General features: G+C 43.7%; 1 long non-coding RNA gene across 1 annotated transcript; it reads right to left on the bottom strand.

The window, feature by feature from the left end:
• Positions 1-17,286: 17,286 nt before the first annotated feature.
• Positions 17,287-62,160, bottom strand: LOC148148772 (uncharacterized). Its single transcript, XR_015758570.1, has 3 exons — positions 61,940-62,160; positions 43,071-43,105; positions 17,287-17,583 (listed from the first exon to the last, which is right to left on the bottom strand). It is a non-coding gene; the product is annotated as an uncharacterized LOC148148772 (long non-coding RNA).
• Positions 62,161-72,089: the final 9,929 nt, after the last annotated feature.

Here is a 72,089-nt window from a genome sequence, read left to right as displayed (position 1 = left end):
ACTGATTAGCCATTTGTGAAGCATGCAGCCTGCTGTTGTGGTAGCACTGAATCTTTCCTGATCTTACAAGGGGCTGCTTGATTCACAGCACACTCTCTGATGCCAATCCACAAGCAAGAGGGTTGTAGAGTCCTGGGATCAGAGAGCTGGTGGCTAAGGGCAACGACGTGTGCATGTCATGGAGTCATAGAGATGTACAGATCGGAAACAGAGCTTTCAGTCCAACTCATCCATCCCAACCAGATATCCCAACCCAATCTAGTCCCATCTGCCAGCACCTGGCCCATGTCCCTCCAAACCCTTCCTATTCATATACCCATCCAATGTCTTTTAGATGTTGTAATTGTACAAGCTTCTACCACATCCTCTGGCAGCTCATTTCATACACGTACCATCCTCTGTGTGAAAAAGTTGCCCCTTAGGTCCCTTATAAAATTTTCCCCTCTCACCCTAAACCTATGCCCTCTAGTCCTAGACTCCCCCACCCCAGGGTAAAGATCTTGTCTATTTACCCTATCCATGCCCCTCATGACTTTATAACCTTTATAATGTCACCCCTCAGCCTCCGACGCTGCAGGGAAAGCAGCCACAGCCTTTTCAGCCTCTCCCGATAGCTCAGTCAGTCTGTGTGTCAGCCCCTGTCAACCTGCAGAGCCTGGTCTCTAATTCTCTCAGCCATTCTTGGCATTGGATAAAGACCTTGCCCCACCAGGACCAGTTGTATTCAGATTGTGTTGGACATTCCATATTAAAGATCCCGTGCACAGCTTTCTTCCAGCCAGGAAGTTGGAACCTGGAAAATGAGGACCCTCTTGGTCATAACAGCAAGAACAGACTTGAACATTGTAGTGCTATCATAGCTTGAGAATTCTAATACCCATAACATTGACATTGCTGCCTTGAGTGAGATACAACGAGTAGGAGAAGGTTAGCTCAAAGAACAAAGTGGAAGCTTAAGTCTCAACAATGGCAGAGCTCCATGGAGTTGGAGCTAAAGAATAAAGTAGTCAGCCAATTCAGCAACCACCATTCCCAAGGATAAATTAATGCCTATTGATCCTTACTGTAATGCCTGGGATAAGGAATTCTGAAGGCACTCTTTTATCAGCAGCATACACCAGTCATCATCGTATACAACTTAATCCTAGCCACAACAAGTAAGTTCAAAGAGGAGTTCTACTGCAGCCTTGGGCAGTTGCTGTTCTGTCTACTTGGTCATTTCGATGCCAGTGCTAGCAGGAACACCAACACCTGGAAAGATGTGAATGACAAAGAAGGCGTAGGAAAGGTAAACACCAATGGGGCCCTCCTGAATTACTGCTCACAAACTAGTCCTTTCTTAAGAAATACCCAATTTTGTCAGAAGGGCAAACACATGATCTCATGGTAACACCCTTATCCCTGATAGTGGCACCTGTTTGAGTATCCTCCACAAGGGTATTCAAACCACCCACATCAGGACAGGAGCTGCTGACTCTTGGACCAATTGTTGCCTACTCTAGTTTACTTTTTCCATCAGCCTGTCCCAGTAATGGCAATGGCAACACTAAGGGCTACTGCTGGAAATCCAATGTTAATCGACTCAACAATTCTGTGAAGGAACACCTCCTCATTCATTGTGTCAGAGCCAACCTGGTGATGCCCAATCAACAGGATCCGCAGAATGTTCATAGCATCTGCTCTGCTCTTAGATTCATTATTGACAGAACTTTTGAGGGCAAGCTAGGGAGGCTATCTTCCCAGATCCTGAATGAAATACGATACGGTGAGAAATTTGGAAGAAATTGCAGCAGAAGTGGAGAGAGGTCTATCTCAAGGTCAGGAGCAGCAAGTTGCATTTTCCAAATAAATTATGGATGTTTGGATGAGATTCTCACTAGTGAACAGTGAGATCTATTAATGTGGGTTATTACCTATTACCATCCTCATTATTACTTTATGTCACGTCATTAATGTGCACTCTCCTATTCCATCACCCACCAGATAGAAACTAGACAGTGACAATTCCTGACATGGGATTCAGAGCAGGTACATGGAGACTCCAACTTCCTGCTTGCTCCTCCAGACTGCCATCTTGGACACTATTTATCATCATATAAGGGCACGCTCCATGGGCAGCAGTCTCATGCACCCTACGTCCATGGATACTGGCATCTGATACATGCCAGCTTCTCTGTACCATCATGGCACATCTCAGATCCACCCTTTTGTTTTATGTTTTTGCCTTTCAGTGCTGCACTTTTGGGCACACTCATAACTATTATTGGAATGATGCTGCAAGGACACTTTGCCGCAGGGACACAACCAACCTTATGGATTGGAGTCAGTTACACCTCAACGCTGTTTGCTTGCTGTCTTAACCCTCACTCACTTAGTGCCTACCTGGAAACAGGCAGCATTCCTATCTGGTCCTGACTTGTATTTTTTTACTGTCTTGTCCCCTCAGCCAGAGCAAACAGACACACAGTACCTCTTGATTTAACCTTTAGTGCAAACTCAAAGCCAGGAAGCTTGTCATGGTTGTCATCAGTCTTCAGTCAATGGGGTGGTGGGATGTTGCCGCACATCGCCATGCTGTCAATCACTGTCAGTCTCACGCCTGCACCATGTGCCAATAGCTTTGCCACCACTTCCGCCCCCACCAACGCCACTCACCTGCATTCTGCTGACATGCCCCCCACTATCACCATCCCCGCCCCCCAGAACCCTGAGGGGAACACCACCCCTGCTCATGACTCCACCCCCATTCCCCCCACCACCACACCAATTCCAGTTACAGGTTCCACCCCTACTCTCAGACCCACACTAGATCCCAGCTCCCAGCCCTGCCGAGTTTTCACCAACCCCCCAGACCTCCCCCTCACTGATGATGAACAATCAGTCCTCAGCAAAGGACTCACCTTCATCCCCCTCCACCCACACATCAATGAATTTAATACACGCCGTGACGTTGAACACTTCTTCTGCTGCCTCCGCCTCCGAGCTTGCTTTTACAATCAGAACTCTCGTCCATCTTCCGAGAACCCCTTCGCCCGCCTCCAACATACTCCATCTACCTGGACATCCCGTGCTGGCATATTACCCGCCCTCGACCTCTTCATTTCCAACTGCCGCCGGAACCTCTCACCCTCACAACATGCTGTCCTCCACTCCCTCTGCTCCAATCCCGACCTCACCATCAAGCCAGCGGATAAAGGGGGCGCAGTGGTAGTCTGGCGCACTGACCTCTACACCGCTGAAACCAAACGCCAACTCAAGGACACCTCCTCCTACTGCCCCCTCGACCATGACCCCACACCCCATCACCAAACCATCCTCTTCCAGACCATACAGAACCTCATCACCTCAGGAGATCTCCCACCCACAGCTTCCAACCTCACAGTCCGGGAACCCCGCACTGCCCGGTTCTACCTCCTTCCCAAGATCCACAAGCCTGACCACCCTGGCCGACCCATTGTCTCAGCATGCTCCAGCCCCACTGAACTCATCTCTACCTACCTCGACACTGTCCTATCCCCCTAGTCCAGGAACTCCCCACATATGTTCGAGACACCACCCACGCCCTCCACCTCCTCCAATACTTCTGTTTCACCGGGCCCCAACGCCTCATCTTCACCATGGATATCCAGTCCATCTACACCTCCATCCGCCATGACCAGGGCCTCCAAGCCCTCCGTTGTTTCCTCTCCCGACGTCCCCAACAGTACCCTTCCACCGACACTCTCGTTTGGCCGAACTGGTCCTCACCCTTAACAATTTCTCCTTCGAATCCTCCCACTTTCTCCAGATCAAAGGGGTAGCCGTGGGCACCTGTATGGGCCCCGGCTATGACTGTCTCTTTGTTGGCTACGTAGAACAGTCCATCTTCCGTAGTTACACCGGCACGACTCCCCACCTCTTCCTCCGCTACATTGATGACTGCATTGGCACCACCTCGTGCTCCCACGAGGATGTTGAGCAATTCATCAACTTCACCAACCATCTCTGACACCTCCCTCCCCTTCCTGGACCTCTCCATCTCCATTAATCACGACCGACTTGACACCGACATTTTTTACAAACCCACTGACTCCCACAGCTACCAGGATTACACCTCTTCCCACCCTACCTCCTGCAAAAATGCCATCCCGTATTCCGAATTCCTCCGCCTCAGCACTATCTGCGCCAAAGAGGACCAGTTCCACCACAGAACACAGATGGTCTCCTTCTTTAGAGACCGCAATTTCTCTTCCCACGTGGTTAAAGATGCCCTCCAACGCATCTCGTCCACATCCTGCACCTCTACTCTCAGACCCCACCCCTCCAACCATAACAAGGACAGAACCCCCCTGGTACTCACCTTCCACCCTACCAACCTTCGCATAAACCAAATCATCTGCCGACATTTCAGCCACCTCCAAATGGACCCCACCACCAGGGATATATTTCCCTCCCCACCCCTTTCCGCCTTCCACAAAGACCGTTCCCTCCGTGATTACCTGGTCAGGTCCATGCCCCCCAACAGCTCACCTTCCCTTCCTGGCACCTTCCCCTGCCATCGCAGGAATTGCAAAACCTGCGCCCACACCTCCTCCCTCACCTCCATCCAAGGCCCCAAAGGAGCCTTCCACATCCATCAAGGTTTTACATGCACATCCACCAATATCATTTATTATATCCATTACTCCTGATGCGGTCTCCTCTACATTGGGGAGACTGGACGCCTCGTAGCAGAGCGCTTTAGGAAACATCTCTGGGACACCGGCACCAATCAACCCCACTGCCCTGTGGCCCAACATTTCAACTCCCTCTCCCATTCTGCCAAGGACATGGAGGTCCTGGGCCTCCTTCACCGCCGCTCCCTCACCACCTGACGCCTGGAGGAAGAACGCCTCATCTTCCGCCTCGGAACCCTTCAACCCCAGGGCATCAATGTGGACTTCACCAGTTTCCTCATTTCCCCTTCCCCCCTCCTCACCCTAGTTCCAAACTTCCAGCTCAGCACTATCCCCATGACTTGTCCCACCTGCCTATCTTCTTTTCCACCTATCCACTCCACCCTCCTCTCTGACCTATCACCTTTATCCCACCCCCATTCACCCATTGTACTCTTTGCTAACTTCCCCCACCCTCCTCCCTGACCTTTCACCTTCATCCCCAGCCCCACTCACCTATTGTACTCTCTGCTACTTTCTCCCCACCCCTACCCTCCTCTCATTTATCTCTCCACCCTTCAGGCACTCTGCCTGTATTCCCGAAACGTCAATCTTCCTGCTCTTCGGATGCTGCCTGAACTGCTGTGCTTTTCCAGCACCACTAATCCAGAATCTGGTTTCCAGCATCTGCAGTCATTGTTTTTACCCAACAGCTTATGCAGTAAACACACTGCATGTGCATCAAGCAACTTACCGTGCCACATGTCAGGCTGGAATGATCCTCAGTTAAGGCAAGGGAGACCCCTTCGGTCAGGAGGTCCTGGCACACTAGGTAAAGGGCACCCTCTGATATTCAGCTTGGGCACAATTGTTTGATTACTCGGGACAGTCAGAGTCAGGATCTTCCAATCATAGGGGTTGAGGGGTCAAATGTCAGGCAGCCCACCACCATCTTGGCTTCTTGCAGCCTATCGTGAGCTGCCTTCTCCTGGAATGAGAGAAAGGGGGGGATTGAGGGAAATGAAAACGGGTAGCACAGCTGTTAGAGAATGTGATAAAATGTCCCAAGTAAGTGAGTGAGTAGTGTAGGGACCAGGTGAGGGTCAGTGTTGTGGGGGAATTGGATGACTCAGACTGAGTGAGGGATAATGTTTCAGGCAATAGTGAGAGTGATAGAACATGAGCCTCACAAGGAGGTGTGTGTGCAGTAGCAGACATAGAGTGAATGTAAGGTGGCGGAGACAGCATGGTGGCACTTTATCCTGGCAAAGTGCAGAAGATAATTGACCTTCCAACCAAATGTTACATCTTTCAGCACACTCTGTACCTTTCTAAGTCCATGCCAGCTTCCATCTCTCTTAAAGGTACAGTACATACCTACACCTTCATAACACCTCCCCCCTGAAGAAAAAATGAACCATCATAATGAAAAGATGGTTTCTTTTTTTTTCTATTCCCTAACCATATTACCATGACATACACATGACTTTAATCTAAGTTCATATTAACTCCCTCCCACATATATATATAACATTGAATAGATATCAATCTCATCGAAAATTAATTAGTCAAATCCTCAATAATGCATTTGCGATTACAGTCTTATGACCCGCAACATGTATGATTTGTAAATTAAAAGTCTGTAACATAAGATTCCAACAAAATAGTCTCATATTCCCAGATGAGTCCCCAAGCTGTTACGAAACGGGGTAAACCCCTTTGATAATTTAAACCAGACACACAGAAAAGCTCACCTCGCACCATAATCTGTTAAATTTTGAGTGGCAAAAAACTATCCCAAATATCACTATTTAAAGAAAAGAATTAACAACTTTATTCTTTAAGTCCAAAGGAGAACATTAGACAACAACTATTTGCAACTCTTTTCTCTTAAACCTACCTTTACCTCTCATTCTATAGTACTAGTCTGATAAAAAATCATGATTAAAATTTACAAAAAAGTCATGTTTCAAAGCCAGCCAGCTTTGTTGATTCTCCTCTGTAGATTTTCCTGAGTCTTTTCTTCGGTCTTCTGCTGCACAAAGTTTGTTTGAACAGGCACCTTTCAAAGAGGTATTCTACTAACAGTCTGTGGGTTTGGCTGCTCTTTGCTGTTCTCGCCCTAACTGTTCAAAATGTCTGATTTTATGCCCCAAAACATTGGATCATTTCATTGGTTTGATGTCATCCAAAACTCTAAAATTCAAATTTGAGCAGATTTTGGTATCTGGCGCAAAGTTAAACTGATTGGTTGAATTTGAATTTGTTCCGTACCATGGCACCACAGCTATTTTTTTTATTTCAAAAATATACTTTATTCATAAAAAATATTTTGATATCTGTACTACTAGCGATTCCATTCGTATGTATGAATTGCATTTCTTTACATACACAGATCAGACTGAATTGTTTGTATATATGCGTCTGTACATTGACCATCCAGATGTTTAGCTGAGGCGTCAGCGGAGCCCAATTACTGAGTGGGCCCTCTGTTCTTCTTAGGCAGGCAGACCTGACACGGTGGTCTTTCCCCACTGCGCCTTGGCGGCAGCTGCCCCAAGCTTCAGTGCGTCCCTCAGAACATAATCCTGGACCTTGGAATGTACCAGTTTGCAACATTCAGTCGGGGTTAACTCCTTCAGGTGGAAGACCAACAGGTTTCGGGCAGACCAAAGAGCGTCTTTCACCGAGTTGATGATCATCCAGGCAGTTGATGTTCATCTCAGTGTGCATCCCAGGGAACAACTGTAGAGCACGGAGTCATGGAGCTGCTCGGGACAAACCTTGACAAACACTACTGCGTTCCTCTCCAGACTTCCTTTGCATAGGCACATTCCAGAAGGAAGTGTGTGACAGTCTCGTCCCCCTCCACAGATGCTTCGAGGGCAGTGTGCGGTGGGGCAGAGAGTCCAGGCGTACATGAAGGATTTCACCAGCAGAGCCCTTCTCACCTCCAGCCAAACCATGTCTTGGTGCTTGTTGGAAAGTTCTGGCGATGAGGCATTCTGCCAAATGGCTTTGACAGTCTGCCCAGGGAACCGCTCGATAGGATCCGCCCTCTCCTTTTCCCGAAGGGTCTCAAGGACACTATGTGCTGATCACTTCTTGATGGACTTGTGGTCAAAGATGTTTTTCTTCATAAATTTCTCGACGAAGGACAGGTGATACGGAACGGTCCAACTATTCGGAGCGTTCCGCGGCAGCGAGGCCAGGCCCATTCTCCGCAACACCGGGGGCAGGTAGAACCTCATTAAGTAGTGACATTTGGAGTTTGTGTACCGGGGATCCACACACAGCTTGATGCAGCCACACACAAAGGTGACCATCAGGGTGAGGGTGGCATTGGGTGTGTTTTTACCCCCGTGCCCAGGTCTTTATACATTGTGTCCCTTCGGCCACATGAAGTGGAAGATGGCCCGGGTGACTGCGGCGGCACAGGTTCTGGGAACAGGCCAGACCTGTGCCATGTATAACAACACTGACAGTACCTCACACCTGATGACCAGGTTTTTATCCGCAATGGAGAATGACCGTTGCTCCTTCTTCAAAGACCGCAATTTACCCCCAGAAGTGATCGGGCGATGCTCTCCACCGCATCTCCTCCACTTCCCGCTCCTCCGCCCTGGAGCCCCACCCCTCCAATCGCCACCAGGACAAAACCCCACTGGTCCTCACTTACCACCCCACCAACCTCCATATACATCGTATCATCCGTCTTCATTTCCGCCACCTCCAAACAGACCCCACCACCAGGGATATATTTCCCTCCCCTCCCCTATCAGTGTTCTGAAAAGACCACTCCCTCCGTGACTTCCTTGTCAGGTCCACACCCCCCACCAACCCAACCTCCACTCCTGGCATCTTCCCCTGCAACCGCAAGAAATGCAAAACTTGTGCCCACCCCTCCCCCCTTACTTCCCTCCAAGGCCCCAAGGGATCCTTCCATATCTGCCACAAATTCACCTGCACCTCCACACACATCATTTACTGCATCCGCTGCACCCGAGTTGGCCTCCTCTATATTGGGGAGACAGGCCGCCTACTTGTGAAACGTTTCAGAGAACACCTCTGGGACACCCGGACCAACCAATCCAACCACCCCGTGGCTCAACACTTCAACTCCCCCTCCCACTTCACAAAGGACATGCAGGTCCTTGGACTCCTCCATCGCCAGACCATAGCAACATGACGGCTGGAGGAAGAGCGCTTCAACTTCCGCATAGGAACCCTCCAACCACAAGGGATGAACTCAGACTTCTCCAGTTTCCTCATTTCCCCTCCCCCCACCTTGTCTCAGTCAAATCCCGCGAACTCAGCACCACCTTCCTAACCTGCAATCTTCTTCCTGACCTCTTCGCCCCCACCCTCACTCCGACCTATCACCCTCACCTTAACCTCCTTCCACCTATCGCATTTCCAACCCCCCTCCCCCAAGTCCCTCCTCTCTACCTTTTACCTTAGCCCGCTTGGCACATTTTCCGCATTCCTGAAGAAGGGCTCATGCCCGAAACGTCGATTCTCCTGCTCCTTAGATGCTGCCTGACCTGCTGCACTTTTCCAGCAACACATTTTCAGCTCAGGTTGTTCCCATCTGCCCAGTTTCTGCCTCACATTACTGTAACGCTCCTCCCAAAACTTGGTGCACGCCCCAGCCCCTCTGAACCAAATACCCAGCACCTTCAGGTAGTCATGCTTGACGGTGATGGGGATAGAGGATTGGTCAGCCCAGTTCCCAAAGAGCATGGCCTCACTCTTGCCTCAGTTTACCTTGGTCCCATAAGGTGCGTTCGAACTGGTCGCAGATGCACATGAGTCTGAGCATGGACAGCGGATCTGAGCAGAAAACGGCGACGTCATCTATGTACAGGGAGGCCTTAACTTGTAGGCCCCCACTGCCAGGAATAGACACCCCTCTCAAGCTCGCATCCTTCCTGATGGACTTGGCAAATGGCTCTATGCAGCACACAAACAAGGCAGGAGAAAGAGAGCAGCCCTGTCTGACTCCAGATCTGACTGGGAAGCTATCTGATTCCCACCCATTGATTGAGACTGCACTGACAATGTTGGTGTAGAGCAGTCGGATCCAATTGCAGATTCCCTCCCCAAAACCCATTTTGGAGAGAACATCCCTCATATACATTGGAGATATCCAGTCAAAGGCTTTCTCCTGGTCCAGGCTGATGAGGCAGGTGTCCACCCCCCCCTGTCCTGCACATAGGCAATCGTATTCCTGAGGAGTGCGAGACTCTCAGAGATATTCCTGCCCGGTACAGCACAGGTTTGGTCAGGGTGAATCACCGATCCCAGAGCAAATTTGACCTGGTTCGTGATGACCTTTGACTGGATTTTGAAGTCTACGTTTAGCAGTGAGATTGATCTCCAATTTCTGATTTCCTCCTTCTCCCCCTTCTGCTTGTAGATGAGGGTGATGATACCTTTAGAATATAGAACATTGAACATAGAACATTACAGCGCAGTACAGGTCCTTCGGCCCTCAATGTTGCGCTGCCCTGTCATACTAATCTGAAGTCCATCCCACCTACATTATTCCATGTACGTCCATATGCCTGTCCAATGATGATTTAAATGACCTCAAACTTGGCGAATCTACTACCGTTGCAGGCAATGCATTCCATACCCTTACTACTCTCTGAGTAAAGAAACTACCTCTGACATCTGTCTTATACCTATCTCCCTTCACTTTAAAGTTGTGTCCCCTTGTGTTTGCCTTCCCCATACTTGGAAAAGGCTCTCCCTGTCCACCCTATCTAACCCTCTGAATATCCTGTATGTCTCTATTAAGTCACCTCTCAACCTTCTTCTCTCTAACGAGAACAGCGTCAAGGCCCTCAGCCTTTCCTCGTAAGACCTTCCCTCCATACCAGGCAACATCCTAGTAAATCTCCTCTGCACCCTTTCCAAAGCTTCCACATCCTTCTTATAATGCAGTGACCAGAACTGTACACAATACTCCAAGTGTGGCCATACCAGAGCTTTGTACAGCTGCAGCATAACCTCCTGGTTCCGGAACTCAGTCCCTCTATTAATAAAGGCCAAAACACTGTATGCCCTCCTAACAACCCTGTCAATCTGGGTGGCAACTTTCAGGGATCTGTGTACATGGATACCGAGATCTCACTGCTCATCTGCACTCCCAAGAATCTTACCATTAGCCCAGTACTTTGCATTCCGATTACTCCAGCCAAAGTGTATCACCTCACACCTTTCCTCATGTATTCGCCCATGGTACCTGCCAGAAGCATACTGACATACACCTCCAGCAGGTCCTGGAGGAGAAAGTGAGGTCTGCAGATGCTGGAGATCAAAGTTGAAACTTTATTGCTGGAACAGCACAGCAGGTCAGGCAGCATCCAGGGAACAGGAGATTCATACCTGGGGTGTGCAGTGAGAGAGGGACTCACTGAAATCTTTGTAGAGAGAGGCAGAGAGCTTCTTCAAGGAAGGCATCCTTGTAAGAGGATTCGCAGTAGGTTGAAATCTTCGAGGAGAAAGTGAGGTCTGCAGATGCTGGAGATCAAAGTTGAAACTTTATTGCTGGAACAGCACAGCAGGTCAGGCAGCATCCAGGGAACAGGAGATTCCCAGCACCAAGGATATATTTCCCTCCCCTCCCCTATCAGCTTTCCGTAGAGACCACTCCCTCCGCGACTCCCTTGTCAGATCCACACCCCCCACCGACCCAACCTCCACTCCCGGCACCTTCCCTTGCAACCGCAGGAGGTGCAACACTTGCGCCCTCACCTCCCCCCTCACTTCTCTCCAAGGCCCCAAAGGAAACTTCCATATCCGCCACAGATTCACCTGCACCTCCACCCACATCATCTACTGCATCCGCTGCAGCCAGTGTGGCCTCCTCTATATTGGGGAGACAGGCCGCCTACTTGCGGAGCGATTCAGAGAGCACCTCTGGGCCACCCGGACGAACCAACTCAACCACCCTGTAGCACAGCATTTCAACTCCCCCTCCCACTCCACCGAGGATATGCAGGTCATTGGACTCATCCACCGCCAAACCACAACAACGCGACGGTCGGAGGAGGAGCGTCTTATCTTCCGACTGGGAACCCTCCAACCACAGGGGATGAACTTGGACTTCACCAGTTTCTTCATCCCCCCTCCCCCCACCTTGTCTCAGCCAAATCCCTCCAGCCCGGCACCGCCTTCCTGACCTGCAGTCTTCTTCTTGACCTCTCCGCCTCCATCCTACTCCGACCTATCACCCTCACCTTGACCTCTTTCCACCTATCACATTTCCAACGCCCCTCCTCCAAGTCCCTCCTCCCTACCTTTTATCTTCTCCTGCTGAACACTCTCTGCTCATTCCTGAAGAAGGGCCTGTGCCCGAAACGTCGAATCTCCTGTTCCCTGGATGCTGCCTGACCTGCTGTGCTGTTCCAGCAATAAAGTTTCAACTCCAGCAGGTCCTGGCCAATCAAGTCCCACAGAGCGGAATAGAACTCGACGGGTAAGCCGTCGCCTCCGGGAATTTTATTCTTTTTGAAGAACTCGAGGGTCTTGGTCAGCTCGTCCAGAGATAGCGGCTGGTCCAGCCTCTCCCGTGTTCTGTTGTCTAGGACCTCCGTGATAGAGGACAGGACCGACTGGGAGGCCGTGCTGTCGGTTGGCTTCGAGTCATACAGACTGGCAAAGAAGGATTTGCTGATCCTCATGATGTCAGCCTGAGATGACATTATTGAGCCATCTTCTTCCTTCAGGACCTCTCTCTTTGTGCACCTTCTGGAAGAAAAACCATGAGCACGCCTCATTCTGCTCCAAGGAGTGGGCCCTGGACCAAAAGATTATCTTGGAGGCCTCGGAGGCAAAGAGTGAGGCTTGCTGGCCCTTCACCTCCTGGAGGTCCTCCATGACATCGACCCCCATCGTCTGCAACAGGGGCAAGTTCTGCATACTTTCCTGGAGTTGGGACAGTTTTCCCTGCCTCTCTCTCGTCTCCTGAACACCTTTGAGGATGAAGAACCTCTTGATGTTCCCTTTTACTGTTTCCCACCAGTCCGCTGGAGACTCAAAGTGCTTCATGGTTCTCCAACCTGCGTAGTCCCTCTTGAGCTCCTCAATGTTTCTGTGTTCAGCTTCCACAGTATTTGCGTCAACCAATGTTACATTTTAAAATCTTTCAGCACACTCTGTGCTTCTCTACGTCCATGCTAGCTTCCACTCTCTCTTCAAGGTACAGTACACACTTACATCTTCATAACACTGTGCATTCCTCCAGATGACTGAGATTGCATTGACCCAGATGGTATCCTTGGAGCAGGCTGTCAGGTTCTGGTGTCATGTCTGCCTCCTTTGTACCACCCTGTCCACTATGATATCCAGGTCCGTGTCTGTAAAGCTGGCCACTAGCTTCTTCATGTCTACTCTGTCTGGGGCAAATGTCATGAACTGTGTAGGGTAGCTCTGAGCTGACAGTACTTGATTGAATATTCAACAGTCTTTTAAAGATAGTGTCTGTACCAGATGTCCTGGGGTACTCCAGGATACCTTCAGGGGGAGGCAATAGCCTAGTAATATTATCACTGGACTATTGATCCAGAGACCCAGGTGATGTTCTGGGACACAAATGTGAATTCTGCCATGGCAGATTGTAGAATTTGAATTCAATAAATGTCTGAAATTAAGAGTCTGATTACGACCTTGAAATCATTGGCGATTGTCAGAAAAACCCATCTGGTTCATTAATATTCTTTAGGGAAGAAACTGCCATCTTTATTTTGCCTGGCCCATATGTGAGTCCAGACCCACATGCAATTTGACTTCTAACTCACCTCTGGGCAATTAGGGATAGTCAATAAATGACCAATGATGCCCACATCCCCTGAATGAATTAAAAAAGAATCCCGGCAGTACATCTGGTGACAGCAAATGGGTGGGGCATGCTGGCACCAGATTAGTGGGGTGTTGTAAGGGCCAGGTAGATAGTTAATGGATCAGGTTTGGGGTGTTCATGTGAAAAACTTTCCAGACTTTCCAGAGAGAAACCCTTGATGAAATGGGATGGAAATGACTCTGCCAAAACCTGAGAGGTTCAGTCCTGGGTTTCTCTCACCAGGAAGGGTCAAGGGTGAATGAACAGGAGATCAAGGAGGTACAAATCATGATCACAAAGCTTTCCTGAACTGGAAGCACGACAAAAACCATGGAAGAAAGAGACCAGGCTGACAGATAAATGAAGGTTGAAGTCCAACAAAAACGTCGTGACCGAAGAACCTGATGGTGGATGGAAGGGGCATGGGAAATCCTACAACTCACTGACAGCCTTGAGGTGCTTGGATTCTTCAGAGTATGTAGGGTCATTTACAGTGCAAGCATCTACAACACTGACAGTAAAAAGGGCAGATGCTGCTCAAGACAGAGAGTGACAATCAACCCCCATTGGCAGGAGAACTTCGAGGATTCCTTCAAATGACTCTCATTCCTCAGCGTGAGTGCCCTCACCCATATTCCATAGCAAGCTACCTAACACCTTCCCAGCACAATCCCAGCCACGACACCATGTGGGAAAAACAGTCCGACAGCTGAGAATCAACAAAGCCGCTGCCACGGGTGGAATCCCTGAAACAATACTGAAATATGGTTGAGCTGTATTCTTAGCACGGATACACAACTTCAACTCCCTCATCTGAAATGAGGCGAGCATGCCAGCGGATCGCTAAGACTTCACAATTGTGATCAATCTCAAGAAAGGAGGTAAGACCGTAAGACCGATTGTAGCAACTATACAGAGGTTTCCCTGTTCCCTGTCCCAGGGAAGGTCATTGCAATACCTCTCCTCAATCACCTTCTCTTGGTGTTAGAAAGCTCCTAGTGGAGTCTCAGTGTGAATTCTGTCCACCAAGAGGCACAGTGTGCATGGTTTTCCTGGCATGACCAGCCCAAGAAATGCATGGAAAGCAACAGCAACCTCTATATGTGGCCTTCTTCAATCTGACAAAGGCCTTCAACCCTTCCCACAGAAAGTCATCACCATCTTCCATCTGTTGCATGGCAAGATGCAAACCGTGATCTTCACAAATGGAGCCAATATGAGAGCAAGGCTGTGTCACTGCGCCAGTTTTGTTGACCATCTTTCTCATCGCAACACTCCACCCTATATTTGTGAATCTCCCATTGGAGTGGATCATTACTGTCGGATGAGGGAGCAACTGTTCAACCTGTATCCCCTCCAGTGCAGAGATAAGACTATCCTGGCTTCTGTCATTCAGCTGCTCTAAGCAGATCATGCATACACTCAGAGGTTGAGCTCCAAAACTTTGTATGAAAGGATGGGCCTTAAGTTAAACATCTGCAAGACAAGGATCATCACCAGCCTTCTCTTCCTGCCCAATGCTGTTCCTTGATGTAACAAGATCCATGGCAAGTCACCAGGCAACCAGGATCAATACTCATACCTTGGATATACAATGACAAAGAAATATAGCATCATCTGCAGTGTGTGACTACAGCCTTTGACCATCTGAGGAACGGAGTATTTCATGACAAAGACCTCAAACTCAGCCCCAAGCTCATGAGCTACAGACTCTTCAATGTGTGTTGGAGTCATATGGCAAACAAGAAAATCCCCGAAAGAAATACCCAGTGATGCCTCAGTAAAATTTGGCAAATCCAATGGCGGTATAGGCACTCCACTAACGAGGCACTGGTTACAGTCCTTAAGCTGCAGTTGACAGGCTGCATCATCTATCACAAGCTTTTTACTTCAAGCACTGTCATAGCAAGCAGTTATCAGGAGGACAACGAAAATGTTCCAAGTTGGTCTTCAAAGCCTGACTGAAAAAATGCAATATCATAGGACCCCTGCAGTGCAGACAGAGGCCATTCGGCCCACCACTAATATGCCCTGCCATCCCTCAGCAACATGGGCACAGAGTTCAGCTAAAAAGTATAGGGAAATGGATGTGCTATAGAGAAGTACTGATTTAAAACAAATTATTTTGATTTTGATCGAAAATAAAGCATTTATTGCCCAGAGAGCAGTTAACAGTCAACCACATTGCTGTGGGCCTGGAGTCACATGTAGGTCTGGTAAGAATTGTAGTTCACTTCCCTAAAGGACCTTAGTGAATCAGATGAGCTTTTTTTCAACAATCGACGATGGATTCATAATCATGATTAGACTTTTAATTCCATATTTATAAAAATTGAATTTAAATTCCACTCTGTGCTGTGGCAGGATTTGAACCCAGATTCCTATAACATGACTTGATTCTGAGGGTTAACAGTCCAGTGATAACACCAATAGGTCATCACCTCCCCTTTACATTGTCAAATATATTCAAAAGAAGCATCTGAAATTTTACAGTACAATACATTCCAGGCTCCTGGTGTTGAGATGGTAAGACTAGTGAAAGAACTTTCCTCCAAACTGTTACATCCCATGTTGTGTAGCTGTTAAGCAATCACCAATCATTCTTGTGATTTCTAGAAGGTTCCCTTCCTTTCAAGCCTTTTTTTCAATTTGGGCAGGTAGATTGGGAGATCAACTTTTAAGAATGTGACTGGCTCATTGAAATTGTATTTTTTAAAATGTGGCTGCTTGCCTTTTCTGAGACTCTCTCTGACTGCAGAGCTGAGGTCTTAAGACGTAACAATTTAATTTAAATAGCCAATCATTACATGCTTACATTTTTATTTACAGAGATGCATGTCACAAAGATGCACCTCCACACCCAACAACTACAGTTTCAGCCTATTTCTACAGGAAAATCAAGTAAACTCCCAGTTAATGTCCACCACTCAAATATATAATTAATACAAAAGGTTGGATGGTAAGCACGTCGCATCTTTGTTTTACAGAGTACTATTTGTTAAATTGCATTCGCATCCAATCCACTTTGGTTTCCCTGCCATTTTAAAAATGTGCCATTTTATCTTTAGACATGTAATTAAACTCCGTGCCCTGTTCAACTCAAGATCCGTTCTGTTTATTTTGCATTATTGCCATTTAAATACATGCATTGTTATAACCTCTGCTCATTTATTTAATTTCCCTTGGGTCCTAAGGTATCTTGAGGGAATATCAGCTGTGTGGCAACACTGGGTGTGTAGGTGTATTATCTGTTTGATTCATGTTGGTAGACGTGATACTAGTCTGGAAGAAACCTCTGTGTTGATGCTGACAGGACATTTTCCCTCATAGGGCGATCAAGAGTTGTTGGCACCGTCTAAAAATAAGGGTTCTCCATTTTTAAGGAGGAATTAAAGAGGAGTTTCTTTTTGTCTCTGACAATCATTTGGCTTAAAATTTTCTTCCATGGAGAGCTGTGGAAGCTGGACCAGTCAATGTATTCAAACCTGAGTTAAATTGATTTGTGATTGACAGGGGAGTTCAAGGTTATGATAACCATATTTTTGAATATGAGAGCAGAGTTGAGGGACCAAATGGCCTATATACCTTAGTTCATATGATCTCTGGGGATAATACAAAGTCATCGGCATTTTGAAGGGAAGAGTTGGCAATAGATTCTCCCTTCAAAATTTTAACATCTTGTGATTTTTTAAAATTCAGGTAAGGGCAGTAAGAATGAAAAAAGAGGTTCTCCTGTCGCACACAATCCTTTTTAATCATTTTCAACCAATGCATATTCATGCCAATTTGTAACATATCCAAATGTTTGCTAATGGACCACTATTGTTTTCACTTTTATCCTTGTCATATTTTCATTCTGCTGTGGTTCTGTTCGCCGAGCTGGAAGTTTTTGTTGCAAACATTTCATCCCCTGTCTAGGTGTCATCCTCAGTGCTTGGGAGCCTCCTGTGAAGCGCTTCTGTGGTGTTTCCTCCAGCATTTATAGTGGCCTGTCCCTGCCGCTTCCGGTTGTCAGTTTCAGCTGTCCGCTGTAGTGGCCGGTATATTGGGTCCAGGTCGATGTGTTTATTGATGGAGCTAGCCATGTATCATTCATGGCATCTGTAAACAACAAAAGTGTAGGGAATTACAAAGCTTAATGGTAGACAGCCAAAAGGTGTGGGGGGACAAAAAAAAGTACTGATACTCTGCCACAGGATTAAAACAGCCTTTAATATTCCTCAGTAATAATGGATCTTTCAATGCTGTGGCAGGTTCACATGTAACTTTGAATGAAAAAAACACAGTAATGGTCTTTTCAATAGCTGTGCTGTTAGAGCATGTCTTTCCCTTTTGAGACTTCAAAATATTTGTAATACCTCTAAAAGTTTTAATTAAAACATGATTGTCGTTTTTGTGACATATTTTGAATTGCTAAAACTGGAATGAATCACTTTATACCATGCTGATGTATTGAATGTGTTGGTTAAAGGGACCATCAACTGATCCAAATTGACCCAATATATTTTTGATCCCAGTATCAAAGGGATTATGTTCCATATTTTGTCTTGGTTATTTCACTTAAAAATGAATCAAACTGCACCAAGCTAAGTCTGTCAATTTTTTTGTTCTAGATTTTATGTTTGCCCAGAAAGGTCTCCAGTGGTATACCTTACATTGTTGAAACTATTACTGGCCAGGATAAACAAGCTGAATGAGCTTGTATGAGTACTGCTTATTTAATTTTAAGTCAATTCAATCTTGGTTGAGCCCAAATCAGAAAAAATACTGAATTGTGGATTGTTGCAACGTGGATGAGGCCATTGAGTTTGTCATTCTCTGCACCAGCTCCCAGAATGAACAGTCCACCTCAAGCCATTCTCACCACCACTACCTGTAACTCTGCAACTCCTTTGTTCCAGATAATATAGAACACCATTCCGTGACAACCCATGATTCTATTCTAAATTAATCCCCTGTGCCTGCACACAGTCCATACCAACACATTCCACCCTGACCTTAAATTTACCTGGACCATCTCTGACACCTCCCTCCCCTTCCTGGACCTCTCCATCTCCATTAATGACGACCGACTTGACACTGACAGTTTTTACAAACCCACCGACTCCCACAGCTACCTTGATTACACCTCTTCCCACCCTACCTCTTGCAAAAATGCCATCCCATATTCCCAATTCCTCCGCCTCTGCCGTATCTGCTCCCAGGAGGACCAGTTCCACCACAGAATGCACCAGATGGCCTCCTTCTTTAGAGATCGCAACTTCCCTTCCCACGTGGTTAAAGATGCCCTCCAACGCATCTCATCCACATCCTGCACCTCCGCCCTCAGACCCCACCCCTCCAACCGTAACAAGGACAGAACGCCCCCTGGTGCTCACCTTCCACCCTACCAACCTTCGCATAAACCAAATTATCTGCCGACACTTCCGCCACCTCCAAAAAGACCCCACCACCAGGAATATATTTCCTTCCCCACCCCTTTCTGCCTTCCACAAAGACCGTACTCTCTGTGACTACCTGGTCAGGTCCACGCCCCCCTACAACCCACCCACCCATCCTGGCACCTTCCCCTGCCACCGCAGGAATTGCAAAACCTGCGCCCACACCTCCTCCCTCACCTCCATCCAAGGCTCCAAAGGCGCCTTCCACATCCATCAAAGTTTTACCTGCGCATCCACTAATATCATTTATTGTATCCGTTGCTCCCGATGCGGTCTCCTCGACATTGGGGAGAATGGACACCTCCTTGCAGAGCGCTTTAGGGAACATCTCCAGGACACTCGCACCAATCAGCCACACCGCCCTGTGGCCCAACATTTCAACTCCCCCTCCCACTCTGCTGAGGACATGGAGGTCCTAGGCCTCCTTCACCGCCGCTCCCTCACCACCAGACGCCTGGAGGAACTACGCCTCATCTTCTGCCTCGAAACACTTCAACCCCAGGGCATCAATGTGGACTTCAACAGTTTCCTCATTTCCCCTTCCCCCACCTCACCCTAGTTCCAAACTTCCAGCTCAGCACTGACACCATGACTTGTCCTACCTGCCTATTTTCTCAACATGGGTTTGAGTGTCTAAGAAAATGTCCAGGCCCTTTCTCAGTTTGGGAAACCAGTTGAAAGTGTTGGAGCAGATTGTTCATGGCCAACAGCTGGTGTCTAGTCTAAATAATATTTTGCTTTTCCTGTGTCTGTTTCTCTGCATTTCTACCAATCCTCCAATTCCCAGCTAAAAAAAACCTATCTTCCGCTGGAGAGGAAAGGAAGTGCTAAAAAGAAAAACAAAAAGAAAAAAAAGTGGGTTGCATGGTGGCTCATTGGTTAGCACTGCTGCCTCACAGTGCTAGGGACCCAGGTTTGATTCCAGCCTTGGGTAACTATCTGGGTGGAGTTTGCACGTTCTCCCTGTGGCTGCATGGGTTTTTTCCAGGTGCTCCAGTTTCCTCTCACAATGTAAAGATGTGCCGATTAGGTAAATTGCCTGTGCTAAATTGCCCACAGTGTTCAGGGATGTATAGGTTGGGTGCATTAGTCAGGGAAATGGGTCTGGGTGGGTTACTCTTTGGAGGGTTGGTGTGGACTTGTTGAGCTGAAAGGCTTGCTCCCACACTGTAGTGATTCTACGATTCTTCTATAACTCATGACATGGCCATCCCATCCCACAAGTACTTATTTCTCACGGTTTGAACAGCTCAATCTCCCCCTAGTTATTCTCTTTTGCCATGTTCATACTTTTTTCCCTGTACATGTAGACAGGGTCATATATGTGTACTTTGTGATGCCTACTATTTGAGCAGTCTTGACACTGCAGGTTGAGGAGCTCTCTAAGCAGGATGAAAAATCGCCAGGCATCAAGAAAGCTATCAGTTCAAAATTATCACTTCCTGTTCATATATATGCACACCATCACTCGTCAATTACAATCCACCTTCTAGTATACACTGCAGACTGGAAGGTGCAGAGATAACTTAAATAACCTTCTATTCTACTACATTCAGCCTCCATGCTGGAGGCTATTTTGGCACTTTCATTTTTAATATTTGGTGACTGGAACGAAGAACACCCGTACCAAGAAAGCGAAAAAGCATGCTCTGTTCCCCATTTAAATAGAAAGATGTAGAAGTTATCATAAGACGCAGAGCATTTAGCACAGCCACTTCGTTGATTTAATTAAAAAGTCTCATATTTGACATACCAGACTGCTTCCCAGTAAGTCTCCATTATATATATTTAAAGTTGCAATATTACTCTTATAGAGTATGGCCCAATCCGACGCCCTCTAACGATATCCTTATTAAAGTTTTAGGAAGTCTCCTACTTACATTCTTGGCTTTTATATTGCATGCCTGCTGTGATAAAACCTTGAATTCTATTAGTTTTTGTTTAATGGCTTTATCACCCTGAGGTGGTGTGTGTAATGTCCTTTGAATCTATACTCTTAAATCCTTTGCTCTCCTACAGCCATGAGCCAAATAACATTCAGAATATAATTACTGCTCTTGTTTACTCAACCAAAATGTATCATTGCACACACAGACATTGAATTCCATCTGGTACTTTTCAATTCACACTACTGTCCAATCAATAACATTTTGCAGCTGTCTTTGGTCTTTTAAAGCAATAAATACACTTCCTATTTTGGCACTACCTAAAATGTTGACGTCATCCCTTCTAGGTCCACATCCAAGTCATTGATATACACAGTTACTGTACACAGTTAAGTGGCACCAACTCTGAATGTGTTTCTTGGATGTGACATTAACTTCTGGATGCAAATTATTTTACTTGTTACTTTTTTATTATTTTTACTTCATTACTACATTAAACATTATTGAGTTTGATTGATTCTTGAGATACTGAGGGGAGAATCTGACAGGGATTTGACCAACATGGTCTAAGGCAAGATGTGTGACAGAATCGGGTGACAAATCTGTGAGGCCCATCTCAATGTCAAGATCCTTTCTGGTATGTTGGTGCTTCCTTTGGAACCATATATTTGGAATTATATACCAGGTAGACAACTGGTAAATCTGAACAGAAACATTTTATTGACAATATTCACACCTCCACGCTGGACCCAAACTCCGCCCCTTGACCAGATCTCTGAAAGGGACAGGCACCCCAACTGCATACACAACACACTCACTCTGTCTTCTATGCTTTGTTCAAATGGTGAGGTGATATTATTGCTAAACAGTGGCAAAATGATACTTGAAGGAGATTGACACTTTTTAAATGCCTTGTTAATGCCAAAACTCAACTCATTGATATTCAGCCTCCCAACTTACCAAACTCGCCAAGCAAGCAAGATGCTGGGAAAACTCAACAAAGAATCGAGATCAAGCATCTGGTGTTTTCAGCTTGCCCCCTACTCTGAATCACCATCAACACTATGCTGCCAGTGATCCAGCAATGGCAGGGCAACATACCTGGGCATTAGCCACACTTAGTCCTTCTCCATGGATTTTGACATCTGTTAGCCCATCTCGTCGAAACTGGCACTTCCATTCACTGACACACACTTGCATTGCAGGGCACAGCAGCAACTTGTATTGAACGGCTGCAGTGGGGGACTCTGTGCAGAGGGACATGAAACATATATAATTCTTAAGGGGCTTGATGGGATAAATGATGAAGGGATGTTTCCTCTTGTGGGGGGGAGTCTAGAACTAGGAAGCACAATTTTGAAATAAGGAGTCTCCCATTTAAGATGGAGATGAGGAGAAATTTCTTCTTTCAGAGAATCATTTGCATTTGGAATTCTCTCCCCCAGCGAACGGTGGAGGCTAGATCATTCAAGGCTGGGTTGGACAGACTTCTGATCAACAAGGGTGTGGGAGCAGACAGGAAAGTGGAGTTAAGGCCACAATCAGATCAATCAAAATCTCATTGAGTGGAGGAGCAAGCTAGAGAGACCGAATACCCTATTTCTGCCCCTATTCCTTATGAAATTCTGCTCTTCTGTTTGTTTTCTGATAAATTTTGTCTCAGCAGCGTGGTCAAGAGATCACAGTGGTAGCAACAGAGGGATGGTTAGGTAAAGGATTGATACTGAATAGGGAACTGCAATTGCATTTGTTTGCAATTAGATGAGTCAATCATGGACTGTGTAGCTAAACACGTTGACTGCCTCCTCCCTTACCCCACCTCCTCCTCATCAGTCATTGTAGAACTGGGAACAAGCACTATACTGTCACAACAGCGAGACTGTGAAACATTCAGGACACCAACAAGAATATTCAAAAAATGCTCCAAGTCCCGTGGTGCTCCTGTGGAGCTGAGGTGCTGTTTGAATACTCAAATGGTTGGCTTCAGCTTGTTTAGTGTCTAATGTGGCAACATGCCTTTCTATGAGCCATTTGTGCACCAGAGTCATCCTGCATGTCATCAGCAAATAGCCCTTTTTGTCCAGTACCCCTACCCTGGCTAGTTGGCAGCTACAGAAAGTAGAGTAGATTACAGTAGGGTGAAGACATCAGGATTGTTGCCAAAACAGGAGGAAATGGCCTTCATGATTGTTTGCCAGCGAGATGTTGAGTGAATGCAGTCCCTCTCAGTTGTGGCTCGTCGCAAAAATTATATCTTACTCCTGCAAAATGAATTATGTGCATTTGGTGGAAATTTGCAATCTTCACTTTTGCGCTTACAGCTTTTGCTACTCACTGACAGGAAATGAAATGAAAAATACAGCAACAAAAGATGCATCTAGAAATAACAAATAACGGAAAGTCAGCACAGATTTTAAACTGGAAAATGATCCTTACTGATTTTTTTGAGCAAGTGACAAATGGAGTTGACAATGGTAATGCAGTAGATGTAAATTATCTATGTTCTAAAGGCTTTGAATGAGATAACGAATGATTAAAGTCAGGGAAGGCAATGTCAGGGGACATGTGGCTGAATGAATTGCCAGCTGGCTTCAGCAAAGCAGGCTTAAAGGAAATATTTTAAATTCTGAAGGATTTTGGCAGAATGGATAAAGAGGGAATGTTTCCTCTTGTGAAAAGCAGCATAATTAGAGTCCATCAAGAAAGGGAATAGTGGAAATAAATGATGAAAATGAAGGAAGGCTTGGCCAATATATGAGGGGGTAGTGGGTAGAAGATTACAATGATAGACTTAGAGGAAGAACATAAGAGGATGGTTCGAGTGGAGCATCATTGCATCAGAGTCATGAACAATGTATGCCAGATATCCCAAATCACAAAAAAATCTCAGTGATATTTTGGTAAAACCCTTCAAATCCAATGGCAGGTCAGGCACTCCAATATCCTCTATAAAGACTTCCTTTATTTACTGAATTTGGACTGAAACAGGAAAAATTACTGTTTTAAAAATCTAGGAATGCTGAAGGAGTGCAGCATGTTTTAAAAGCAAGTAACCTGACACTCATTGCAAACACTATTTACACAACTGCTTGTTCAAGACGTAATTAAAGTGTAGTTTGCAGATGATTTGAAACCAAGGGGTGTGTAGAAATGGAGATTCAGCAGGCAACAAGTAGCTGATTGGTTTGTGAACTACTGACCAGTTATCAATGACAAAGACCTTTTGTCTGGCAACAACAATGCGATTGGATTGCAAGTAACTCAAATGCTTGAGGCTGCGAAAGGGTGGTGAAAAGTGAGCTGACCTCCACCAGCTTGGGAGGTGTGTTTGTTCTCTGCAGTAAAAGCCACGGCGTCTCTGACAGGCCAAATTTTGTAGGTTAAGATAAACTTGAGTAGGGGGACATTTTGTGGAGACTGGGGTGACAGGGATTGCAAGGTAGTCTGGGAGGAAATGTGGAGATTGTTGGACGATAGGGGGAAATTCAAACATGTTAATTTTAATAACTTGCATGAGGCTCTTAATTTTTTTTCTTTTAAAAAGGCAACACACAAAGTGGGTGGAGTTAATATTTAGGTTTTTTTCCCAGTCTATTAACTGGGAGTCCAGATGATGGAGGATCCTGCTCAATTAGACTCCATTCCCAATAAACCAACATCACTCCAGAACTCATGGCATTACATTCATTCCAATGAGGCCTCACCCAGTCATGGAGCAATATCTCCATTGTGAATTGACTGCATTTTGTGATATCACAGCTATAAATGCAAGCTTGGAGGGAGGGAGATAGATGCTATCCATAAAGCATTGATATAGTGCAATCATCTGAAGGACTGGAAACTACTGCCAGTCATAAGGAAGAGTGGGGGGGAAAGTGGGGGAGTAGTGGGTTTTGGCAGATCTGTCATGACAGGGCAAGCTTAGAATGTTTCTACTGCAACCTTCCTCAGGGGAAACTGACTGTTGTGCATGGAAAGGTGCATTAAGCACTCCAGCTAATGTGCAGTCTCCGTGCATCTGAATGTTTGGTTGCATGTTTCAGCAATACTTGCTGAACCAGGGAACCACAACATCTTATTGTGACCAACAGTGAACCCAGTGATATTGCAGGCTTGCAATGAGTGAGGGTCTGTTGGCCTTTAGTATGGTCTCAGAAGGTTCCACTGTGAGTGAGATCTTACTATCTATCTGCCTATGAAAACTGCCATTCAAGGTGCAAAACAACTTACACCTATAAGTACTGAACTGAAAATGCACACACCCATGAGAGAAAATCAGTCTTGGCCTCATGCAGAAATGAACACCTTAGCCGACATTATACTTGAAGCCATTATGAAGAGTAACCTATTGGTTCAGTGATAAACACAGGAGATTCTGGAGAAATCAGTAAGTCTGGCAACATCTGTGGAGAGAGAAATAGAGTTAATGTTTCCAGTCCCAATTCTTCTTTAGAACTGTTCCAAAGAAAAGTCATAATTTAAGGAATGGTGTAGTGACATGTAATGCCACTGTTCCTACATAAATAAATTGCTAAAGATATTTTAGTTTTGTTTAAATTTAAGGAGAGAGAGAGAGAGTAGGTTTTATTTGTCATTTCTACCATATACAACTGATACAGTAAAAATGGGATAAGGTTCCTCCAGGACAGAGGTGCTACATGGACAGCACAAACTACACAATCATACATGGCATAATTTGGAGATGCCAGTGTTGGACTGGGGTGTACAAAGTTAAAAATCACACAACACCAGGTTATAGTCCAACAGGTTTAATTGGAGGCACACCAGCTTTCGGAGCGTCGCTCCTTCAGGATTGAGCCCTCCACTACCACCTGATGAAGGAGCGACGCTCTGAAAGCTAGTGTGATTCCAATTAAACCTGTTGGACTATAACCTGATGTTGTGTGATACATAGCATAAAGTGCATAAGAAGTGCAAAACATGCAAGTTGCGATGCAACAGAAGAATGATAAGTAATAGACATTCTTCTAGCAGCAATTCAAGAGTGTGATCATACTGTGTTCAGTAGCCTGATGGCTTGGGGGAAGAAACTGTTGCACAATCTGGCCGTGAGAGACCGAATGCTCTGGTATTTTCTGCCAGATGGCAGGAGGAAGGTGAGTTTGAGTGAGAAGTGTGTAGGGTCTTCCACAATGCTCTTAGCCTTTCGGATGCAGCGTGTGGTGCAAATGTCTGTAATGGAGGGGAGAGAGACCCTGATGATCTTCTCAGCTGTCCTCACTATCCGTTGTAGGGTCTTACGATCTGAGATGATGCAATTCCTGAGCGAGGCAGTGGTGCAGCAGCTCAGGGTACTCTCAATGAACCCTCTGTCGAATGTGGTGAAGGTGGGGGCTGGGAGGTGGGCTTTCCTCAGCCTGCGCAGAAAGTAGAGATGCTGCTAGGCTTTTAAACATTTAAGGAAAATTTTAGGAAATAATTAACATGCCATCCAGTTCAAAAGGTACCCTGTGTCATATCCCAATATAAATTATGAAAAAGGAAGCAAATAGGGAAAAAAAGTCCCATTCAGCCCTGTTAGATAATGCACAAAATCAATGTTCTCAATTTCTCTTCCCCATTCTTATGATTCATCCTAGTTTCTCTGGTATTCTCTCCACAGATGTTACCAGACTTACTGAGTATCTTCAGATTCTCTGCATTTTTAGATTAGATTAGATTACTTACAGTGTGGAAACAGGCCCTTCGGCCCAACAAGTCCACACCGACTTTCCAAAGAGCAACCCACCCAGACCCATTCCCCTACATGTTTCAGATTTCCAGCATTTGCAGTATTCTGCTTCTATTAGTTTAGTGGTTACAAACTAGGATGAATCATAAGAATGGGGAAGAGAAATTGAGAACATTGATTTTGTCTAACTGCATTATCTAACAGGGCTGTGAGGGGCATTTTCCCATATTTGCTCCCCTTTTCACAATTTGCATTGGGATCTGACACAGGGTACCTATTGAAGTGAATGCTACTTCCATTGTTTCCTATCGATTTTCCATAAATGTTTATTTTCATGTACTTAAATTTAAACTAAAAGAAGAAAATATCTTAGCAATTTATTTATGAAGGAACTGTAGCATCACGTCACCACACCATTCCTCAAATCTACCCTTAATCTGGCACAAATTATGCAAATTCCAGAGCAATTACTTGAATAAGACTTGCATAAAACTTCTCCATGATTGAAAAGCTTTTAATTTGGGCAGCTTTCCATTTGATCTTTCCAAAGAGACTTACGCAACTATTTCTCAGTTGCACTCAACTGGTCAAACTGTCACTTCTTAGTCAGAAAGGTATAGCTCAACTCCCAATGTAGGTTTAAGCACAGGAATCAAGGCTGACACTTCACTGCAGCACTGAGTAACTGCTACCCTGGAGGGAATACTGATAAAATTTTAATCAGAGTCCCTGCCTCCCCTTTCCAGTGAATGCAGAAGATCTCTTGACATTCCACCTACCAAGAGCAGGGAAACCACCTCTGATGTCTTGTCTAATATTTGCCTCTAGTTGATATTGTAAAATTAGATTATCTGGTTATCGTCATGTTACTATAAGTGGGAGCATGCTGTGTTCTGATTGGCTGCTGCACCCCCAGCATTGCAATAGTGACTATGGGCAGGATTTTTCGGATGGCAGGGTTCCCAACTCAACACTGAAAAGGTTAGTGGGAAGTAAAGCCCCATTGATTCAGTACTGCTCCAGCACAGGCTATTAATACTCTGACAAGTGTCCATTGGCTACAAGTGAAACTTCTACCCCTTACACAGGAAAAGGTCCCACCGTCAGACAACTGCTGGCCAAGTCGATGAATCTAACATGACTTACAGCACCACTGGGAACGGTGGCCATTGCTGGAACTACAAGCAGTGCCCAGACTCTCAGAGACCCAGGGTGCAGGTAACTTTAGAGTGCCAAGGTGGGGTGAGGGGAGGGGAGTTGGAGCATGCAAGGGGTTGTGGACAGTGATTTGAAGGATAGGTGACAATCAGAATAAGTCAGGCTCTGCCTGATCTTGAAAGAGGAGAAAGTGAGGACTGCAGATGCTGGAGATCAGAGCTGAAAATGTGTTGCTGGAAAAGCGCAGCAGGTCAGGCTGCATCCAAGGAACAGAAGAATCGACGTTTCGGGCATAAGCCCTTCCTGAAGAAGGGCTTATGCCCGAAACGTCGATTCTCCTGATCTTGAAAGAGGGCCAGTAAAGGAGGTGACTACCAGACACTGTCAAAGCTTGAGGAGGCTTACTGCCATGCTGCAATATCCCCTCACTCCACCTTATCAAACCAAATCCCTGAATCTTTTCCATTTCCTTAACTTCTAAAAAAATTATTCACAGGGTGAGGGTATTTCTGGCTGGACCAGCATTTAATGCCTGTCCCTAATTGCCCAGAGGGCAGTTAATAGTCAATCACATTGTTGTGGGTCTGGAGTCACATGTAGGCTAGGCCAGGTAGGGATGGCAGTTTTCTTCTCTAAAGCAATACAGGTGTTGGGAGGTCATGTTGCGTCTATACAGGACATTGGGTAGGTCACTTTTTGGAATATTGCATGTAATTCTGTCTTCTTCCTATTGGAAGTATGTTGTGAAACTTGAAAAGGTTCAGAAAAGATTTATAAGGATGTTGCCAGGGTTGGAGGATTTGAGCTATAGGGAGAGGTTAAATTGGCTGGAGCTGTTTTCCCTGGAGCGTCAGTGGCTGAGGGGTGACCTTATGGAGATTTATAAAATCATGAGGGGCATGGATAGGATAAATAGACAAAGTCTCTTCCCTGGGGTGGGGCAGTCCAGAACTAGGGGGCGTAGGTTTAGCATGAGAGGGGAAAGATATAAAAGAGACCTAAGGGGCAACTTTTTCATGCAGAGGGTGGTACGTGTATGGAATGAACTGCCAGAGGATGTGGTGGAGGCTGGTACAATTGCAACATTTAAAAGGCATCTGGATGGGTATATTAATAGGAAGGGTTTGGAGGGATATAGGCCGTGTGCTGGCAGGTGGGACTAGATTGGGTTGGGATATCTGGTCAGAATGGACGGGTTGCACCGAAGGGTCTGTTTCCTTGCTGTACGTCTCTATGACTCTATGACATTAGTGAACCAGATGGGCTTTTCCTGACAATCAGCAACAGTTTCACAGTAATCCTTAGACTCTTAATGACAGATTTTAAAAAAATTGAATTCAAATTCCACATCTGCCATGGCAGAATTGAACCAATGTTTCCAAAATCTCTGAATCTCTGGAGTAACGGTCCAGAAATAAACCCATTGGAGCCATCGCCTCCAGTGTTTGAGTCTAAGATTGGGAGTTTGCACTAGTCTGATTTCCTTCTGTAAATCTTAGGCTATACAAAACTTTGCTGTTTATGTTTTAGTGCACAGCAACTCCCAGGCACACATCATCCCTGTGCTTGCTGACCTCCAATGACTTCCAATCAAACAACAATGGATTTTAAAATTCTCATTCTGGTTTGCAAATCCCTCCAAGTATACATGCTTCCCTGTCTCTGTAACCTGCAGCCCCACAACTCTGTAAGGTGTCTGCCCACCTCTAATTCGGACATTCTCCAGTGCATCCACACCTTTTAACTTCACCATTGGATGCAGCACCATCTTGTCCCTAAGCTCTTGAACTTTCTCCCTGCACCCCTCTGCCTCTCATACCCTTCCTTCTTCATAAAAAATACGTCTTTGACCAAACATTTGGTTGTCTGACTCAATATCGCCTTCTATGGTTTGGGGTGTAATGCCTGTTATGAAGTGCTTTTTTGTTAGATGTGCTAGAGAAATATAAGTTGTTATTGTTGTGCTCCGCTCTCTGCTTGCTCAAAACAATTTAATGCCTGTGTAAAAGCAATACACATGCACATTCTTTACAAGCTTTGTCAAGTTCCCAAATACAAATTGTATTCAGCAGAATCTCTACCCTGTTAGTTGAAATAAAAAAAGCTGCTGAAATATTCAGAAGACCTCCGCTGATGTTAATCCATCTCCCTCACACATTTGTGTTCTGTAACTCCTTCCAGCTCACATCATGTTTTAACCACAGTCCAGCAGCGTGTGTTAACAGCTGTACCTTCACTGATGTTAATCCATCTGCCTTAGTCTATTGGGCTCAATTACCTTCCCCCAGCCAGAATCCTGTGATAATGTCTGTTTCTATTCTGATTATAGCACATCCCTTTTGGGCTATGAAACTTAGAACTGATTTCAATGAATTTTCCTGATGATTTTGTTTGTGGTGATACACTATGGTACAAAGAACATAGACAGTATAAACTAACAGGTCCTAGTCTAAAGGGTGTGCAGCAGCAGACAGACCTGAGTGTATATCTGCATTGGCTATTACAGAATTGTTTTGGGACAGCCAAAGGCCATTTGGTGCACAGTGCCGGCATCAGTTCTATCCCCTAGTGCTGACCTCCTGTCTTTTCCCCATATCCCTGAACACAATTTCTATCCAAATAATCACACAATGCCCTCTTGCATGCCTGAATTGAAAGTGCCTCCACCACATTTCCAGGTAATGCATTCCACACCCTAATTTCCGCTGAATGAAGAAGGGTTTTCTTCCAGTATCATTGATTCATTCGCATATCTTTAAATCTATTCCTCCCCCACCCCACAAATGTTCTTTCTTCTTTTACAAGCAGGAACAGTTATTCTCTATCCACTCTTCCCAGCTTGTTCATGATTTTGAAAGTCTTTATCAAGTCTCCTCTCAGCTTTCTTCTCTCGAACAGAACAGCCCCAACTTCTTCAATCTATCCTCATAAGTGAAGTCTCTCCTACCTCGAACCGTTCTTGGAAATGACTTCTACATTCTCTCCAATACATTCTTAGCTTACCTATACTGTGGTGCCTGCAAATATCCACAATACTGCAGCTGTAATTGAACACATGTCTTGTTCAAGTTTACATCACCTCCCTGCTCCTGTACTCTATGCCTCTATTAATAAAGCCAAGAATACCATGGCTCTCTGGCAGTGCTGCAACTTTCAATAATGTGTGCTGTGATTAAAAGTGGCTGGCTAGGTAAAGAGAGCTGTTAATAAAGCATACGGTATTCTAGGTTTATTAATAAGAGCATAGAATACAGATCAAGGAGGTTATGATGAATATATATACATCATAGTTTTGACCTCTGCTGGAGTATTATGTGCAATCCTGGGTGTCACACTGCAGGAACGATGTGATTGCTTCAGAAGTACAAAAGAGATTTACAAGAACATTTCCCAGTTTCAGACACTTCAGTTATGAGGAAAGTTTAGAGAAGTCAGTACTGTTTCCCTGAGAGAGGAGAAGGCTAAGAGGATATTTGGTAGAAGTTTCAAAATTACGAGGATTGAATGGATAGAGAAAAATTATTTCCCCTCATAAATGGATGAACAACTAGAGGAGTGTTTCCCCAAAAGAAACAAATGTGTGGTGACAAAAAATTATTTCACACAGCAAGTAGTTAGGGTCTGGAATATACTATCTGGAAATGTGGTGGAGACAGGTTCTATTAGAGCATTCAAGAGGATATTAAATGATTATTGAAATTGAAACAACGTGCAGGGTTTCAGGGAAAAGACAGGAGAGTAGCATGATGTTAAAGTGCTGAGAGAGCCAGTGCAGATACAATGGGCTTAACGACTTTCTTCTGAGCTGTAACACTCTGTAATTCCATGATTATTCTAGCTCCCTTTCACCACTGCAGGAAAGCTTTCTTACCAATAGATCAGATCTCATATGAATTGAAAGGATCATCATTGTGGAATGATAAGCCACAGAACTAACAATGATTCATCGATTATGTGTAACTTAAGTATCACTCAAAGGTTATGGGGAGAAGGCAGGGGAATGGAGTTGAGACGCATACCAGCCATGATCAAATGGCTGAGAAGACTTGATGAGCTGAATGACCTAATTCTGCTTCTATATCTTATGGTCTTATGGTAAATCGGAGATCATGTAGGATCTCCACTGTACTCTTAGTGCCAATCTATTATGTTCAGGCTATAATTAAGAGATACATTTGTGAATAAAATAATTATACAGAAGCAAACAGATACATGAAGATATTGAAAGATTGAGTATAAATAGTAAATGAAAAGATTGAATCAATGCAACTGGGCTTAAGTATCTTCATTAGAAAATATTATTACAATCTGACCATCTTGAAGATTTTTGGAGAAACAACCTCTCGTAAACATTTTAATGATGCCATACTTCTGCCTATTGCACAGAATACTAGCATCAATTGCTGGAACAGAACTGAAGGTACTGAACATTAATATTGCATTACTTTGATGCTAAAATGCATTTTTGCCACAACTATTAAGCTTGAGACATTAACCATCTTGTTATCAAGAACGTCTTAAGAACAAAACAAAGAAGTAAGAAAATTACAGCACAAGCACAGGCCCTTTGTCCCTCCAATCCTGCGCCGATCCAGATCCTCTACCTAAACCTGTTGTCTATTTTCTAAGGATCTGTATCCCTCTGCTCCCTGCCCATTCATGTATCCGTCTAGATACATCTTAAATGATGCTATCGTGCTCACCTCTACCACCTCCTCTGGCAACATGTTCTGGGCATCCTGTGTATAAAGGACTTTCCAAGCATATCTCCCTTAAACTTTTCCATTTCATCTTGAACTCGTGAACCCTAATAATTGAGTCCCTCACTCTGGGAAAAAAGCTTCTTGCTATCCACCCTGTCTATACCTTTCATTATTTTATAGATCTCAATCAGGTACCCCCTCAACCTCTGTCTTTCTAATGAAAATAATCCTAATCTACTCAACCTCTCTTCATAACTAGCACCCTCCATACCAGGCAACATCCTAGTGAACCTCTTCTGTATCCTCTCCAAAGCATCCACATCCTTTCGGTAATGTGGCGACCAGAACTGTACTCAGTATTCCAAATGTGGCTGAACCAAGTCCGATATAACTGTAACATGACCTGCCAACTCTTGTACTCAGTATCCCGTCCAATGAAGGAATGCATACTGTATGCCTTCTTGACCACTTTCTTGACCCGCGCTGCCACCCTCAGGGTATGATGGACCTGAACACACAGATCTCTCTGCACACCAAATTTCCAAAGGGCTTTTCCATTTACTGCATATTTCACTCTCGAATTGGATCTTCCAAAATGCATCACCTCACGTTTGCCTGGATTGAACTCCAACTGCCATTTTTCTGCTCAAATCTCCAATCTATCTATATTCTGCTGTATTCTCTGACAGTCTCCCTCACTATCTGCTACTCCACCAATCTTAGTGTCATCTGCAAACTTGCTAATCAGACCACCCATACCTTCATCCAGATCACTTATGTATATCACAAACAACAATGGTCCCAACACGAATTCTTGTGGAACACCATTGGTTACAGTTCTCCATTTTGAGAAAATCCCTTCCATTACTACTCTCTCTATCCTGTTGCCCAGCCAGTTCTTTATCCATCTAGCTAGTATACCCTGGACTCGACGTGACTTCACTTTCTCCATCAGCCTACCATGGGGGACCTTATTTAATGTTTTACTGAAGTTCATGTATATGGCATCTACAGCCCTTCCCTCATCAATCAACTTTCTCACTTCCTTAATGGAATCATCCCCTAAATTCATGACTTCACCTTGTATGCAATCTTCCAAACATTAACACTTGTTGGGCATTCACAAGAGTTCTGATTACAAGTTGGAAAGTTGGTTGGAGTTTACAGTTTAAAGAAAATACTCACTATAGTAATGTTCAGTGGTGGTACTCTCGCTAGTTGAGTTTTGCTTTAGAGACACAAGCACAAAATCCAGGCTGAATCTTCCAATACTGCAGGATTGGAAGTGTGATGGAACAGTCAAAGTCTGTTCTCTCAGGCAAATAGAGTCATAGAGTCATAGAGATGTACAGCAAGGAAACAGACTCTTCGGTCCAACCTGTTCATGCAGAGTAGACCAGATATCCCAACCCAATCTATCCCACCTGCCAGCACCCGGCCCATACCCCTCCAAACCCTTCTTATTCATATACCTATCCAAATACCTTTTGAATGTTGCAATTGTACCAGCCTCCACCACTTCCTTTGGCAGCTCATTCCATACACGTACCACCCTCTGAGTGAAAACGTTGCCCCTTAGGTCTCTTATATCTTTTCCCTCTCACCCTAAACTTATGCCCTCTAGTTCTGGACTCCTCCACCCCCACCCCATGGAAAAGACTTTGTCTATTTACCCTATCCATGCCCCTTATGATTTTATAAACCTCTATAAGGTCACCCCTCAGCCTCTAATGCTTCAGAGAAAACAGCCCTAGCCTATTCAACCTCTCCCTATAGCTCAAATCCTCCAACTCTGGCAACATCCTTGTAAATCTTTTCTGATCCTTTTCAAGTTTCACAACATCTTTCTAATAGGAAGGAGACCAGAATTGCACACAATATTCCAACAGTGGCCTAACCAACATCCTGTACAGCCACAACATGACCTCCCAACTCCTGTACTCAATACTCTGACCAATAAAGGAAAGCATACCAAACACCTTCTTCACTATCCTATCTACCTGTGACTCCACTTTCAAGGAGCTATGAAACTGCACTCCAATGTCTATTTGTTGTGATACTACGCAAAGAACAGCAGGGAAATTCTTCTTGGCGTCCTGGGAAACATTTATCCTTCAACCAACATCACAAAAATAGATTTGTTAATCATTATGTCGTTGCTGTTGTGGGACTTTATCATGTGCAATTTATTTGCTGTGTTTCCCATATTGCAACATTGATAGCACTTCAAAAGTATTTAATTACCTGTTAATCCTTTCAGGTGTCTTGAAGTTCTAAAAGGTACTATGTAAATATGTATTCGTTCACCAGGAATGACAAATTATGGGACTGCAATGAGACACAAACTTTGACAGTGCAGTTCTTTCTCATAAGAATACATACATGGATTTTTGCATAGTTTTCATTGGTGGATTATTGGGCGACATTGTAAACTTTGCAGCATCTTCATTTTCCGATGTTATGTTTTTTTGTAATAGCCTTACTTACATGATCACATCTTGAATCTTCTTTATGTATGGCCTGCATGATGTATTTGTCTGTTTTCTCAATATCTGTGATCTGTGGGTATTATGGGTGTCAACCAGGGTCAATTATCCATGCATCTATGTTTGATGGAGTAAAAGAATGCACTACTATCTTGGGAACTGAAGGACTTCTAGGAAAATGGAATTCTCTATTGTACTTTCGAAGAGCAAAATACAAAGTACTTGCAGAACAGAAAAAGGCCATTTGGCCCAATGAGTCAATGCTGATATTTATGCTCCATTAGATATCCTTATTTTATTTTCTCGCTCATGTGCTTATTTATCTTTGCTGTGACTGTGTCTAAGCTGTTCACCTCAATTACTCCGCATGTTGCACATTCTGACCACTTCTTGGGTCAAGAGGTTTTCCTGAAATTCCATATTGGATCTATCAGCAACTATCACACACAGATTTCACTGGGAACATTTACCCACACCAAATCTTGTCCTAATCCTGAAGATCAAGAGAAAAGAACTCCAGTATGTCCAATCTTTCTTCATATATATGAAACATGACTTTAACAAGAAACAGGAGATGGGAAGGGGAAAATCAAGCTGTAGCTCAAGGTTACTACCAAACTCATTCTTTATTTAGAATATATGGCAATCAAACATAAATCTCCTGTATGGGGTTCATGGCTGTTCAGCCTTGCAAATCCAAGGTCAAGTATGTAGCACCCTTTAAACTAAATTCTGTAAACTGTTTTTATATTTGTGTCATGGATTTGAGGCATACTCTAGGGAGTTGCCAAATTAATTGTAACTTGGCTCATTTACTGAGAAACTTGACTGCTTGTTTTACACCCTGTCAATTCCAATGGAGTGAATGGGGAGTATATTTGATCGTCTGCAAAATGGCCACTCAATTGCTCTGTCAGTTTGCAACTGGGTTGGTTAAATTAGAACTATCTATTTTAGCACGTAATTTGTAATGACACTTCGGTGCTGTACTGAGACCAGTACTGTCACAGTTAAGTGGCATCTTGAGATGAAAACCTCTCTTCCCTCAAATAGTTAGTTGTAAATGATCGCAAAGCACAACTCAAAGAACCAAAGGACAGTTCCCCTGTTTAATATTTATTCCTTAAGCGAACATCACCAAAAAAGGTTGGCTGATTTATCTAATTTCTGTCTGTGGGATCTTGCTGCATGCAAATGATGTCCTGCGGTTTTCTTACATTGCAAAAGTGTACATTGGTTGTATAGCACTTTGGCGAGGTCACAAAAGGTCACACTATTATAAATACTCCTTACTTCATAGTAGTTTTAGTCGATGGGAATTACACCGACACTTGAATTCTTGATATATTTCCCCTTCATGAAAAATAGGAAAATAAACAAACTTCAGGTTTGTTAAAGTTAGTGGTGAGAGTCCACTATGATAGAGTAATCGTATATTGATTCTTGACTGAACTGGCTCGATAGTTTGAAGTCATTTTGCCTTTGCTCCCAATTCTTTTGAGCACAATTACTATGGTGTGTAGCCTACTGACTTCAGAATTTGACCCTGTTCCCAGTCTCACTCCCTCTTACACAGATTGCTTTGCTTAGTCAGGCTTTTCTGAACACTCTCGTGCAAGACAGCGCCCAAATTTAATTGGGCTTTCGTCTAATTTCTGTCCCATCTTCTGAATTCCCGCTGTTGGTTATTAGACTCGACGATGCAGAGAAAGAAAACAGTCATTCGTTGAGCTTGAGAAATGCTACAGATTGTCCCGCTATTGTATGTACAGTCTCCAGACGTTTACTTGCTGTAAGAATCTAAATAGTGGTTTGAAGATTTGAGATCCTAGTGTACTGGAAGAAAACGTAGCAGAAATGCGAAGATGGTGGAAAAGCACTTCAACTTCTTTGAAACAGCAACTGCCAAGCCCAGGAAACTAAATAAAGTGCAAACCAATGCTTTATTGTAAATTGTAGGCGAGGAAGCAACGAAGATTTACAATTCAGGCAGTCGCCAGTTCCGCTTCTGAGTCGATTTGTATGCAAGTCAGAACATAATGCACGAAATTATGAAGCAGCTGTTCATAAGTGTAGGAAATGTTCGTTTGTGAGATATTTAAAATTACACCTTTGTATGAGATTGATTTTTTTTAAAGTGCCCGTGCTGGTAAGTTGGTGTTTGTAAATGAGACCCCCTGTATTTCTGGGTAGTGAGGCAATGTGAAGATGTGTCTGATTTTGCACATGCACAGTACTGCAGCATGTCATACTACATACAAAATCCGGCCAGTGGAGCTCAAAGGTCATAATGGGTAACTTTGGAGAATATTTCACCACTCAGAAAAACATGGCCTTTGAAAGATTATGTTTAGTATAGGATTTCAAGTTTAAAGGCAACAATTAATCAATTAATTAATTAGAAATTTCCAAAAAAACTAAAAGCCTAAGTTCCTAAGTATGATGCCTCATAATGACACCATTATGAAGAAAACAATTCCAGTTGTAGAAGAGATTATTAAATCAGAGACAGATTATTAAATCAGAGACAGATTATTAAAATAATTGGTCTAGGCCTACAAAAATAAACTGAAACCATTAGAATAAAGCTAGAAATGAGTAAAGTTGTCACCTCCTACGTTGTGAACAGGATTCAGATCAAACCTTGCGATTTGTGTAACCTGCAGAAAATTGCATAAATGTCCCTCAGAGGGGCAAGTATATATGCAATAAATTACAAAAAAAAGCTACTTAGTTTAATTCCAAAGTAAAACCATTGTTCTCAAACAAGTAAGGAATAAATAAATAAATTAAGTTGGTGGCAAGGCAGTCTAAATGTGAGAGTGTGAATGACATTTTCAGGGTGGGTTCAAGTAGCAAGTCTTCTGCAAAATGGATGATGAACTCTGGGTATCACATCAAACTGATGGAAAAAAAGTGATGTGGTGCGTGAATACCAAGAACATTGCTGAAGGCTGGATTCTCAAATCCTGAAAGCATGTGCATAGTTGGTTTTTGACTTGAATTTTTTTTTCGCAGTTTGAATTGATCTAAAGAATCAATGCAATTATTGGTTTATATATGCGTGGAGATAACGTCAAAGCTTGTTGATGCATTTCAAACTTGGAATGTACCACAGAACAGAATGCACAATTCAGGCAGAATGCTGAACTACTTATAAAATATTTAAGGAAAGAGCCAGTCACACTTTGTGATAAAAATCACAAGGGGCCAGCTAGAATGATGTAATAAAGTCAAAGAATAAGGTCAATGGTAACTTTAGTTCAGCTAATGAGTGATTGAATAGTATTCGGCATTGGTCCTGACGTAACAAAGTCTACACAAATATATAATTCAGACTTTTGGGGAGATAGAAAGTAAGAACAACTTGAATTTTCAACATTTTTCACAACTTCAAGCTATCCCAAAGCTCTTTATGATGAAAGATTTACTTTACAAGCTTAATCACTTGCAAACAAACAGAGCAGCCAATCTGACACTGAAACAGCAGGCTGCATGACTGGTGATCTGTTTTTGCTGGTGTTGGTTGAGAGGCTAATGTTGATCAGGACATTGGACAGGGTGCTTAAGCTAGGATAAATGTTCGGCACAACATTGTGGACTGAAGGGCCTGTTCTGTGCTGTATTGTTCTATGTTCTATGTTCTATGTTCTAAGTAGTGGAATGGGATCCTTTATGCCCATCAGCGAGATCTCAAGTTAACAGCTCCATCTAAAAGCCTGACAGTTCAGGACAGAAGTGTCAGCCTCCCATAGCCTGCTTATGTTCTGGGTATGACTTGAACCCATGATCCTGCGACTCTGAGGTTAAAGCATCATCACATTACAAAATCTGACTCCAAAGCCAGCTTTATATCAAACATCAAAATCCCCCAAAAATGGTGTAAGATTTCACTTCTAACATGCTGGCAAAAGAATAACTTGTGCATATTTTGTTTTCAAAATTTATAAACAGGAATGGTACATGGTGAACACAGGGGAGCTCTGGATTTAGTCTGAATATCTGATTCAATACACAACATCTTGTCAGTGCCCAAGTCAAACATCCTGGCAGGTTATCCAGTGCAACACAATTCAGAGGCTTTCAAGGGAACTGGCACACTGATATTCTGCCTCTCCTGGTGTGAGCATGCCAGTGACATGGGCTGCACCTCATCACTGACACCAGATTGCACAAGAACAGATTGCAGAAATAATGTGCAGCTTTCCTTTACGCTTTCAAAGCAGAAGTAATACCAGAACCCCAGAGCCAAGATGGCAAGAATCTGACCTGCCAGCGAAACTGCCAAACATGTAACAGCTCCGAAAAGTGGCGCTGTTTCAGTGGTTACAGAGTCAATGATGTGCACCATTGTTGATGGCGTTGTTTGTATATTTTGCCCAAATATTGCAATTGGAGCTAGAAGTCTCAATGCTCACCACCTGCTAGCAATTGAATGCACTCTGGTCATATACAACCCTCATCTTCTTTTCTAAGCTTTGTCCTTGTTGTTATCTTCTCTGTCCCCATAGCAGGGCAGGGATGTCCGTGAAGATTGGAATATGTTCTAGTTCAGATATTCAGCAACATTAGGAGGCCCTGTGACATGTAAAGTGAGATGCAGAATAAAATTCTCTCTACAATGACCAGGTTATAGAAAAGCATTGACTTTGAGTTCCAAATTAAAACCAGACTTGTGGTGGAGGCCCAAATGTGCTATGAATTGGATTGCTTAAACTCATGTCCTACTGAGCTCCTACAGCCAGCAGAAGAGAATTTCATTGAATTACAGTGAACGGACTGAGCTTGTGGACATAGAGATGAAAAACTGACATCTAACCTACCCAATTTCCTCCTTTGTTTTTTAAAAGCCAATGTTAAGCAAGTTCATTCAATCCTAACATGAAACTGTGAATGTGAATTATTCTCAATGTTTAATACACTTTTCATAGAATGCCGACAGTGTTTAGATGTGATCTATATGGACTTGAGTAAGGCATTCAACAAGGTTCCTCATGATAGACTCGTTAGTGAGGTTGGATCATGCAGAACACAGGGAGAACCAACCATTTGGATGCAGAACTGGCTGAAAGGCAGAAGTCAGAGGGTCATGGTGGAGGGTTGCTTTTCAGACTGGAGGCCTGTGACACAAGATGGTGTGCCACAAGGCTTGATGCTGGGTCCAATGCTTTTTGCCATTTATATAAATGATTTGGATGTGAACGTAGGAGGTAAGGTTAGTAAGTTTGCAGATGGCACTAAAATTGGAGGTGCAGTGGACAGCAAGGGTTACCTCAGAGTGCAACGGAACCTTGATCAGATGGGCCAATGGGCCAAGGAAAGGCAAATGAAGTTTAATTTAGATAAATGTGAGTTGCTGCTTTTTGGAAAGTCAAATCAAGGAGGGCTGATACACCTAAAGGTAAGGTTCTGGGGAGTGTTGCTGAACAAAGAGACCTTGGAGTGCAGGTTCATAGTTCCTTGAAAGTGGAGGAGCAGTTAGATAGGATAGTGAAGAAGGTGATTGGTATGATTGTCTTTATTGGTCAGAGCATTGAGTATAGGCGTTTGGAGGTCATGTTGAAGTGGTAAAAGACATTGGTTTGGCCACGTTGGAGTATTGTGTGCAATTCTGGTGTCTCTCCTGTAAGAAGGATGTTGTGAAATTTGAAAGGGTTCAGAAAAGATTTACAAGAATGTTGCCAGTGTTGGAGGGTTTGAGTTATATGGAGAGGCTGAATAGGCTAGGGCTGATTTCCCTGGAGCATTGGAAGCTGAGGGGAGACCTTATAGAGGTTTATAAAATCATGAGGGGCATGGATAGGATAAATAGGCAAGGTCTTTCCCCCAGGGTGGGGGAGTCCAAAACAAGCGGGTATAAATTTAAGGTAAGAGGGGAAAGATATAAAAGGCACCTAAGGGGCACCTTTTTCATGCAGATGGTGGTTTGTGTATGGAATGAGCTGCCACTGGAAGTGGTGGAGGCTGGTACAATTACAGCGTTTAAAAGACAGCAGGATGGATATATGAATAGGAAGGGTTTGGAGGGATATGGGCCAAATGGGGCTAGATTTATGGAAGATAGCTGGTCAGCATGGATGAGTTGGATTGAAGGGTCTTTTTCCGTGTTGTATCTCTCTGTGGCTCTACGTGGAAACCGGCCATTCAGCCCATCAAGTCCACACCAACCCTCCAAATGACATCCCATGTAGACTCACGCTTTATCCTATCCCAGTAACCCTACACTCCCCATGGCTAATTGACCTAACCTACATATTTCTGAAAACTATGGTCAAATTAGCACAGCCCATCCACCTTACTTGCATATCTTTGGAGGGAACCCATCCAGGCACGGGGAGAATGTGTAAACTCCAAACAGTCAGCCAAAGGTGGAATTGAACCCAGATCCCTGGCGCTGTGAGGCAGCAGTGCTAGCTACTGTGCCACCCTATGGCAGTGATGGAGGTGTCTGTATCTTCTGAAGAAACAGAGATGAAGGACATCTAAGCAGTTTCCTATATCAGAAAGGCAGTCACAATATCTTACAGAATACTGCAACGAAGATTATGTTATCCACAGTTTGATCTATTTTGTGTATCAGTGTTGCAGCAATAAATAATGATTATCAAATTATATAGTGATATAGTTAGGAACATGATGGAGATGGAATCAAACAGGCTTCTGTGGGCATACAAACTTTTTAAAAACATTTATTTGGGTGGAGTTCAAAATGGGCAACAATTCACTGTCATCTGTTTTACACTACTTATGTCCAAAATTAATCATAGAAGATAGATGGAAATGTGTTGCTGGAAAAACGCAGCAGGTTAGGCAGCATCTAGGGAACAGGAGATCAGGAAGGGCTAATGCCCGAAACGTCGATTTTCCTGTTCCCTAGATGCTGCCTGACCTGCTGCGTTTTTCCAGCAACACATTTCCATCTCTGATCTCCAGCATCTGCAGACCTCACTTTCTCCTCAAAATTAATCATATCCTAGTATGAGAGAACGCTATAGAGAGGAATACGTTTGAGAGCAAAGTGAAGATCTTCTGATTTCTGTACCAATCAGGATCCACCTCTTACATCCAGGAATATTAAAAAGAGTCTGTTATGAGATTTCCCAAGTTTATGCTGCAGTGAAGGAGCTACGTGCAATAAAAGCTCAACCAAGTAACATTTTTTAACTAGTCGGTGAAAAGTTATTAACCAGGCCAGAAGGGAATTTTATTTTTCTTGCTCCTCCTACTTGATCTTTTTTTTCTGTCCAAATTTGGAAAGGTGCTATATGAAAGAGGGAGAAGCTGGAAATAGCATTGCCCCTTCCTACAGTGAATATTGGTGAAATTGGTCTCAAGCAACCACCTGGTTAGAAGGACCACCTGCCTGTATTAACCAGCCAGTAAACAGAGAATGATTTAGACTTGCAGCCCCATTAGGAGGCGCAGTATTCATGCACTGACAGACCCTGCTGCCCTTAGCTCAGTCCCAAAGTGAATTGTTATGGACTGGGTTCCTTCTGTGTCATTATAAAGGGCTATATTAGGAAACAGATGCTTGCTGACTGGTAGCACGCACAATCTCACACTTAGTTCCCTTCATCACCCACATACTATTAACCAGCGAGCAGCTGTTTCCTCTACTACATGCAGCAGGCTGGATTCTGCCGGGACTGTCTTGTGTTTCAGTTGCTGCATCTTCTGAATTTGAGTATGAAGTTAAAAGTGAACCACCATGTTCTTTCCCGATGGCACAGTTGGTAATAGAACTTGACTAAATTTACTTGTGTACCAATTCTGCATCTTGAGAGCAATCAGTACCTCCAAAGGAGGTTGGCTACTTGCAGATTCGATAAAATTAACCCAATCCTCTGATTGGTTGGGCTCAGTTTTTGGGAGCCCGAGTTTAGTGTTTCATACAGCAACAGTGTGGCATTTTAACATTTACTTGCTAGTTTTTATTGTTCTGTAACCAATCGCATTAAAAATGAAATCCATTTCACAAACAATCAGCAGCGCAGTGGTGTCATTGCATCACTCAACAACTGCTTATAAATATACTGAAAGGCCCGGCAAAAAATTAATCTTCCAACACAATATCATTGTGCAGCTTTAAAATACCAGTCCCACACCAAAACCGATAAATATTCCAATGAACAATGGAAGGTACTTGCATAATCATCCTGAAAATAAAATCCTAACTAATTTTGCCTAGCTTAGGCATTAATAGAGTTGTTTTCACCCACCTGGTATTAAACATGTGGCTTTAATTTATTGGATGCTGTAAAGGGAAAGAGAGAAAGGGAAATTATTTTTGCTGGTTGGATAGTCTCAGACTAAGGAATACAGCTTAAAAAAGTAGAGCTAGCTCTATCAGGAGGAAAGGTAGGTCATAATTCTAACTGGTAGAATTGATAGGAATTTGGAACTCTCTTCCATAGACTGTGGTTGACGCTGTGTCAATTATTAAGTTTAAACCTGAGATTAGTAGACTTGTGTTCATCAAAGGTATGAAGGGATAAGTGGCACTGGTGGTTATGTGCAGTTGGGTTGCAGATCAGCCATGACTCAATGAATGATATAACAGGCCTCCTTATGGGTAAATTACATCTCCTATTCTCACATTCCCACTTGAGGCTATGCACAATTTAGAATAATTTACATCAATATGGTTATCCAAAACAGCATTTTCTGCATTGCTTTTCTATCTGGACATGCTTGCAGGAGATGGAGGATATGCTGTCTTTTTTTCCTGTAATTGTTATCCCTATTTATAATTTATCTCACCGATTAGCCGGACATCGTGCAGTTAAGAGGCTGAGTACATGGGAATGCTCTTCTTTGTTACTTGAGGGAAGGAGGTCAGAAGAAGGTCATAAAGAAAGTACTGTCTCTTGGTTACAGGAACTATATTATTAAGCTTGAGAGGGTTCAGAAGAGATTTCCTAGGATATTGCCAGAAGTGGAGGGTTTGAGTAATAAGGAGAGGCTTGATAGGCTGGAACCTTTATCACTGGACCCTAGGAGGTTGAGAGGTGACCTTATAGAGGTTTGTAAAATAATGACAGGTGTACATAAGATGAATGGGGGTGGGTGTAAGAGGAGCTGCAGATAAAGGGGTTGGCAGGGGCAGGGTGGTGAAGTGGGAATAGATGAAGACAGGCAGAGGGTACGTCCTGGCTGGTCAATGGGAGGAATGAATCCGGTTGGTGGCTGGGAGCAGTGAAAAGGAGGGGGAGGGGCTGGGAAGAGAGTCGGGGGATGGGAAGGGAGGTTATTTGAAATTGGTGAACTCAATGTTGAGTTCACCAGGCTGTAGGCTGACCAGGCAGAAGGTGAGATGTTGTTCCTCCAACTCCAAATCCAGGGAGTGGCTGTGGGTACCCAGATGGGCCCCAGCAACACCTGCCTCTTTGTCGGCTACATCGAACAATGCCTCCTCAGTACCTACACAGGCACTGTGTCCCAACTCTTCTGCTGTTACATCGATGAGTGCATTGGTGCAAAGTCCTGCACCCAGGCTGAACTGGACTTCACGCACAACCTCCACCTTGCCCTCAAATTCACTTGGTCCATCTCGGACACTCCCGACAGTCTCCAGATGGATGTTTACTACAAACCAATAGACTCTCACAATTACCTGGACTACACTTCCTCCCACCCAGTATCCTGCAAGGACTCCATCCCGTTTTCCTAATTCCTCCACCTCCATTGCATCTGCTCGAATGAGGATACATTCCATTCCCAAGCATCCCAGATGTCCACGTATTTTGAACATGCTTTTTCCCTCTATCATCCAGACAGCCCTCTACCACACTGCCTCCATTCCCTGTTCCACTGCTCTAAACCCCCACCCTCCATATACAATAAAGACAGAGATCCCTTGTTACCTACCACCCCACCAGTCTCTGCATCCAATGCATCATCCTTAAACACTTCTGCCAACTCCAATTAGACTCCACCATCAAGAACATCTTCGCCTCCCCACCCCTCTCTGCCTTTCTCAAGGACTGTTCCTGCCAACAGTCCTTGGTCTGTGCCACTCTTGCCACCAAACCCCGACCTCCCAGGTACCTTCCCCTGCAACTGAGAAAGATGCAAAGCTTGCTGGTACACCACCCCCTCACCTCCATTCAGGGCCCCAAACAGTGCTTCCAGGTGAGACAGAGGTTCCCCTGCCTCTCTTCAAACCTAGTTTATTGCATCAGGTGCTCCCGATGTGGTCTTCTCTACTTCGGGGCGACCAAGCTTAAACTTAGGTAACAGTTCGCTGAACATCTCAACTGGGCCCGAAGGAGCCGACTGGACCTCCCAGTCACCGCCCATTTTAATTCCCCTTCCCATTCCCTTTCCGACATGTCAATCCTTGGCCTCCTCCATTGCCACACATCATCTTGAGTTCACCAATTTCAAATAACATCCCTCCCCATCCCCCAACTCCCTTTCCAACCCGTCCCATCCTTTCCACTGTTCCCAGCCACCAACCAGATTAATTCCTCCCATTGACCAACCAGGTCATACCCTCTGCCGGTCTTCACCTATCCACACCTCACCACCCTGCCCCTGCCACCCCCCATATCTGTAGCTCCCCTTACACCCACCCCCACTCCTGAAGAAGGGTTACACTTAAAAAGTCGATTTCTCCATCTCCTGATGCAGCCTGGCTTGCTGTGTTCTTCCAGCCTCCTGCTTATCTACCTTGGATTCCAGCATCTGCATTTTTTTTTGTCTCTCGATAAGATGAATGGCAAGTGTTTTTGCTTTGGGTGGGGGATTTCAAGATTAGAGGGCATATTTTTAAGGTAAGAGGAGACAGATTTAAAAAAGACATGGGTCATTGTTTTTTGCACAGGGAGTAGTTCATGTGTGGGATGAACTTCCTGAGGAAGTGGTGGATGTGGGTACAGTTACAACATTTAAAAGACATTTAGATAAGTACATGAATAAGAAATGTCTGGACAAACGCAGACTGGTGGGAATGGTTTAGTTTGGGATTATGGTTGGCATGAATTGGTTGGACTGAAGGTTTTATTTCCATGCTATAGGCCTCTATGACTCTAAACATCTAGATCACCCATGTTTTGGAGGAAAGAAAATCTGCCGTCATTACCCTGTCTGATCTATATGTTGACTCCAAATCCAAAATACTGTCTTGATCCACCTCACTTTATTCTTTCATGTACTAGTATTGTAAACACTAAAATAACAAAACAAAAACCGAAAGAACTGCAGATGCTGGAAATGAGAAACAAAAAACAGAAACGAAAATAATCAGTCTCATTTGAGACTTTGTGACCATTAGGAAACCTTAGTGAGAAGTCAGGAACATTCTGACATGTGGATGTTAAATATTTTGACAAGTTAAACTGTCACTATCATGTGTTTTATTGGAACATAAATGTGCATTAACTGCAATGAACCATTATAGATCTCTGTCCCAAACAGTAAGTTGACAATTACATTGATCATCATTGCTTAAGTATTGAGATGGATTAGAATTATTTTTCTATTGGAGAAAGTGCCATCATGCTACACAACGCTGTGGAAAATTGTGGTGGGTAAACTCTACAATATTTTTGACTGTGATGCAAATGTCAGCAGATATTCATCATTTGAAAAGATGCCATGCGATTGAAAGTTTGAAAAAAACCTATCCCCTTGTTGTACTCCACTGATTGATAGACAGACAATCTGATTTGAAATGGAAACAAAACTCCATCTGGTCTTTCAGTTTCTATGAGCTGTAAAGGTATATTTTGATAGCTGTGGACATTGTGAGTGCTTGGCTGAATTTCAAAAGCTATAGAATCACGAGTCTTAGCAGAGTGTTCATATTTAATTTAATGTTTGTTAAAGGATTCTCTGGCTTTGTGTTGAGTGAATAAATATTTGAAACTTTATTGCTGGAACAGCACAGCAGGTCAGGCAGCATCCAGGGAATAGGAGATTCGACGTTTCGGGCACAGGCCCTTCCTCAGGAATGATTCGACGTTTCGGGTAAATATTTGCTTGTTTTTACAAGTATTAACCACTTGAGGGAATTAGTATGCTTGAATGGTTTTAATATATAATTTGTTTTCAGTATGAAATATTTTACAGTTCTAGTAGATTATTTGCACTTTACACACTGAGGTAAGCCCAGAGTGGATACTAGTGAATGACTGTTGTAGATAAATGGGGTGAATGAAGTGAGCTTGGGGACAGGGGGAAAGGGGTTGCCTGAGGAGTACGTGTGGGCATGAAGGGATTCTGGTCCTGGAAATAGTTGGGATTTGAGGTGTGAGGTTTGGGGTAAAAGAACAATGTTAGGAGCTGGGCTGGTCCCCCAGATGCAAGGTGGATCTCCTAACCAGCTCACTTCTGCATCCACATTACAGCTTGCAAAACCCCAGACTTCCCAATCACTTCACTCAGACAAAAAAAAAATGATGGGAATAGAGCTTGAGACAGGGGTTTGGGTTTCAGAAATCAGGAGCTGCCCTGACTCACATTTCCTGGCCTGTGATGAAAAATCTATGGCCCTGTAAAATCCAGTGTGGCACAATGGCTCAGTGTTTAGTGCTGCTGCCTCATAGTGCCAGGGATCCACATTTGATTCCACCCTTGGGTGACTGTGTGGAGGTTGCACATTCTCTCTGTGTCTGGGTGAGTTTCCTCCCACTCTCCAAAGAGGTGCAAGTTAGGTGGGTTAGCCATGCTAAATTGCCCATAGTGTCCAGGGATATGCAAGCTAGCTGGACTATCCATGGAAAATGCAGGGTCACAGAGATGGGGTCTGGGTGGGATGCTCTTTGGAGGGTTGGTGTGGACTTGATGAGCCAAATAGTCTGTTTCCACACTCTAAGGATCCTATGTTCTAATATTAAATATGTGGTTTGGAGCTGATGAAGGTGTTTTACTACTGCAAATGTGGTATATAAATGCAAGTTGTTGTTGTTGTGACAGGGTCAGAGGTGACTCAATCCATTGGCGCTATCATCTGTGCCCTTCGTTGTAATTGCAGTGTCAACTTGGGAGGTCATGCGGGATTCTAATTTTCTAAATTGTCACGAAAAGTTTGTAAATAATGCAGGTGTAAAGGGCACTGTGCTGTGCAGAGATTACCAAACAGATTATAGTGGTCCCAAGTTTAGTGTGTGTTTGTGCTGTGTTCAGGAGAGTGCCAATCAGTCAAGTGTTACCATTGGTTTCAAGGTCCCTGCTTTAAAGGAGAGAGAAATTACTGTCCAGTGATCACTGCTGGAAAATTGCAATCATCAGCAAATGATTGGAATATGTGATTGAGTTAACCAAGGCCGAAATCACTACATTGTGGAAAGGAGGGAAGTTGGGGGTGGGTGTGTGGTGATTGGCACGGGCTCAGCAGTGAGAAACCTAGTCAGGCAGAAAGAAAATGCTGACACACACAAACAGGTGAGTTGTTTTTCAAGAATCTTGGCAAGCCTTAATGAAAATGAGAGGCAGCCTAAAGGTCTGGGAACTTTCTAGCACAAGGAGAGGCTAAAGTTCAAACTCACTCTCACTGAAAACAAAGGGAGCTTTAACTTTGACTGTTTCTCACTTATTATCTGATGATCCTGTGACCTTGTGTTTCCTTTATATACAGCTGGCTGCACAGTGGAGATCTAGTATATTACCATCAGTGAAATTTTACTTTGTTCTTTGATCTGGTTCACTGTATCTTAAATTGAAAAACAAGTCAATTCCCATAATTGAAACACAAACTCTTAAAGGCGTGATGTCCAATAGGCTAGTTTTCAGAACTTAGTGATTATTTTGTGCCTACATATTTTTATTGAGGCACCCAGAAATTCAAAGCCTTTTGACAGAGGTGGATGGCAACAGGAGTGAGAGGCAATGAATTTTCATAAGGTATTGAGTCGAATAATGTCTCTGCCTTGTTCAGACTGCCTTTGAATTTATCTTGAACCGAATGCCCTCAAAAAAGGACAGGAGGAGAGAGAGGATGCCATACACTGGAACCTCCACTAGCCCCACCTTGGGGAGGGAGGGGTGGGGGGGGGGGGGGGGGGGGGGGATGTGAGTAGTACTTTAAAGTTGGCAGTATTAATAAAGGCTGACTTTCTACAGCAGTCAGTTTAAATGTGATAATTTGATGTGATGAAAGCAGCCAGACTGGAAAAAAAAGCCATATTATTCCCCATTATTTGGCTGGGCCTGTCTCCACTGGCACACAAACAGTATTGTTTCTTCCCTCAACAACTCTGGCATAAATCATAAACACAAGTTTCTCACTCTCTGCCTGAATTCTGCTTCCAGTCAAAATTACCCTTTGAGAATTTGCAAATGTGCTGACTTGTTTATTTGTTACGGAACACACACACACACACATATAATATATCGAGTCTTAGAGATGTACTTTACGGAAACAGACTCTTCGCTCCAACTTGTCCATGCCAACCAGATATCGTAAATTAATCTAGTCCCAGTTGCCAGCATTTGGCCCATATCCCTCCAAACCCTTCCCATTCACATACCCATCCAGACGCTTTTTAAATGCTGCATTTGTACCAGCCTCCACTTCCTCTGGCAACTCATTCCAAACACACACCACCCTCTGCCTGAAAAAGATGCCCCTTAGGTCCCTTTCAAATCTTTTCCTTCTCACTTTAAACCTACGCCCTCTAGTTTTGGACTCCCTCATTGCAGGAAAAAGACCTTGTCTATTTACCCTAACCTTGCCCCTCATGATTTTATAAGCCTCTAAAGGTCACCCCTCAGCCTCCAACGCTCAAGGGAAAATAACGTCGATCTATTCAGCCTCTCTCTATAACTCAAAACCTCCAAGCCTGGCATCATCCTTGTAAATCATTTTTGAACCCTTTAAAGTTTCACAACATCCTTCCTATAGCAGGGAGACCAGAAATGCATGCAGTATTCCAAAAGTGGCCTAACCAGTGTCCTATACAGCTGCAACATGAACTTCCAACTCCCAATATACAGAGGCAGGTGCATATATATGTGCATGTGTGTGGCCACATATTTGGGCCATGTCTGCATTTACTTATATATATATATATATATATATATATATATATCCATATTATTTGATTATTTAATTATATGTCTCCATATTGTTTGTTTATTGTTGTAACTACTTGCTTACAACAACAAAAAGCCAAGTTCCTTTTTTTAATGATATTTGAATTTATATTTGCGAGTGTTTGCATTTCTGCATGTGTGTGCACCATTTGCAACAGCCCCAGGCAAAACACCTGGATTTGCCCAGGAACATCACACTCTAGTGAGCATTAAAGATTCTGCACAGTCTGGCTTGGTAATAAAAATTGCTTTGTCATCATAGTGATACAAGTTTCACAGAATTAAGTTCATAAAACTGGATATAAATCTAAATGTTCTTTTCCTGACTCTCCTATTGAAATAAAGAAAAGAATATCACCCATCACATCATTCCTATACGATTGTCTTTTTTTAAGAAGAAATGCTTGACATCAATCTTAAATTTTTTATCACTATTTTAAACTTGAGTCTCCCATCACCCCCATCACTGCTGTCCCTCAACCACTATTTTCTGTTCACCCATTAAGATTTTGTGGACTCTAGCTTTACTATTTATACATGTGTTAGTGGAGACTATTATTCAAAAAATATAAAGTAGACAAATCAGAGCATCGTGAAGGAGGCTGAAGTATAATTTTTCAAATTTCTGTGAACGGGAAAATAGAATGGGAGTGGCAACTGTGATGCCTCTTTCAAAAAAAAACAATACAGAAATAAGCCAGGAACTACAGAGCTTGCATAACTCGCAGGTCATTGTTGTGCAACTCTTAATGATTGTAGAGAATTGATATAGATTTAGGTATTAAGGGAAAAATGAGACTGAAATCTGGCTCCGATGCACCAGCAGCATATGAGAGTTTTTGATATCTTTGTCAACATGCTCCCTCACTAATGAGGAGGTGATTCAATCCTTTGCAGTATGTAGGATCTTGCTGTGTGCAAATTGTGACTGTGTGTCCCTCCATAACAATGATGGCTGAATACCAAAAGTAATCAATTGGCTGCAACATGTGACATTCTGAAGACATGATACATGTCTATAGGTATGCTTTTCTGAATCTAACATCAGGGGGATACATGCCAAGTGTTTGCAACTGGCAGAGTACTGATGCATCTAGATTCGACAGCTGTCTTGTTAGCGTGGGCTAACACATTCATGCATTCCCAATGGAAAGCTCACTTCACTTTCATGTTGCGGATTTCTCAAGAGTCTAAGACATTATTGATGGTACATCTGTGGCTCTCAATTTACTTTTCCTTGAACACAGAGGAATTTCAAGTCATTAACACGTGACCAATTTATTATCAATTGGATTGATATCTTCTTGGGGATTAAGGCTATGCTGCCTCATTCATTAGAACTATGTTTGGTACTCCTGCCATTGAAGATTGTGGTTTCAATCCCTCCAGCAGAAATTTAAGCCCGTAATCCAGACGATATGCTGGTGAAGCGGGGCTGCAATTTCAGAGGTAATGTCTTTGATTGAGAGGGGTTCCACTTACTCTACATAAGTCTAATGGACATAAAAGATCTCATGATGTGACTATAAAGAGCAGAGGAGTTCTTTATGGAGTCTTCCTCAGTTATGTACCTTAATCCACATTACAACAGACTTTCTGGTTATTATCTCACTGCTATTTGTTCATCTTTATTGTGTGCAAATTGGTTTCTGTGTTTCCTATAATACGACAAGAATTATACTTCAAAAGTATGAATTGACTGTAAAGTGATTTGGGATGTCCTGAATATAAATGCAAGCTTTTTTTCCACTATCCTGTAACCATTCACGCTCTAAATAATGCTGAAACCACAGTCTACACTAACATAAAGGCGTCCTGCAGCATCTAATATCTGTACTTGTGATGAACGTGTGGGAAGTGCTTCTTGCAAGTTGCTGTGATGTGTCAGCCTCTGCAGTTCCATTTGTTCTCACCTCAGGCAGGTTTTGATGTGCTTTTCTGTCATACGTTTGGCTGCAGAAGGGTGGGCCGGGGACGCCTCTGCCTTCCTGCCGCTGTTCTGGTTAAGTCAATAGCAGCGCTTCCTGACCCATCACCAACTGAGGCAAATAGTGGTCACCTTAGGGCTCCATCTTGTCCCAGTGGCGATGCCCCAGTAACAGGTAGTGATGTACCATTCATCCCTTGGTGATCCTGGGTTTCAGATAGGCATAGTATCTTCAGAAGTCATACCACGCTTTCAGAAGTGATGTGCCTGCAGCTCTTGGATGGCAGGATTTCCATGTCTGAGGTGCCGCACTGCTGCCCAGTAAAGTGCCCGGATTGACACTATGAACCTCTTCAGTAGTTTATGGATCTCTTTTGGGCAAGACCCCTGCTGCTTACATCAAATATAGTGCACCATGGGATGAAAATTTGTGATGCATCCTCAAGATAACACCTTTAACGAGAGGTTACACCGCAACATATTTTGCTGGTCACAGGTCGGCTGAACAAGGACAGTTCTTGGTAAAAGTGAATGCAGCAAGAGGATAATTAATGGAGAAATCTTGTTGCCCTCAAATTCACCTTCACTAATACTTGCTGAAAAAAGATTGTCTGCGTCAATGGTTTCTTATTGGATGAGCTGTTTAATGATTGCTCCCTTGCCTATGCTGGTCCATTCCCTGTAATTAAAAGCTGACCCTTTGACCAATCTGTTCTAGTGAGACTTGGTGTCAAATTTTGTTTGATAATACTCCTGTAAAGTGCTTTGGGGCACTTTACCACAACTAGATGTACATTGTTATTCATTGTGAACAGTGTTGGCCTGTAAGCAGAACACATTTAGCAAGATATTATCAACTACCCACACACACTGCACCCCTGTGTTTTGATCACCGCCTCCAGTGATAAGCTTTGTTAGGTAGATGGCATGGTACTTCTTTTGACAATTTAATTTGTGAGTGCTAACTGCTATGTACAAGAGATTACAAAAAATTTGACTGTCATCCTTTTTATGAGTAATGTGAAAGGAATAGATGGTCTCTGGATGCTGTGTCTTGGAGTGCAGAACAAATTCCACTCCATTAATGGATGCTTTCAATGGAGAAGGATCATGTTTGTATACAAAAGAAGGTCCAGTTACTTTAGCTGTTCTCCTGCTAGTCCAAATACTTTTAAGAATAAAGTCTTTTTGATTCCAATAAGTTCACACTTGCATTTTCTGTTCTGTTTTGATAGGGATCTAATTTGTAGTTAATGAAAGGATTGTCCTGTTGCAGCAGAATCTCCAAAGAATCCAAGCCAAGCGCCAAAGTATCCCTCATTACATGAAGCTTGGAAAGAAGCAGCCTTCATCCAGCCGTTACAAAAGAACTGCTGACTTGTTCAAATTTTGAACCTTGGAGCTCCCAGCTGATCTCTCTGTACACTTTACCCTGCCTGCAGGAATATATGGAAATGAAACAAGGGGATCTGTCTCACAAAATTCGTTGAAGGCATCCGTCCCTGCTGCCAACTGTTCTGGCTGCCTTCCCTTCCCAAACAAACAAACAAAAAAGTTCCCAAATTTTCTTTCTCCCGAAGACAATGTCCCTTTAAATACGATGTGTACTGAAGGCTTTCTTCTCCCTGCAACCACTCATAATAAATGAAGTTTTTCTTCTCTAGGCCTCTAGGCATTTAATGGATATTGACCTCTCATTCAAGGCAAGGTCTTTGCTTTATTTAAACAAATATAGCACTTCAGCATCTGTGTACTGACTGATAAAAATCTTTATTGCTACCTTACATACAGATGGTTTTTATGACATTATACTAACTGAAACAATTCACTATCTGAGTGTACCAAGTATTTTTTATATAAGTTGCAATTAGAAGCAGTTCCCTCTTGTTCTTTTCAACAATACCGACGATGAACAGGTGGCATGATTTAAAAGCCTTACCTCACAGTTCAATTGCCATTGCAGCCTATGTAAATATTCTATCAAGTAGATGATGGGAAAATAATTGGAAATCCTAAACACATTCAGTAAGTGAAGCTGGAAATATCATCAGTTCATGAAAATTATGTACATCAACCCAGTATTATAAGTTTGATTAGCCTTACGCATCCCAATTCTTTCCTGCTGCTTATGTTGTAGGTGTGGTAATTTTATATTGCACGTTAATACCAAGGAACCTTTTAGTATTTATAGACCCTTGGTGAATGGAGGAACAATAACCTAGAGGAATTATCACTGGACTGTTAATCCAGAAACCCAGATAATGTTTTGGGGACCCAGGTTCAAATCCCACCATGGCAGATGGTGAAATTTGAATTCAGTAAGAATCTGGAATTAGGAGTCTAATGATTGATCATGAATCCATTGTCAACTGTTAGAAAAACCCATCTAGTTTCACTAATGTCCTTTAGGGAAGGAAACTATGATCCTTACCTGGTCTGGCCTACAAGTGACTCCAGATTTACGGCAATGTAGTTGACTCTTAACTGCCCTCTGGGCATTTAGGGATAGGCAATGAATGCTGGACTGGACCATGAACTAGTGAAAAAAAGCTGATATGACTACATGAGCAAATTTACTCTTTGCTAGCTTGACCATTTACAATGGAGATCTGCCATTCCCACTTGCATAATAGGCAAGTACCTCAACCCAATATTCAGATATTGTGTCACCGTTACCCTGCGTACTGTGTGATGGGAATGTGGAGACACACTTTACTTGCACTGGTCATGAGTAACCCACTGGTCAGGCCAACCCAGCATTTAAAGACAAGAACCCCCAACACGGGGCCTGAAAATGACTAATTTGGTTTTGTAGGCTGCATCTGGCTGCTAAATAAACTGTTCTGTCCTCAATGCTTCTGTCCCAGAGGGAATAGTTCATTTTAATCTACTGCTCTCTCCTTCAATTATCAAAGTAGGAAGGGATATATACCAAATGCAATGATAAAGACGGCACACAACCCCTCTTCTTCCTTAGAAGGCTAAGGAAATTTGGCATGTCCATATGGATCCTAGCCAGCATTTACAGATGCACCATAGAAAGCATTCTATTTGGATGCTTTATGGCTTGATAAAGCAACTGCTCTGCCCAGGACTGTAAGAAACTACAGAAAGTTGTGAACACAGTCAAGTCCATTACAAAAGCCAATCTTCCATCCATTGAGTCAAGCTAGAGAAGTGATTGCTGGGCCTCTTGCTGAGATATTTTATCATCGATAGTCACTGGTGAGGTGCCGGAAGACTGGAGATTGGCTCACATGGTGCCACTGTTTAAGAAGGGTGGTAAGGGTAAGCCAGGGAACTATAGACCAGTGAGCCTGATGTCGGTGGTAGGCAAGTTGTTGGAGGGAATTCTGAGGGATAGGATGTATATGTATTTGGAAAGGCAAGGACTGATTAGGGATAGTCAACATGGCTTTGTGCATGGGTAATCATGTCTCACAAACTTGATTGAGTTTTTTGAAGAAGTAACAAAGAGGAGTGATGAGGACAGAGCAATAGATGTGATCTATATGGACTTCAGTAAGGTGTTTGACAAGGTTCCCCATGGGAGACTGATTAGCAAGGTTAGATCTCATGGAATACAGGGAGTACTAGCCATTTGGATGCAGAACTGACTCAAAAGTAGAAGACAGAGGGTGGTGGTGGAGGGTTGTTTTTCACACTGGAGGCCTGTGACAGTGGAGTGCCACAAGGATCGGTGCTGGATCCTCTACTTTTTGTCATTTACATAAATGATTTGGATGTGAGCATAAGAGGTACAGTTAGTAAGTTTGCAGATGACACCAAAATTGGAGGTGTAGGGTTACCTCAGATTTGCAACAGGATCTTGACCAGATGGGCCAATGGAATGAGAAGTGGCAGATGGAGTTTAATTTAGATAAATGCGAGGTGCTGCATTTTGGGAAAGCAAATCTTAGCAGGACTTATACACTTAATGGTAAGGTCCTAGGGAGCGTTGCTGAACAAAGAGACCTTGGAGTGCAGGTTCATAGCTCCTTGAAAGTGGAGTCACAGGTAGATAGGATAGTGAAGAAAGCATTTGGTATGCTTTCTTTTATTGGTCAGAGTATTGAGTACAGGAGTTGGGAGGTCATGTTGTGGTTTATAGTGCATTGTTTAATCCACTGTTGGAATATTACGTGCAATTCTGGTCTCCTTCCTATCAGAAAGATGTTGTGAAACTTGAAAGGGTTCAGAAAAGGTTTGCAAGGATGTTGCCAGGGTTGGAGGATTTGAGCTATAAAGAGATGCTAAACAGGCTAGGGCTGTTTTCACTGAAACGTCGGAGGCTGAGGGGTGACCTTATAGAGGTTTACAAAATTATGAGAGACATGGATAGGGTAAATAGACAAAGTCTTTTCCCTGCTGTCAGGGAGTTCAGAACTAGAGGGCATAGGTTTAGGGTGAAAGAGGAAAGATATAAAAGAGACCTAAGGGGCAACTTTTTTACACAGTGGGTGGTAAGTGTGTGGAATGAGCTGCCAGAGGAAGTGGTGGAGGCTGGTACAATTGCAACATTTAAGAGGCATTTGGATGAGTGTATGAATAGGAAGGGTTTGGAGGGATATGGGCCGGATGCTGGCAGCGGGACTAGATTGAGTTAGGATATCTGGTTGGCATGGACGGGTTGGACTTTTTCGCAGCAGAGAGCGGCGGGAGCTGGGTGGAAGTTCAGACGGAGCGCAAAGCCGGTCGGGAAGGTAAGTGATTGCTATATAAAGAACTTACCTCGACGCCAACGGTCTTTTCGCAGCAGAGAGCGGCGGGAGCTGGGCGGAAGTTCAGATGGAGCGCAAAGCCGGTCGGGAAGGTAAGTGATTGCTATTAGAGTGGGTGTGTTCTAAATCCCAGGTCCTACAAAGTAGGGTCTCCCTCCCTCCCTCCTCCTCTAACCTTAATTAAGAGTCCACAGACATGCCACAAAAAGAGGGTCGAAGGAAGTTTAGATTGAAGAGTGAGGCTTCAGCTCACGAATCTTTGATAAGGAGGTTGTGTGAAGTGATTACACCACAGTTGAAGAGGGTGAAGACATGACTGCCCAGCTGGTTCAGTGTGCTACGTGCTTGATGTGGGAGGTCAACGACTCTGGTGTGTCTGGCTCGTATATGTGTGGAAAATGTGTGCACATTCAGCAATTGACTGAGCATATTGCAGCGCTGACGAAAGAACTCGAAGACCTTAGGCTCATCCGAGAGAACGAGATCTTTCTGGACAAGACCTTCAGCGATGTTATTACACCAATCATGCCAGAAGAGAGCAGAAGAGAGCAGACGATGAGGAAGGCGGAGAGGAGACAGGTGCAAGAGACCCCGGGAAAAGTACCTGTCAGGAACAAGTTGGAGCTTTTGGAAACAGAGATTGATGACACTGCCAGTTCGCAAGGCAGCCAAGTTTGTCAAACAAACGTTGCCGCAGAGGCAGTGCGGAAGAGTCGGACATCGCACAGAGCCGTGGTAATAGGGGACTCCATCGTGAGAGGAACTGACCGGGTTTTTTGTGGCAGCAGACGGGATTTAAGGATGTTGTGGTGCCTTCCTGGTGCTAGAGTGAAAGACATCGCAGACAGAGTGCAGGAAATCCTCAAGGATGAGGGGGTGAAGAGCCAGAGGTGGTGGTACATGTTGGCACAAATGATGTCGGGAAGAAGAGGAAGAACATACTACAGCGAGACTTCGGAGAACTAGGAAGAAGGCTGAAAAGCAGGATGTCCAAGGTGGTTATCTCCGGTTTGCTTCCAGTTCCTCGGGCTAGTGTGGCCAGAAACAGGGAGATAATGGACTTGAACGTGTGGTTGGGGAACTGGTGCAGGAAGCAAGGATTTAAGTTCTTGGATCACTGGGGTATATTTTGTGGTAAGCATAAATTCTACAAGAGAGACGGCTTGCACCTTAATAGGTTAGGGACCAGCATTCTGGCAGGCAGGTTTTCTACTGCAGCACCGCTACATTTAAACTAAGTAGCGGGGGGGAGGGGACAAGCTGGATGTTTAAAAAGGAAATTGAAGGGAAAGTTAGAACAAGAGAAGTCAAGAAAGACAACTGTATCAATGAGGCAGAAAACTCGGAAAGGCATCATGCTGTAAGGTTGAGTGAAATAAGGGTTGATGGGAAGGGTGAGAGCAGTAACAAATTAAAAATACTATACATGAATGCACGAAGCATTAGACATAAGATGGATGAGCTTGAGGCTCTTTTGGAAATTGGCAGATACGATATTGTGGGGATAACTGAGACGTGGCTTCAAGTGGACAGGGCCTGGGAAATGAATATTCAAAGCTACACGTGCTATCGTAAGGACAGACTGACGGGCAGAGGGGCCTTGTTGGTAAGGGACGATATTCAGTCCCTTGCGCGGGGGGACCTAGAATCAGGGGATGTAGAGTCAGTGTGGATAGAGCTTCGAAATACTAAGGGTAAAAAGACCCTCTTGGGAGTCATCTACAGGCCCCCAAACAGTAGTCTGGATGTCGGATGTAAGTTAAATCAGGAGCTGAAATTGGCCTGTCGCAAAGATGTCACTAAAGTTGTTATGGGGGATTTTAACATGAAGGTAGACTGGGAGAATCAGGATGGTAAGGGTCCTCAAGAAAGAGACTTTGTAGAGTGTCTCAGAGATGGATTCTTAGAGCAGCTGGTGCTGGAGCCGACCAGGGAGAAGGCAATTCTGGATCTGGTATTGTGTAACGAACCAGAATTGGTCAGAGACCTCGAAGTGAAGGAGCCATTGGGAAGTAGTGACCATAATACAATAAGCTTCAATCTGCAATTTGAGAGGGAGAAAGTACAGTCGGAAGTGATAGTACTTCTGTTGAATAAAGGGAACTATGGAGCTATGAGGGAGGAGCTGGCCAAAGTTCAATGGTGCAATACCTTAGCAGGGATGACCGTGGAGGAACAATGGCGGATATTTCTATGTATAATGCAGAAGTTGCAGGATCAGTTCATTCATAAAAGGAAGAAAGATCCCAGGAGGAGGCATGGGCGGCCATGGCTGACGAGGGAAGTTAAGAAACATATAAAGTTAAAAGAGAAAAAGTATAACATAGCTAAGATAAGTGGGAAAACTGAGGACTGGGAAGCTTTTAAAGAGCAACAGAGGATTACTAAGAAGGAAATACGCAGAGGAAAAATGAGGTACGAAGGTAAACTGGCCAAGAATATTAAGGAGGATAGTAAAAGCTTTTTTAGGTATGTGCAAGGCAAAAAAATTGTTAGGACAAAAATTGGGCCCTTGAAGACAGAAACAGGGGAATATATTACTAGGAACAAAGAAATGGCAGAGAAATTAAATGGGTACTTCAGATCTGTGTTCACTGGGGAAGACACAAACAATCTCCCTGAGGTAACAGTGGCTGAAGGACCTGAACTTAAGGGAATTTATATTTGCCAGGATTTGGTGTTGGAGAGACTGTTAGGTCTGAAGGTTGATAAGTCTCCGGGGCCTGATGGTCTGCATCCCAGGGTACTGAAGGAGGTGGCTCGGGAAATCGTGGATGCGTTGGTGATTATTTTCCAGAGTTCAATAGATTCGGGGTCGGTTCCTGAGGATTGGAGGGTGGCTAATGTTATACCACTTTTTAAGAAAGGTGGGCGAGAGAAAGCAGGAAATTATAGACTAGTTAGTCTGACCTCAGTGGTGGGAAAGATGCTGGAGTCTATTATAAAGGATGAAATTACTGCACATCTGGATAGTAGTAACAGGATAGGACAGAGTCAGCATGGATTTATGAAGGGGAAATCATGATTGACTAATCTTCTTGAATGTTTTGAGAATGTAACTCTGATAGACGAGGGAGATCCAGTAGATGTAGTGTACCTGGACTTTCAGAAAGCTTTTGACAAAGTCCCACACAGGAGGTTAGTGAGTAAAATTAGGACGCATGGTATTGGGGGCAAAGTACTAGATTGGATTGAAAATTTTGGCTAATAGGAAACAAAGGGTAGTGATAAACAGCTCCATTTCGGAATGGCAGGCAGTGACCAGTGGGGTACCGCAGGGATCCGTGCTGGGACCGCAGCTTTTTACAATATATGTTAATGATATAGAAGATGGTATCAGCAATAACATTAGCAAATTTGCTGATGATACAAAGCTGGGTGGCAGGGTGAAATGTGATGAGGATGTTAGGAGATTACAGGGTGACCTGGACAAGTTAAGTGAGTGGGCAGATGCATGGCAGATGCAGTTTAATGTGGATAAATGTATGGTTATCCACTTTGGTGGCAAGAATAGGAAGGCAGACTACTACCTCAATGGAATCAATTTATGTAAAGGGGCAGTACAGAGAGATCTGGGTGTTCTTGTACACCAGTCAATGAAGGCAAGCATGCAGGTACAGCAGGTAGTGAAGAAGGCTAATAGCATGCTGGCCTTCATAACAAGAGGAATTGAGTATAGAAGCAAAGAGGTGCTTCTGCAGCTTTACAGGGCCCTGGTGAGACCACACCTGGAGTACTGTGTGCAGTTCTGGTCTCCAGATTTGAGAAAAGACATTCTGGCTATTGAGGGAGCGCAGTGTAGATTCACGAGGTCAATTCCTGGAATGGCAGGATTACTTTACACTGAAACACTGAAGCGACTGGGCTTGTATACCCTTGAGTTTCGAAGACTGAGAGGGGATCTGATTGAGACATATAAGATTATGAAAGGATTGGACACTCTGGCAGTAGGAAACATATTTCCACTGATGGATGAGTGCCGAGCCAGAGGACACAGCTTAATAATACGGGGTAGACCATTTAGGACAGAGCTCAGGAGAAACTTCTTCACCCAGAGAGTGGTGGCTGTGTGGAATGCTCTGCCCCAGAGGGCAGTGGAGGCCCACTCTCTGGATTCATTTAAGAAAGAGTTGGATAGAGCTCTCAAAGATAGTGGAATCAAGGGTTATGGAGATAAGGCAGGAACAGGATACTGATTAGGAATGATCAGCCATGATTATATTGAATGGCGGTGCAGGCTCGAAGGGCTGAATGGCCTACTCCCGCACCTATTGTCTATTGTCTATTGTCTGTTTCCATGCTGTACATCTCTATGAGGAGAAAGTGAGGACTGCAGATGCTGGAGACCAGAGTTGAAAAATGTGATACTGGAAAAACACAGCAAGCCAAGCAGCATCCGAGGAGCAGGAGAATCAATGTTTCGGGCATAAGCCCTTCTTCAGGAATCCTGATTCCTGAAGAAGGGCTTATACCCGAAACGTCGATTCTCCTGCTCCTCGGATGCTGCCTGGCCTGCTGTGTTTATCCAGCATCATATTTTCAATTCTGTACATCTCTATGACTCCATCTACACTTCTCATTGCCATGAAAATGTAGCCAATATTGTCAAAGGTCTCTCCCACCCCGGTTATAATCTCTTCCAATCTCTTCTGTCAGGTAGAAGATAAAAAAGCTTAAACATGCATACCAACAAGTTCAAGAACAGCTTCTTCCCTGCTGTTAGTGGACCTCTGAATGGACCTCTCAAATTTCAAATCTAATGTTGATCTTGCTTTTTGTACAACTTTGTTTTAGCCATAATCTTGTAATCCTCGCTTTTTCCAATCACCCAATGACCTTTATTTCTTGTATGTAATGATCTGCTGTACTGCATGCAAAACAAAACATTTCTCTGTATTTAAGTACATCTGACAATAATAAATCAAATCAAATCTAATATGATCTGAATGAAACTAAGATGTACGTAGTTGCCAAAAACCATTGGACCCATTTGTTCTTCCTCAGATGTGAAGAGTGATCATTAAAAACAGGTTGAGAGGAATGATACAATCCATGAGATTGCAATATTGTATACTCCAGACGTAGGCCGTAAGGTTTTGTTGTACCCTTAGGCCTTGATATCAGCTGTAACAAACAAGAATCTGACTCCCCTCATCAGTTCATTTGTTGCCGTGACTCTCATTCCCTCTGTCTCCTGATGTGTATGTGACTGAGTCCACAAGGCACACAATTTTTGTAAAGTACAGGGAATTTAGATACTTAATGTATCTCAATGAGATCATAGACTCTAAATAGCAGCTGCTTCACTACCAGTGCAGCTTTTCACATGTATCGTATGCTACCTTTCTTCCCTGGCTATTACAGCTAAGCAACAAATGAGACACATCCAAATGTTATACCTTACCAGATAATGCACGGAAGGTGATGTTGAGCCTATTGTACCAGATAAGTAAGTTTTTATCCAGTATGTGTTTGACCAAATTGCCTTTTATTGTTAGTAATATCCTTAAATCTGAAGCTCCAGTGTAACCGGGAAAGTACACGGTCGACAAAAGGTTACATTTTCTTTTGTTGTTCTTCCAGCTGTCTATAGATGCACATTAGCAGCTCTCCACAGCAGGAGCCCCTTCCACATATCCTGTCTTATTTGAGCACAACACCATGATGCATCCTGGCCAAGTTATTTTACACTGCAGTAAGCAGCTTTCCAATCAGTTTTCTATAATGCAGGCACACAACCAGCTTGTTTAATCCTCCCAGGAGAAGAAAAGGCTTAGTCACATAAACCTCTGCCCCATTCACTCCAATGAACAATATCAGCCTTTGTACTGTATCTAAGCTGAAATTTTAAATTAATGTTAAGGTCATCCCAATTATGCATTGTTTACAAAGTTCATAATTTTGCATGTGGACAAATCATGTACTGAGGGAGGGTGGAGAGTGTGAAAGTGGAACAGAAAATAGTGAAATCAGCAATAATTAATTGTGCTAGAATGGAGTTTAAAAGCGATCAGAGAATAGATGTGCTCAAGTGGGGGCATGCAAGGCTGAATATGTAACGACAGGAAAGGCAGAAATAAAAGCCATGATTTGGAAATGCTGGTGTTGAACTAGGGTGTACAAAGTTAAAAATCACACAACACCAGGTTATAGTCCAAAAGGTTTATTTGGAAGCACTAGCTTTCGGAGCATTGCTCCTTCATCAGGTGGTTGTCTGTTACCAAGTAGTTACGAAAGCTAAGAAAGGGTGCAAAGTCAAAGAATGAAGGAGTGACATTGGAAATAATATTGAGTGCAAAATGAAGGATAAGTAACAGAAAGCAGACTGAACTGAGAAAAGGGTAAGGATAGTCATAACTAAATTCTGTGAAAAATAAGATATTTTCTGCTTTGCATTTCCTTGGCACCTCATGGTCAGGATACTGAGACTTTAGAATATTCTCACTGTAATATATTCGAGAAATGGTCCACCTTGTGTAAAAGTCAAGCCTTGATTTTTTGGCAAAAGCATCATTTATATTTCATGCACCTCGTGTATAGAGCAGTCCTTAACTTTTCGTAAAACATCCAAATATTTTGTCCTTTTATCACCCACTTGCTGCTGAAGTCAAATTCATCCTGGTGCAAACCTGTTTGATAAATTAATGGAAACACATCAGTGAAGGCAGCAGGTAAGTTCCTCATCTCTATACATTTACTTTGGACACTCTTTGTGGTAGGCTTGGGCATGGGTTTGGTGGGAATAGAACATAGAACACTACAGCAGAGGAACATGTCCTTTGGGTCACCATATCTGTACCAACCATCACTCTAAACTAATCCCATCTACCTGCACATAGACTGTATCCTCATATTCCCTGCCTATTTGTGTGACCTTTTAAACATTGCTTTTATATTTAATTCTACTCTGGCAGCACGTGATAGGCATCTACCACCCTCTGTGTAAATAACATGACTCACACATCTCCTTAAACCTTCCCCCTCTCACCTTAGCCTATGCCCCCTGCTATTTGACACTTCCAATTTGGAGAAAAGTCTCCAACTATCCAGTCTATTCATAATTTTATAGATTTTTATCAGGTTGCCCCTCAGTCTTTGACACTCTTTGACAGAAAGAATCCAAGTTTGTGAAACCTGTCCTTATAACTAATGCACTCCAATCTAGGCAACATTCTGGTAAATCTCTTTTGCATCTTCTCCAAAGTCTCCACATTCTTCCCAAGGTATGGCGACCGGAACTGCACACAATCGTCTCTGATCTGACAAGTCTGCAAATGTGAGGCAATGGGAGAGATTGATTTCAACTTTTGCAAGATGATATTTGCATAAAAGTGAGCCTGTTGTTTTTGATTAAAATTTTAGTCTCAGAAACTCAAATTTTATAAGAGCAATTAATGTATTCCAATCAATAGTCATGTTGAAGATACGGTTTGTCATCTCTCTCAGGTATAAATCGTATAAATCACTTGATGTCCACTCACTCAACTTGGAACGCTCCGCACAAGTTAGTGCTCATATTTTACAATTCTTGGGAAAAGGCTACCTTGTATAAATGGCAATCCTCACCATAGCACCTCTACAGCCAGCACTCCCACCTCCACTGCTCATCCTGCACAGAAAACTGTGTTAACAATTATGCCACCTAGACGAGCCACAGGTTTTGGACTGAGATAACACATTAACAAGGTTATCACCCATAGAAAACATACTGAACGTTCTCCCTTAATCATTACCCAAAATGATTCCAGTGATGCTGCTCTGGATGAGTGTGGACAACGTAAGTGTGTTGCAGTTCTGGAAAAGAAAGAGGTTATGGAAAATGTGACAAACCTAGATTTCAGCAGTGAGGATGAAATTGGAAGGAAGTCTGTGTAGATTGTAACATGAATTTAAGGAGACTAAGTGCAAACAATATTCTGGCTCAGTGGTTAGCATTGGTGCTTCACAGAGTTAGGGACCTGGGTTTGATTCAGGTGACTGTCTGTGTCGAGTTTGCGCATTCTCTCTGTGTCTGTATGGATTTCCTCTAGGTGCTCCAGTTTTCTTCCACAGCCCAAAAATGTCCAGGTTAGGAGGATTGGCTTTACTAAATTACCCATAGCATCCAGGCTTTTATAGATTCGGTGGATTAGCTATGGGAAATGCAGGTTTGAGTCAGGGTGGGATGCTGTTGGAGGATTAGTGCAGACTCGATGGGCCAAATGGCCTGCTTCCACACTGTCAGGATTCTATGAGCATTTTTGGCGACATCAATAGCATAGAAGGAGAGAACGTTATATGATGAAGATTGACATTGAGGATGTGTTTTTCTACAGTCAGTGGAGACAAGAAAAATGGTGGTCATGAGAACTCATTTGGTCTGATTATTTTGAGAAAATGGATCAAGTAATGGGGGCAACTGAATCTGGTAGGGTTGGACATAGTAGGATAGTGTAGGGGAGTGTACAGTCTCAAAATGGGGGAACAAGGACACTCAGGGTGACTGATCTTGATCTGGGAAGGGTACAGTGCCAACTTGTCCATTAGCACCTCAATTGTGAGGAATTCTGGGTATAAAACAGGACATTGGTAATAAAATAGAGGGGCTCAACTGGAATGCAGAGGGGGCTTTCGGTGAAAGGTGGCAGTCTATCAGGAAAACAGGGATTGTAAGATGGTAGGGGAGATACAGAAGGGTGGGGAGGGGTGTTTAATCTGAAAATCAACTATCAATGGACTTTCAATGTGAAGAAGGTTACAAGCAGGTCCGCTCTAGATATCCAGGGAGCTGCCGGCATTCTTACATCCTGGACCACTGACAGGTGCTAGCCTCCTTAAACTCCCTGGTACACACTGGGATGGTTGCTGGATGAGGAAACCCCTTCAAAACTTGGAGTGTACCATGTCTCAGCAGTTCTCAGACTGAGCGAAAGTGGGTACTGCAGATGCTGTAAATTAGAGTCAAGATCAGAGTGGTGCTGGAAAAGCCACAGCAGGTCAGGCAGCATCTGAGGAGCAGGAAAATCGACATTTTGGGCAAAAGCCATTTCTGATGAAGGACTTTTGCCTGAAACATTGATTTTCCTTGGATGCTGCCTGACCTGCTGTGCTTTTCCAGCACCACTCTAATCCTGATCCTCAGACTGACGTGAAGGAGAGGTCTAACACATTGTGTGCCTTTGTAGAGTAGAGCATAGGCTTCCTGAAAATGACAGTTGGATGTCTGATGGTATGACACAGTATGTCCCAGATATAACGGTGTGCTACAGCTTGTACCATCTCGATCACCACCAGACAGATATGTTGTCAGAGGAGATCTAGGAACGAGAGGAAGCTTCTGAGGAGGAAGATGAAAGTAAAGGTTCAGTGATGGTCCAGGATGAAAAGACAAAGAAAACAAGACAATATTCTGTCGAGGCAAAAATAATAACCTTACAGTGATCGATTCCAGGGTGACTGAGCTGGCTATATTCTTTTTCTGTAAATGTTATACTTTCCTTTGCACAGTTGGCTGTCAGGCCTCTGTTTGTTCTATCTAACATACCTCATGAAATGAAACAGATTTTCATTTGTTTTTATCAACCCAATCCAATAAAATGCTGACATTTTATTTTAACTATGGATCTGACCTCACCACCGCCATAAAAGCTAAAGTGTGAGTGTAAACCTTATCCTGGAACAGTGTGAGGGAAAGCACCTGTGACTGCACTGAGCACTTCGACCACCATGAGCTCTGGAAGGTTGCACTAAAGGTGTCCTTGCATTAAAGATATACGAGTCCCATGAGAAACTAATGAGTCTTCACAGACAATGCCTGAGCTTTCTCAATGACAATGCTGCCACTCCTCTGGGCTTTGAGCTATTCCCTCTATTCATTCCACAATTATAAGTGATTTATGTGATATAGTTATTGCTAATCGTGCAACCCTTAGATTTTCCAGCTTGGCTTTGAACCTCAGACATGAGACAGATGTTTCCCTCCCATTTCCTGTAAATACACGACAGACTCTGCCATTGCTCCTATTTGCAGGATACACAAATTGGACTTAATCTGGAGTGCCTTAACTGCAATCATCAGCTAATAGGTATGTGTTTCTCAGAAGGATGACATGATTACTCGTCACCCACTTTGCCGATTGTGAGAGAGGTGTGCCTTTGAAAAGCAGCACATCATTTTGATGGTGGAAGATGCTCCACAATCTTCACTCTGATAAACCTCTCAGTTCCTGTTGATGTAATAATAAAACAACATACATTAGAACAGTGCAAGTGAATTTGTGCAGAGTATGTACGTTGCTTGAATAGCCATGCCACCAATATGCCCTTAGAGACTTTTTTCCCTCTCTCTTCCATTACATCTAGTTATTGTCCTGCTGCTACTAGAGTGGAAGGATTTGGCTAACTGGTACATCCTGGTGGTTTTTGACTTTGATGGGTATGCTCTGGGCTCTGGGCATAGAGGATCCTGGCCAGCTCACAATTTCTTGCATAGAAACAAGTGAGTCTTCATTAACTGGCATGGATAGAGGAATGGCCGACTGGCAGTGGGCAGAGAGTAAGGATAAAGGGATCTTTTTCAGTCAGTGATGAGTGAAGTTACGCAGGGTTCAGTTGTGAACATACCTATTCATGGCCCAGTAATGATGTGGAAGTAGGAACTGAGGGCATTGTTGATGCATTTGCAGGTGACACAAAGAAAGGTGGAGGGACAGATACTGTTGAGGAAGCAGGGAGGCTGCAGGTGGACTTGGACAGACTAGGAGAATGGGCAAAGAAGTGACATACACTGCAGGAAAGTGTGAGATTGTACATTTTGAGAGGGAGAATAGAGGTGTAAGCCCTTCTTCAGGAAAGGGATTCCTGAAGAAGGGCTTATGCCCGAAACATCGATTCTCCTGTTCCCTGGATGCTGCCTGACCTGCTGCACTTTTCCAGCAACACATTTTCAGCTCTGATCTCCAGCATCTGCAGTCCTCACTTTCTCCCCGAATAGAGGTGTAGCCTATTTTCAAAATGGGGAAAAGCATCGTAAATCTGAAGAACAGCAGAACTCAGGAGAGCTAGTTCAGAATACTCTTAAGGTTAACATGCAGGTTCAGTAGGCAGTTAGGAAAGTCAATGCAATTTTAGCATGCATTTCAAGAGAGCTACAATACAAGAGCAGGATGTATTGCTGAGGCTATATAAGGCTCTGGTCAGACTGCATTTGGAAAATTGTGAGTAGTTTTGGGTCTAAGGAAGGATGGTGTGGAAGGGTTCCAGAGGAGGTTTACAAGAATGATCCAGGGAATGGGGGTTTGTTGAACAATCAGAAGTTGAGGACTCTCGGTCTATACTCGATGGAGTTTAGAAGGATGAGGTGGGATCTCATTGAAACTTACAGAATACTGAGAGGCCTAGATAGAATGGATGTGGAGACAATGGTTCCAACAATAGCAGAGACTAGGACCTTACAGTGAAAGGATGCTTCTTCAGAACTGAGATTCTGAGGGTGGTGAATCTACTTAAAAGGGCTGGGGAAGCTAAGTCATTAAGTATATTTAAGACAGAAGTTCTTGATTGTTAAGGGATTCAAAGGTTATGGGACGAAGGCAGGAGAATGAGGTTGAGAAATAAATCAGCTATGACCGAGTGTTGGAGCGTATGGAATGGACCAAATGGCCTAATTCTTCTCCTACATCTTATGGTTTTAACCTTGGCTCCTGCAGTCAATGAAGTCAGTGGAGGGATGTGGGACTTCTGCAGTGTGCTGAGTTCAAACTCCCAGGTTCCTGACTGTCGCTTCTCTTCCCTGTGGGAGTTTGCTGGCACCACCCTATTTCCTTGCAAAGAAGAAGAACCTGATATCAGATGGAAGTGCTTTGTTCCCGCTTACCTTGCCCTTGATACAGAACACTGATGGCCAATGCATTCATTTACTGGTACAAGAGCATAACCATCAGCCACTGAGCTATCATCCTTTGTGAAATGCCATTTAGACAGAATGAAGCATCTGTGAGAGTGAGCTAGCAGAGGGAAGGTGATGCCACTTAACCCTTGCAAATTACAGCAGAACATTCATTTTCTTCCTGCATTGCACCTGGGCTGCTGATAATATCCATTGGCAATGATCTGAACAGCTGCCTGGCACCTGGCTGGATGGGTTATATGAGATGAACTCCTAGTGCCATCTTTCAGGAAAAGGACATTCCTACTTTCCTGGACATCAGCCAACAGAACTTCTAAGGATGCATTATGAACATTGAAACAAGATTCTTCAGTGGGTGACCAATGCAAGCTCCTAGCCTATAGCAAATAAAATGGTGGCCTGGTACCTTTTATCAATGGTGCCATAATCTGCATCTCCAGAAAGAACTTCCTGCTTGCTCACCTCACATGCATCACTTGGGAGTGAGGTAAAAGGTATGTAATCTTCTGACATTACTTACTCTTAGGCAGTAGTAAAAGTGAGGACCTTCAACATACATGGCACCATACTTTAACTTCATATCCCAGCCCAATAGTTGCTAGAGTGTGAATGAGGTCTGAGATCAGAGTGGTGCTGGAAAAGCGCAGCAGGTCAGGCAGTATCTGAGGAGCAGGAAAATTGACGCTTCGGCCAAAAGCCCTTCATCATTCCTGATGACGGGTTTTTGCCCGAAACATCGATTTTCCTGCTCCTCGGATGCTGCCTGATCTGCTGTGCTTTTCCAGCACCACTCTGATCTAAACTCTGGTTTCCAGCATCTTCAGTCCTCACTTTTGCCTCGTTAATTTTAACCTTACTGCAAATCCTCTTGTGAATGAGGTCTGAGCAGTGTCGCCACAGATGTGACAGCAATATTTTAATTCTGAGATAACTTTGGAGTGAAGAGTTCTTGACAGGGAAAGGAATACTCAATATGAAAGACTGATACAAAGGCTTGTAGAAGCACCTTAAGGCATAAAAGGAATAAAGATGGTTCTGCCATTTAATGTCAAAGGCCAATGATTAGATTCTCTTTTCTCGGAAGTGGTCACTGTGTGGCATTTGTGTGTCATGAATGTCACTTGCCATTTATCGGCCTAAGTCTGAACATTGTCCAGGTTTTGTTGCACACGGACACAGAGTGCTACTATATCTGAAGCGTTACAAATCCTGTTGAACATTGTGCAATCATTAGCAACCATCCCTAATTCTGACCTTAGGATGGCGTGAGGATCAATGATGAAGCAACCTGAAATATTATCGCAATGTAAATAGTGTTGTCAATAAACTTTCAGATTTTTTTTGATAAGAACCTAGTCTTTCTGGTATATGTTACAATTGACCAACATTTGGGTATTGAATCATTCAAACACATCATACTGGCAGTGGTGTCTGTCTATGTGTATACTGGCAATGGTGTCTGTCTGTGTGTATACTGGCAGTGGTTTCTGTCTGTGTGTATACTGGCTGTGGTGTCTGTCTGTCTGTGTGTAATACTGGCAGTGGTTTCTGTCTGTGTGTATACTGGCTGTGGTGTCTGTCTGTGTGTATACTGGCAATGGTGTCTGTCTATATGTATACTGGCTGTGGTGTCTGTGTGTGTATACTGGCAGTGTGTTTGTCTGTGTGTATACTGGCAGTGGTGTTTGTCTGTGTGTATACTGGCAGTGGTTTCTGTCAGTGTGTATACTGGCAATGGTGTCTATCTATATGTATACTGGCTGTGGTGTCTGTGTGTGTATACTGGCAGTGTGTTTGTCTGTGTGTATACTGGCAGTGGTGTTTGTCTGTGTGTATACTGGCAGTGGTTTCTGTCAGTGTGTATACTGGCAATGGTGTCTGTCTGTGTGTATACTGGCAGTGGTGTTTGTCTGTCTGTGTGTATACTGGCAGTGGTGTTTGTCTGTGTGTATACTGGCAGTGGTGTCTGTGTGTATACTGGTAGTGGTGTCTGTGTGTATACTGGTAGTGGTTTCTGTCTGTGTGTATACTGGCAGTGGTGTCTGTGTGTATACTGGCAGTGGTGTTTATCTGTGTGTATACTGGTAGTGGTTTCTGTCTGTGTGTATACTGGCAGTGGTGTCTGTGTATACTGGTAGTGGTGTTTGTCTGTCTGTGTATACTGGCAGTGGTGTTTGTCTGTGTGTATACTGGCAGTGGTGTCTGTGTGTATACTGGCAGTGGTGTTTGTCTGTGTGTATACTGGCAGTGGTGTTTGTCTGTGTGTATACTGGCAGTGGTGTTTGTGTGTATACTGGCAGTGGTTTCTGTCTGTGTGTATACTGGCAGTGGTGTTTGTCTGTGTGTATACTGGCAGTGGTGTTTGTCTGTCTGTGTGTATACTGGCAGTGGTGTTTGTCTGTGTGTATACTGGCAGTGGTGTCTGTGTGTATACTGGTAGTGGTTTCTGTCTGTGTGTATACTGGCAGTGGTGTCTGTGTATACTGGTAGTGGTGTTTGTCTGTCTGTGTATACTGGCAGTGGTGTTTGTCTGTGTGTATACTGGCAGTGGTGTCTGTGTGTATACTGGCAGTGGTGTTTGTCTGTGAGTATACTGGCAGTGGTGTTTGTCTGTGTGTATACTGGCAGTGGTGTTTGTGTGTATACTGGCAGTGGTTTCTGTCTGTGTGTATACTGGCTGTGATGTCTGTCTGTGTGTATACTGGCAGTGTGTTTGTGTGTATACTGGCAGTGGTGTTTGTCTGTGTGTATACTGGCAGTGGTGTTTGTGTGTATACTGGCAGTGTGTCTGTCTGTGTGTATATCCTTGCAGTGGTGTTTGTCGAGTGTGTGGTGCTGAAAAAGCCAGTAAGTCAGGCAGCATCTGAGGAGCAGGAGAATCGACGTTTTGGGCACAAACCCTTCATCAGGAATATGCCTGAAATGTTGATTTTCCTGTTCCTCGGATGCTGCCTGGCCTGCTGTGCTTATCCAGCACCACACTTTCGAATCTGATCTCCAGCATCTGCAGTCCTCACTTTCTACTGGCGGTGGTGTTTGGCTCAAGAACCTACAATCATTTTATTCCTAATCTCCCTATGTTGTCCGCCCTCTTACATGATCTAACAGAAAGAGACCACCAAGTTAGGGTGAATGAAATCTCACTGACACTGGATCAAATGAGGGCTGTTACCAAGTTGCATAAGTGCCTCCTATGAACCTAAAAAACAATCCATCAACTCTTGGATTCCCCTATGTTGACACCCCTCTCATAATATTTGTACTATCTTTTGACACTCTTCATTACCTGAAATTATCTTGCAATGATTTCTCCGCCTGTGAGTTCTGTGTGTGCTTTCCTTTACTTCACCTGATAAAGGAGCAGCACTCCAAAAGCTTATGATTTCAAGTTTTGGACTAAATCCTGGTGTTGTGTGACTTCTGACATTCATGTTGGATAAGGTGCTGGTACTGTGTGGAAAGACCTGGTATAGATACCAACAATTATTGCAGTGGCAGACTGATCTTTAATACCCATGGGCAACAACATTCACAACTGAGAGAGAGAAAAGCTGTCAAGGGAATTTTGCAACTTTTAATATGGAAAATTGTATGAAGTGATAATTGGTAACAAGCTATGAGTGAATCAGTTTAATCATTCACATTTCAAACCAGCTGATCACAAAAA

This window comes from Chiloscyllium plagiosum, unplaced genomic scaffold (assembly GCF_037043375.1).
Source record: "Chiloscyllium plagiosum isolate Xiang-an unplaced genomic scaffold, Cpla_swu_hap1 HiC_scaffold_11, whole genome shotgun sequence".
NCBI classification, from domain to species: Eukaryota; Metazoa; Chordata; class Chondrichthyes; order Orectolobiformes; family Hemiscylliidae; genus Chiloscyllium; species Chiloscyllium plagiosum.
This window is presented reverse-complemented; position numbering and strand designations above follow the sequence as displayed.